This window comes from Oncorhynchus kisutch, unplaced genomic scaffold (assembly GCF_002021735.2).
Source record: "Oncorhynchus kisutch isolate 150728-3 unplaced genomic scaffold, Okis_V2 Okis06b-Okis10b_hom, whole genome shotgun sequence".
Classification (NCBI taxonomy): domain Eukaryota; kingdom Metazoa; phylum Chordata; class Actinopteri; order Salmoniformes; family Salmonidae; genus Oncorhynchus; species Oncorhynchus kisutch.
The window spans coordinates 11,123,536-11,184,789 of NW_022261983.1; the positions used below are offsets into that span (position 1 = coordinate 11,123,536).

At 40.4% G+C, this 61,254-nt stretch overlaps 2 protein-coding genes across 3 annotated transcripts; one reads left to right on the forward strand and one right to left on the reverse strand.

Annotated features, from left to right (window-relative positions):
• The first annotated feature begins 23,261 nt into the window (after window positions 1-23,261).
• Window positions 23,262-27,384, forward strand: LOC116359870 (collagen alpha-1(III) chain-like). The gene is made up of 2 exons (XM_031813743.1): window positions 23,262-25,563; window positions 26,945-27,384. The coding sequence occupies exons 1-2, from the start codon at window positions 23,262-23,264 to the stop codon at window positions 27,382-27,384; spliced, it is 2,742 nt and encodes a 913-aa protein (XP_031669603.1).
• A 4,482-nt stretch (window positions 27,385-31,866) lies between these two features.
• On the reverse strand, window positions 31,867-48,919 carry LOC109876799 (peripheral myelin protein 22). Of its 2 annotated transcripts, none has more exons than XM_031814338.1 (5): window positions 48,782-48,919; window positions 47,919-48,008; window positions 46,164-46,257; window positions 34,750-34,890; window positions 31,867-32,703 (listed from the first exon to the last, which is right to left on the reverse strand). In XM_031814338.1, the coding sequence occupies exons 2-5, from the start codon at window positions 47,994-47,996 to the stop codon at window positions 32,546-32,548; spliced, it is 471 nt and encodes a 156-aa protein (XP_031670198.1). In that variant the 5' UTR covers window positions 47,997-48,008; window positions 48,782-48,919; the 3' UTR covers window positions 31,867-32,545. The 2 variants fall into 2 exon arrangements, with proteins under 2 accessions (XP_031670198.1, XP_031670197.1); XM_031814337.1 differs by lacking the exon at window positions 48,782-48,919 and adding an exon at window positions 48,261-48,453.
• Window positions 48,920-61,254: the final 12,335 nt, after the last annotated feature.

Consider the following 61,254-nt stretch of genomic DNA (forward strand, 5'->3'; position numbering starts at 1 on the left):
ACAGTAGAGTACAGTAGAATATAGTAGAGTACAGTATAGAACAGTAGAGTACAGTAGAATATAGCAGAGTACAGTATAGAACAGTAGAGTACAGTAGAATAGAGTACAGTAGAATATAGCAGAGTACAGTATAGAACAGTAGAGTACAGTAGAATATAGTAGAGTACAGTATAGAACAGTAGAGTACAGTAGAATATAGCAGAGTACAGTATAGAACAGTAGAGTACAGTAGAATAGAGTACAGTAGAATATAGCAGAGTACAGTATAGAACAGTAGAGTACAGTAGAATATAGTAGAGTACAGTATAGAACAGTAGAGTACAGTAGAATATAGCAGAGTACAGTATAGAACAGTAGAATAGAGTACAGTAGAATATAGCAGAGTACAGTATAGAACAGTAGAATATAGTAGAGTACAGTATAGAACAGTAGAGTATAGTAGAATAGAGTACAGTAGAATATAGTAGAGTACAGTATAGAACAGTAGAGTACAGTAGAATATAGTAGAGTACAGTATAGAACAGTAGAGTATAGTAGAATAGAGTACAGTAGAATATAGTAGAGTACAGTATAGAACAGTAGAGTATAGTAGAATAGAGTACAGTAGAATATAGCAGAGTACAGTATAGAACAGTAGAGTATAGTAGAATAGAGTACAGTAGAATATAGTAGAGTACAGTATAGAACAGTAGAGTATAGCAGAGTAGAGTACAGTAGAATATAGCAGAGTACAGTATAGAACAGTAGAGTATAGTAGAATAGAGTACAGTAGAATATAGCAGAGTACAGTATAGAACAGTAGAGTATAGTAGAATAGAGTACAGTAGAATATAGCAGAGTACAGTATAGAACAGTAGAGTACAGTAGAATATAGCAGAGTACAGTATAGAACAGTAGAGTATAGTAGAGTACAGTATAGAACAGTAGAGTATAGTAGAATAGAGTATAGTAGAATATAGCAGAGTACAGTATAGAACAGTAGAGTATAGTAGAGTACAGTATAGAACAGTAGAGTATAGTAGAATAGAGTACAGTAGAATATATCAGAGTACAGTATAGAACAGTAGAATAGAGTACAGTAGAATATAGCAGAGTACAGTATAGAACAGTAGATTACAGTAGAATAGAGTACAGTAGAATATATCAGAGTACAGTAGAATATATCAGAGTACAGTATAGAACAGTAGAGTATAGTAGAATAGAGTACAGTAGAATATAGCAGAGTACAGTATAGAACAGTAGAATAGAGTACAGTAGAATATAGCAGAGTACAGTAGAATATATCAGAGTACAGTAGAATATATCAGAGTACAGTATAGAACAGTAGAGTATAGTAGAATAGAGTACAGAGAATATAGTAGAGTACAGTATAGAACAGTAGAGTACAGTAGAATATAGTAGAGTACAGTATAGAACAGTAGAGTATAGTAGAATAGAGTACAGTAGAATATAGTAGAGTACAGTATAGAACAGTAGAGTATAGTAGAATAGAGTACAGTAGAATATAGCAGAGTACAGTATAGAACAGTAGAGTATAGTAGAATAGAGTACAGTAGAATATAGTAGAGTACAGTATAGAACAGTAGAGTATAGCAGAGTAGAGTACAGTAGAATATAGCAGAGTACAGTATAGAACAGTAGAGTATAGTAGAATAGAGTACAGTAGAATATAGCAGAGTACAGTATAGAACAGTAGAGTATAGTAGAATAGAGTACAGTAGAATATAGCAGAGTACAGTATAGAACAGTAGAGTACAGTAGAATATAGCAGAGTACAGTATAGAACAGTAGAGTATAGTAGAGTACAGTATAGAACAGTAGAGTATAGTAGAATAGAGTATAGTAGAATATAGCAGAGTACAGTATAGAACAGTAGAGTATAGTAGAGTACAGTATAGAACAGTAGAGTATAGTAGAATAGAGTACAGTAGAATATATCAGAGTACAGTATAGAACAGTAGAATAGAGTACAGTAGAATATAGCAGAGTACAGTATAGAACAGTAGATTACAGTAGAATAGAGTACAGTAGAATATATCAGAGTACAGTAGAATATATCAGAGTACAGTATAGAACAGTAGAGTATAGTAGAATAGAGTACAGTAGAATATAGCAGAGTACAGTATAGAACAGTAGAATAGAGTACAGTAGAATATAGCAGAGTACAGTATAGAACAGTAGATTACAGTAGAATAGAGTACAGTAGAATATAGCAGAGTACAGTATAGAACAGTAGATTACAGTAGAATAGAGTACAGTAGAATATAGCAGAGTACAGTATAGAACAGTAGAGTATAGTAGAATAGAGTACAGTAGAATATAGCAGAGTACAGTATAGAACAGTAGAGTATAGTAGAATAGAGTACAGTAGAATATAGCAGAGTACAGTATAGAACAGTAGAGTATAGTAGAATAGAGTACAGTAGAATATAGTAGAGTACAGTAGAGTACAGTAGAGTATAGTAGAATAGAGTACAGTAGAATATAGCAGAGTACAGTATAGAACAGTAGAGTATAGTAGAATAGAGTACAGTAGAATATAGCAGAGTACAGTATAGAACAGTAGCGTATAGTAGAATAGAGTACAGTAGAATATAGCAGAGTACAGTATAGAACAGTAGAGTATAGTAGAATAGAGTACAGTAGAATATAGTAGAGTACAGTAGAGTACAGTAGAGTATAGTAGAATAGAGTACAGTAGAATATAGCAGAGTACAGTATAGAACAGTAGAGTATAGTAGAATAGAGTACAGTAGAATATAGCAGAGTACAGTATAGAACAGTAGAGTATAGTAGAATATAGTAGAGTACAGTATAGAACAGTAGATTTTAGTAGAATAGAAGTACAGTAGAATATAGTAGAGTACAGTATAGAACAGTAGATTTTAGTAGAATAGAGTACAGTAGAATATAGTAGAGTACAGTATAGAACAGTAAAGTATAGTAGAATAGAGTACAGTAGAATATAGCAGAGTACAGTATAGAACAGTAGAGTATAGTAGAATAGAGTACAGTAGAATATAGCAGAGTACAGTATAGAACAGTAGATTACAGTAGAATAGAGTACAGTAGAATATAGCAGAGTACAGTATAGAACAGTAGATTACAGTAGAATAGAGTACAGTAGAATATAGTAGAGTACAGTATAGAACAGTAGAGTATAGTAGAATAGAGTACAGTAGAATATAGTAGAGTACAGTATAGAACAGTAGAGTATAGTAGAATAGAGTACAGTAGAATATAGTAGAGTACAGTATAGAACAGTAGAGTATAGTAGAATTAGAGTACAGTAGAATATAGCAGAGTACAGTATAGAACAGTAGATTACAGTAGAATAGAGTACATAGAATATAGCAGAGTACAGTATAGAACAGTAGAGTATAGTAGAATAGAGTAACAGTAGAATAAGTAGAGTACAGTATAGAACAGTAGAGTATAGTAGAATAGAGTACAGTAGAATATAGTAGAGTACAGTATAGGAACAGTAGAGTATAGTAGAATAGAGTACAGTAGAATATAGTAGAGTACAGTATAGAACAGTAGAGTATAGTAGAATAGAGTACGTAGAATATAGCAGAGTACAGTATGAACAGTAGAGTATAGTAGAATAGAGTACAGTAGAATATAGCAGAGTACAGTATAGAACAGTAGAGTATAGTAGAATAGAGTACAGTAGAATATAGCAGAGTACAGTATAGAACAGTAGAGTATAGTAGAATAGAGTACAGTAGAATATAGCAGAGTACAGTATAGAACAGTAGAGTATAGTAGAATAGAGTACAGTAGAATATAGCAGAGTACAGTATAGAACAGTAGAGTATAGTAGAATAGAGTACAGTAGAATATAGCAGAGTACAGTATAGAACAGTAGAATAGAGTACAGTAGAATATAGCAGAGTACAGTATAGAACAGTAGAGTATAGTAGAATAGAGTACAGTAGAATATAGCAGAGTACAGTATAGAACAGTAGATTATAGTAGAATAGAGTACAGTAGAATATAGCAGAGTACAGTATAGAACAGTAGATTATAGTAGAATAGAGTACAGTAGAATATAGCAGAGTACAGTATAGAACAGTAGATTATAGTAGAATAGAGTACAGTAGAATATAGCAGAGTACAGTATAGAACAGTAGATTATAGTAGAATAGAGTACAGTAGAATATAGCAGAGTACAGTATAGAACAGTAGATTATAGTAGAATAGAGTACAGTAGAATATAGCAGAGTACAGTATAGAACAGTAGAGTATAGTAGAATAGAGTACAGTAGAATATAGCAGAGTACAGTATAGAACAGTAGATTACAGTAGAATAGAGTACAGTAGAATATAGCAGAGTACAGTATAGAACAGTAGAGTATAGTAGAATAGAGTACAGTAGAATATAGCAGAGTACAGTATAGAACAGTAGATTACAGTAGAATAGAGTACAGTAGAATATAGCAGAGTACAGTATAGAACAGTAGAATAGAGTACAGTAGAATATAGCAGAGTACAGTATAGAACAGTAGAGTATAGTAGAATAGAGTTACAGTAGAATATAGCAGAGTACAGTATAGAACAGTAGAATAGAGTACAGTAGAATATAGCAGAGTACAGTATAGAACAGTAGAGTATAGTAGAATAGAGTACAGTAGAATATAGCAGAGTACAGTATAGAACAGTAGATTACAGTAGAATAGAGTACAGTAGAATATAGCAGAGTACAGTATAGAACAGTAGAGTATAGTAGAATAGAGTACAGTAGAATATAGTAGAGTACAGTATAGAACAGTAGAGTACAGTAGAATAGAGTACAGTAGAATATAGTAGAGTACAGTATAGAACAGTAGAGTATAGTAGAATATAGCAGAGTAGAATATAGCAGAGTACAGTATAGAACAGTAGAGTATAGTAGAATATAGTAGAGTACAGTATAGAACAGTAGAATATAGTAGAGTACAGTATAGAACAGTAGAGTATAGTAGAATAGAGTACAGTAGAATATAGCAGAGTACAGTATAGACAGTAGAGTATAGTAGAATATAGTAGAGTACAGTATAGAACAGTAGAGTATAGTAGAATAGAGTACAGTAGAATATAGTAGAGTACAGTATAGAACAGTAGAGTATAGTAGAATATAGCAGAGTACAGTATAGAACAGTAGAGTATAGTAGAATAGAGTACAGTAGAATATAGTAGAGTACAGTATAGAACAGTAGAGTACAGTAGAATAGAGTACAGTAGAATATAGTAGAGTACAGTATAGAACAGTAGAGTACAGTAGAATATAGTAGAGTACAGTATTAGAACAGTAGAGTACAGTAGAATAGAGTACAGTAGAATATAGCAGAGTACAGTATAGAACAGTAGAGTACAGTAGAATAGAGTACAGTAGAATATAGTAGAGTACAGTATAGAACAGTAGAGTACAGTAGAATATAGTAGAGTACAGTATAGAACAGTAGAATATAGCAGAGTACAGTATAGAACAGTAGAGTATAGTAGAATAGAGTACAGTAGAATATAGTAGAGTACAGTATAGAACAGTAGAGTACAGTAGAATAGAGTACAGTAGAAATATAGTAGAGTACAGTATAGAACAGTAGAGTACAGTAGAATAGAGTACAGTAGAATATAGTAGAGTACAGTATAGAACAGTAGAGTACAGTAGAATAGAGTACAGTAGAATATAGTAGAGTACAGTATAGAACAGTAGAGTACAGTAGAATATAGTAGAGTACAGTATAGAACAGTAGAGTACAGTAGAATAGAGTACAGTAGAATATAGCAGAGTACAGTATAGAACAGTAGAGTACAGTAGAATAGAGTACAGTAGAATATAGTAGAGTACAGTATAGAACAGTAGAGTACAGTAGAATATAGTAGAGTACAGTATAGAACAGTAGAGTACAGTAGAATAGAGTACAGTAGAATATAGTAGAGTACAGTATAGAACAGTAGAGTACAGTAGAATATAGCAGAGTACAGTATAGAACAGTAGAGTACAGTAGAATAGAGTACAGTAGAATATAGCAGAGTACAGTATAGAACAGTAGAGTACAGTAGAATATAGTAGAGTACAGTATAGAACAGTAGAGTACAGTAGAATATAGCAGAGTACAGTATAGAACAGTAGAGTACAGTAGAATAGAGTACAGTAGAATATAGCAGAGTACAGTATAGAACAGTAGAGTACAGTAGAATATAGTAGAGTACAGTATAGAACAGTAGAGTACAGTAGAATATAGCAGAGTACAGTATAGAACAGTAGAATATAGTAGAGTACAGTATAGAACAGTAGAGTATAGTAGAATAGAGTACAGTAGAATTATAGCAGAGTACAGTATAGAACAGTAGAATATAGTAGAGTACAGTATTAGAACAGTAGAGTATAGTAGAATAGAGTACAGTAGAATATAGTAGAGTACAGTATAGAACAGTAGAGTTACAGTAGAATATAGTAGAGTACAGTATAGAACAGTAGAGTATAGTAGAATAGAGTACAGTAGAATATAGTAGAGTACAGTATCAGAACAGTAGAGTATAGTAGAATAGAGTACAGTAGAATATAGCAGAGTACAGTATAGAACAGTAGAGTATAGTAGAATAGAGTACAGTAGAATATAGTAGAGTACAGTATAGAACAGTAGAGTATAGCAGAGTAGAGTACAGTAGAATATAGCAGAGTACAGTATAGAACAGTAGAGTATAGTAGAATAGAGTACAGTAGAATATAGCAGAGTACAGTATTAGAACAGTTAGAGTATAGTAGAATAGAGTACAGTAGAATATAGCAGAGTACAGTATAGAACAGTAGCGTTATAGTAGAATAGAGTACAGTAGAATATAGCAGAGTACAGTATAGAACAGTAGAGTATAGTAGAATAGAGTACAGTAGAATATAGAGAGTTACAGTAGAGTACAGTAGAGATATAGTAGAATAGAGTACAGTAGAATATAGCAGAGTACAGTATAGAACAGTAGAGTATAGTAGAATAGAGTACAGTAGAAATATAGCAGAGTACAGTATAGAAACAGTAGAGTATAGTAGAATAGAGTACAGTAGATATAGTAGAGTACAGTATAGAACAGTAAAGTTATAGTAGAATAGAGTACAGTAGAATATAGCAGAGGTACCAGTGATAGAACAGTAGAGTATAGTAGAATAGAGTACAGTAGAATATAGCAGAGTACAGTATAGAACAGTAGATTACAGTAGAATAGAGTACAGTAGAATATAGCAGAGTACAGTATAGAAACAGTAGATTACAGTAGAATAGAGTACAGTAGAATATAGTAGAGTACAGTATAGAACAGTAGAGTTATAGTAGAATTTATGCAGTTACAGTAGCAATGATAGATAGAGTACAGTATAGTAGAAACAGTTAGAGTATAGTAGAATAGAGTACAGTAGAATATAGTAGAGTACAGTATAGAACAGTAGAGTATAGTAAGAATAGAGTACAGTAGAATATAGCAGAGTACAGTATAGAACAGTAGTTATAGTAGAATAGAGTACAGTAGAATAGAGTAGAGTACAGTATAGAACAGTAGAGTATAGTAGAATAGAGTACAGTAGAATATAGTAGAGTACAGTTATAGAACAGAGAGTATAGTAGAATAGAGTACAGTAGAATATAGTAGAGTACAGTATAGAACAGTAGAGTATAGTAGAATAGAGTACAGTAGAATATAGTAGAGTACAGTATAGAACAGTAGAGTATAGTAGAATAGAGTACAGTAGAATATAGCAGAGTACGTATAGAACAGTGTTAGAGTATAGTAGAATAGAGTACAGTAGAATATAGCAGAGTACAGTATAGAACAGTAGAGTATAGTAGAATAGAGTACAGTAGAATATAGCAGAGTACAGTATAGAACAGTAGAGTATAGTAGAATAGAGTACAGTTTAGAATATAGCAAGAGTACAGATAGAACAGTAGAGTATTAGAAATAGAGTACAGTTAGAATATAGCAGAGTACAGTATAGAAAGTAGAGTATAGTTAGAATAGAGTACAGTAGAATATAGCAGAGTACAGTAATAGAAACAGTAGAATAGAGTACAGTAGAATATAGCAGAGTACAGATAGAACATTAGAGTATAGTAGAATAGAGTACAGTAGAATATAGCAGAGTACAGTATAGAACAGTAGATTATAGTAGAATAGAGTACAGTAGAATATAGCAGAGTACAGTATAGAACAGTAGATTATAGTAGAATAGAGTACAGTAGAATATAGCAGAGTACAGTATAGGAACAGTAGATTATAGTTAGAATAGAGTACAGTAGAATATAGCAGAGTACAGTATAGAACAGTAGATTATAGTAGAATAGAGTACAGTAGAATATAGCAGAGTACAGTATAGAACAGTAGATTATAGTAGAATAGAGTACAGTAGAATATAGCAGAGTACAGTATAGAACAGTAGAGTATAGTAGAATAGAGTTACAGTAGAATATAGCAGAGTACAGTATAGAACAGTAGATTACAGTAGAATAGAGTACAGTAGAATATAGCAGAGTACAGTATAGAACAGTAGAGTATAGTAGAATAGAGTACAGTTAGAATATAGCAGAGTACAGTATAGAACAGTAGATTACAGTAGAATAGAGTACAGTAGAATATAGCAGAGTACAGTATTAGAACAGTAGAATAGAGTACAGTAGAATATAGCAGGAGTACAGTATAGAACAGTAGAGTATAGTAGAATAGAGTACAGTAGAATATAGCAGAGTACAGTATAGAACAGTAGAATAGAGTACAGTAGAATATAGCAGAGTACAGTATAGAACAGTAGAGTATAGTAGAATAGAGTACAGTAGAATATAGCAGAGTACAGTATAGAACAGTAGATTACAGTAGAATAGAGTACAGTAGAATATAGCAGAGTACAGTAATAGAACAGTAGAGTATAGTAGAATAGAGTACAGTAGAATATAGTAGAGTACAGTATAGAACAGTAGAGTACAGTAGAATAGAGTACAGTAGAATATAGTAGAGTACAGTATAGAACAGTAGAGTATAGTAGAATATAGCAGAGTAGAATATAGCAGAGTACAGTATAGAACAGTAGAGTATAGTAGAATATAGTAGAGTACAGTATAGAACAGTAGAATATAGTAGAGTACAGTATAGAACAGTAGAGTATAGTAGAATAGAGTACAGTAGAATATAGCAGAGTACAGTATAGAACAGTAGAGTTATAGTAGAATATAGTAGAGTACAGTATAGAACAGTAGAGTATAGTAGAATAGAGTACAGTAGAATATAGTAGAGTACAGTATAGAACAGTAGAGTATAGTAGAATATAGCAGAGTACAGTATAGAACAGTAGAGTATAGTAGAATAGAGTACAGTAGAATATAGTAGAGTACAGTATAGAACAGTAGAGTACAGTTAGAATAGAGTACAGTAGAATATAGTAGAGTACAGTATAGAACAGTAGAGTACAGTAGAATATAGTAGAGTACAGTATAGAACAGTAGAGTACAGTAGAATATAGTAGAGTACAGTATAGAACAGTAGAATATAGCAGAGTACAGTATAGAACAGTAGAGTATAGTAGAATAGAGTACAGTAGAATATAGTAGAGTACAGTATAGAACAGTAGAGTACAGTAGAATAGAGTACAGTAGAATATAGTAGAGTACAGTATAGAACAGTAGAGTACAGTAGAATAGAGTACAGTAGAATATAGTAGAGTACAGTATAGAACAGTAGAGTACAGTAGAATAGATAGAATAGAGGTACAGTATAGAACTAGTAGAGTACAGTAGAATATAGTAGAGTACAGTAAATAGTAGAGTACAGTATAGAACAGTAGGTACAGTAGAATAGAGTACAGTAGAATATAGCAGAGTACAGTATAGAACAGTAGAGTACAGTAGAATTAGAGTACAGTAGAATATAGTAGAGTACAGTATAGAACAGTAGAGTACAGTAGAATATAGTAGAGTACAGTATAGAACAGTAGAGTACAGTAGAATAGAGTACAGTAGAATATAGTAGAGTACAGTATAGAACAGTAGAGTACAGTAGAATATAGCAGAGTACAGTATAGAACAGTAGAGTACAGTTAGAATAGAGTACAGTAGAATATAGCAGAGTACAGTATAGAACAGTAGAGTACAGTAGAATATAGTAGAGTACAGTATAGAACAGTAGAGTTACAGTAGAATATAGCAGAGTACAGTATAGAACAGTAGAGTACAGTAGAATAGAGTACAGTAGAATATAGCAGAGTACAGTATAGAACAGTAGAGTACAGTAGAATATAGTAGAGTACAGTATAGAACAGTAGAGTACAGTAGAATATAGCAGAGTACAGTATAGAACAGTAGAATATAGTTAGAGTACAGTATAGAACAGTAGAGTATAGTAGAATAGAGTACAGTAGAATATAGCAGAGTACAGTATAGAACAGTAGAATATAGTAGAGTACAGTATAGAACAGTAGAGTATAGTAGAATAGAGTACAGTAGATATATAGTAGAGTACAGTATAGAACAGTAGAGTACAGTAGAATATAGTAGAGTACAGTATAGAACAGTAGAGTATAGTAGAATAGAGTACAGTAGAATATAGTAGAGTTACAGTATAGAACAGTAGAGTATAGTAGAATAGAGTACAGTAGAATATAGCAGAGTACAGTATAGAACAGTAGAGTATAGTAGAATAGAGTACAGTAGAATATAGTAGAGTACAGTATAGAACAGTAGAGTATAGCAGAGTAGAGTACAGTAGAATATATCAGAGTACAGTATAGAAACAGTAGAGTATAGTAGAATAGAGTACAGTAGAATATAGCAGAGTACAGTATAGAACAGTAGCGTATAGTAGAATAGAGTACAGTAGAATATAGCAGAGTACAGTATAGAACAGTAGAGTATAGTAGAATAGAGTACAGTAGAATATAGTAGAGTACAGTAGAGTACAGTAGAGTATAGTAGAATAGAGTACAGTAGAATATAGCAGAGTACAGTATAGAACAGTAGAGTATAGTAGAATAGAGTACAGTAGAATATAGCAGAGTACAGTATAGAACAGTAGAGTATAGTAGAATATAGTAGAGTACAGTATAGAACAGTAGATTTTAGTAGAATAGAGTACAGTAGAATATAGTAGAGTACAGTATAGAACAGTAGATTTAGTAGAATAGAGTACAGTAGAATATAGTAGAGTACAGTATAGAACAGTAAAGTATAGTAGAATAGAGTACAGTAGAATATAGCAGAGAGTACAGTATAGAACAGTAGAGTATAGTAGAATAGAGTACAGTAGGAATATAGCAGAGTACAGTATAGAACAGTAGATTACAGTAGAATAGAGTACAGTAGAATATAGCAGAGTACAGTATAGAACAGTAGATGTACAGTAGAATAGAGTACAGTAGAATATAGTAGAGTACAGTATAGAACAGTAGAGTATAGTAGAATAGAGTACAGTAGAATATAGTAGAGTACGTATAGAACAGTAGAGTATGTAGAATAGAGTACAGTAGAATATAGTAGAGTACAGTATAGAACAGTAGAGTATAGTAGAAATAGAGTACAGTAGAATATAGCAGAGTACAGTATAGAACAGTAGATTACCAGTAGAATAGAGTACAGTAGAATATAGCAGAGTTACAGTATAGAACAGTAGAGTATAGTTAGAATAGAGTACAGTAGAATATAGTAGAGTACAGTATAGAACAGTAGAGTATAGTAGAATAGAGTACAGTAGAATATAGTAGAGTACAGTATAGAACAGTAGAGTATAGTAGAATAGAGTACAGTAGAATATAGTAGAGTACAGTATAGAACAGAGTAGGTAGATAGGTAGAATATAGCAGAGTACAGTATAGAACAGTAGAGTATAGTAGAATAGAGTACAGTTAGAAATATAGCAGAGTATAAGATAGATTAGAACTATGCTAGAAAGATACAGTATAGAACAGTAGAGAGAGTCATAGGTAGAATAGAGTACAGTGAATATAGCAGAGTACAGATAGAACAGTAGAGTATAGTAGAATAGAGTACAGTAGAATATAGCAGAGTACAGTATAGAACAGTAGAGTATAGTAGAATAGAGTACAGTAGAATATAGCAGAGTACAGTAATAGAACAGTAGAGTATAGTAGAATAGAGTACAGTAGAATATAGCAGAGTACAGTATAGAACAGTAGAATAGAGTACAGTAGAATATAGCAGAGTACAGTATAGAACAGTAGAGTATAGTAGAATAGAGACAGTAGAATATAGCAGAGTACAGTATAGAACAGTAGATTACTAGTAGAATAGGTACAGTAGAATATAGCAGAGTACAGTATAGAACAGTAGATTATAGTAGAATAGAGTACAGTAGAATATAGCAGAGTACAGTATAGAACAGTAGATTATAGTAGAATAGAGTACAGTAGAATATAGCAGAGTACAGTATAGAACAGTAGATTATAGTAGAATAGAGTACAGTAGAATATAGCAGAGTACAGTATAGAACAGTAGATTATAGTTAGAATAGAGTACAGTAGAATATAGCAGAGTACAGTATAGAACAGTAGAGTATAGTAGAATAGAGTACAGTAGAATATAGCAGAGTACAGTATAGAACAGTAGATTACAGTAGAATAGAGTACAGTAGAATATAGCAGAGTACAGTATAGAACAGTAGAGTATAGTAGAATAGAGTACAGTAGAATATAGCAGAGTACAGTATAGAACAGTAGATTACAGTAGAATAGAGTACAGTAGAATATAGCAGAGTACAGTATAGAACAGTAGAATAGAGTACAGTAGAATATAGCAGAGTACAGTATAGAACAGTAGAGTATAGTAGAATAGAGTACAGTAGAATATAGCAGAGTACAGTATAGAACAGTAGAATAGAGTACAGTAGAATATAGCAGAGTACAGTATAGAACAGTAGAGTATAGTAGAATAGAGTACAGTAGAATATAGCAGAGTACAGTATAGAACAGTAGATTACAGTAGAATAGAGTACAGTAGAATATAGCAGAGTACAGTATAGAACAGTAGAGTATAGTAGAATAGAGTACAGTAGAATATAGTAGAGTACAGTATAGAACAGTAGAGTACAGTAGAATAGAGTAGAGTACAGTAGAATATAGTAGAGTACAGTATAGAACAGTAGAGTATAGTAGAATATAGCAGAGTAGAATATAGCAGAGTACAGTATAGAACAGTAGAGTATAGTAGAATAATAGTAGAGTACAGTATAGAACAGTAGAATATAGTAGAGTACAGTATAGAACAGTAGAGTATAGTAGAATAGAGTACAGTAGAATATAGCAGAGTACAGTATAGAACAGTAGAGTATAGTAGAATATAGTAGAGTACAGTATAGAACAGTAGAGTATAGTAGAATAGAGTACAGTAGAATATAGTAGAGTACAGTATAGAACAGTAGAGTATAGTAGAATATAGCAGAGTACAGTATAGAACAGTAGAGTATAGTAGAATAGAGTACAGTAGAATATAGTAGAGTACAGTATAGAACAGTAGAGTACAGTAGAATAGAGTACAGTAGAATATAGTAGAGTACAGTATAGAACAGTAGAGTACAGTAGAATATAGTAGAGTACAGTATAGAACAGTAGAGTACAGTAGAATAGAGTACAGTAGAATATAGCAGAGTACAGTATAGAACAGTAGAGTACAGTAGAATAGAGTACAGTAGAATATAGTAGAGTACAGTATAGAACAGTAGAGTACAGTAGAATATAGTAGAGTACAGTATAGAACAGTAGAATATAGCAGAGTACAGTATAGAACAGTAGAGTATAGTAGAATAGAGTACAGTAGAATATAGTAGAGTACAGTATAGAACAGTAGAGTACAGTAGAATAGAGTACAGTAGAATATAGTAGAGTACAGTATAGAACAGTAGAGTACAGTAGAATAGAGTACAGTAGAATATAGTAGAGTACAGTATAGAACAGTAGAGTACAGTAGAATAGAGTACAGTAGAATATAGTAGAGTACAGTATAGAACAGTAGAGTACAGTAGAATATAGTAGAGTACAGTATAGAACAGTAGAGTACAGTAGAATAGAGTACAGTAGAATATAGCAGAGTACAGTATAGAACAGTAGAGTACAGTAGAATAGAGTACAGTAGAATATAGTAGAGTACAGTATAGAACAGTAGAGTACAGTAGAATATAGTAGAGTACAGTATAGAACAGTAGAGTACAGTAGAATAGAGTACAGTAGAATATAGTAGAGTACAGTATAGAACAGTAGAGTACAGTAGAATATAGCAGAGTACAGTATAGAACAGTAGAGTACAGTAGAATAGAGTACAGTAGAATATAGCAGAGTACAGTATAGAACAGTAGAGTACAGTAGAATATAGTAGAGTACAGTATAGAACAGTAGAGTACAGTAGAATATAGCAGAGTACAGTATAGAACAGTAGAGTACAGTAGAATAGAGTACAGTAGAATATAGCAGAGTACAGTATAGAACAGTAGAGTACAGTAGAATATAGTAGAGTACAGTATAGAACAGTAGAGTACAGTAGAATATAGCAGAGTACAGTATAGAACAGTAGAATATAGTAGAGTACAGTATAGAACAGTAGAGTATAGTAGAATAGAGTACAGTAGAATATAGCAGAGTACAGTATAGAACAGTAGAATATAGTAGAGTACAGTATAGAACAGTAGAGTATAGTAGAATAGAGTACAGTAGAATATAGTAGAGTACAGTATAGAACAGTAGAGTACAGTAGAATATAGTAGAGTACAGTATAGAACAGTAGAGTATAGTAGAATAGAGTACAGTAGAATATAGTAGAGTACAGTATAGAACAGTAGAGTATAGTAGAATAGAGTACAGTAGAATATAGCAGAGTACAGTATAGAACAGTAGAGTATAGTAGAATAGAGTACAGTAGAATATAGTAGAGTACAGTATAGAACAGTAGAGTATAGCAGAGTAGAGTACAGTAGAATATAGCAGAGTACAGTATAGAACAGTAGAGTATAGTAGAATAGAGTACAGTAGAATATAGCAGAGTACAGTATAGAACAGTAGAGTATAGTAGAATAGAGTACAGTAGAATATAGCAGAGTACAGTATAGAACAGTAGAGTACAGTAGAATATAGCAGAGTACAGTATAGAACAGTAGAGTATAGTAGAGTACAGTATAGAACAGTAGAGTATAGTAGAATAGAGTATAGTAGAATATAGCAGAGTACAGTATAGAACAGTAGAGTATAGTAGAGTACAGTATAGAACAGTAGAGTATAGTAGAATAGAGTACAGTAGAATATATCAGAGTACAGTATAGAACAGTAGAATAGAGTACAGTAGAATATAGCAGAGTACAGTATAGAACAGTAGATTACAGTAGAATAGAGTACAGTAGAATATATCAGAGTACAGTAGAATATATCAGAGTACAGTATAGAACAGTAGAGTATAGTAGAATAGAGTACAGTAGAATATAGCAGAGTACAGTATAGAACAGTAGAATAGAGTACAGTAGAATATAGCAGAGTACAGTAGAATATATCAGAGTACAGTAGAATATATCAGAGTACAGTATAGAACAGTAGAGTATAGTAGAATAGAGTACAGTAGAATATAGTAGAGTACAGTATAGAACAGTAGAGTACAGTAGAATATAGTAGAGTACAGTATAGAACAGTAGAGTATAGTAGAATAGAGTACAGTAGAATATAGTAGAGTACAGTATAGAACAGTAGAGTATAGTAGAATAGAGTACAGTATAGAACAGTAGAATATAGCAGAGTACAGTATAGAACAGTAGAGTATAGTAGAATAGAGTACAGTAGAATATAGTAGAGTACAGTATAGAACAGTAGAGTACAGTAGAATAGAGTACAGTAGAATATAGTAGAGTACAGTATAGAACAGTAGAGTACAGTAGAATAGAGTACAGTAGAATATAGTAGAGTACAGTATAGAACAGTAGAGTACAGTAGAATAGAGTACAGTAGAATATAGTAGAGTACAGTATAGAACAGTAGAGTACAGTAGAATAGAGTACAGTAGAATATAGTAGAGTACAGTATAGAACAGTAGAGTACAGTAGAATATAGTAGAGTACAGTATAGAACAGTAGAGTACAGTAGAATAGAGTACAGTAGAATATAGCAGAGTACAGTATAGAACAGTAGAGTACAGTAGAATAGAGTACAGTAGAATATAGTAGAGTACAGTATAGAACAGTAGAGTACAGTAGAATATAGTAGAGTACAGTATAGAACAGTAGAGTACAGTAGAATAGAGTACAGTAGAATATAGTAGAGTACAGTATAGAACAGTAGAGTACAGTAGAATATAGCAGAGTACAGTATAGAACAGTAGAGTACAGTAGAATAGAGTACAGTAGAATATAGCAGAGTACAGTATAGAACAGTAGAGTACAGTAGAATATAGTAGAGTACAGTATAGAACAGTAGAGTACAGTAGAATATAGCAGAGTACAGTATAGAACAGTAGAGTACAGTAGAATAGAGTACAGTAGAATATAGCAGAGTACAGTATAGAACAGTAGAGTACAGTAGAATATAGTAGAGTACAGTATAGAACAGTAGAGTACAGTAGAATATAGCAGAGTACAGTATAGAACAGTAGAGTACAGTAGAATAGAGTACAGTAGAATATAGCAGAGTACAGTATAGAACAGTAGAGTACAGTAGAATATAGTAGAGTACAGTATAGAACAGTAGAGTACAGTAGAATATAGCAGAGTACAGTATAGAACAGTAGAATAGAGTACAGTAGAATATAGCAGAGTACAGTATAGAACAGTAGAATATAGTAGAGTACAGTATAGAACAGTAGAGTATAGTAGAATAGAGTACAGTAGAATATAGTAGAGTACAGTATAGAACAGTAGAGTACAGTAGAATATAGTAGAGTACAGTATAGAACAGTAGAGTATAGTAGAATAGAGTACAGTAGAATATAGTAGAGTACAGTATAGAACAGTAGAGTATAGTAGAATAGAGTACAGTAGAATATAGCAGAGTACAGTATAGAACAGTAGAGTATAGTAGAATAGAGTACAGTAGAATATAGTAGAGTACAGTATAGAACAGTAGAGTATAGCAGAGTAGAGTACAGTAGAATATAGCAGAGTACAGTATAGAACAGTAGAGTATAGTAGAATAGAGTACAGTAGAATATAGCAGAGTACAGTATAGAACAGTAGAGTATAGTAGAATAGAGTACAGTAGAATATAGCAGAGTACAGTATAGAACAGTAGAGTACAGTAGAATATAGCAGAGTACAGTATAGAACAGTAGTAGAGTATAGTAGAGTACAGTATAGAACAGTAGAGTATAGTAGAATAGAGTATAGTAGAATATAGCAGAGTACAGTATAGAACAGTAGAGTATAGTAGAGTACAGTATAGAACAGTAGAGTATAGTAGAATAGAGTACAGTAGAATATATCAGAGTACAGTATAGAACAGTAGAATAGAGTACAGTAGAATATAGCAGAGTACAGTATAGAACAGTAGATTACAGTAGAATAGAGTACAGTAGAATATATCAGAGTACAGTAGAATATATCAGAGTACAGTATAGAACAGTAGAGTATAGTAGAATAGAGTACAGTAGAATATAGCAGAGTACAGTATAGAACAGTAGAATAGAGTACAGTAGAATATAGCAGAGTACAGTAGAATATATCAGAGTACAGTAGAATATATCAGAGTACAGTATAGAACAGTAGAGTATAGTAGAATAGAGTACAGAGAATATAGTAGAGTACAGTATAGAACAGTAGAGTACAGTAGAATATAGTAGAGTACAGTATAGAACAGTAGAGTATAGTAGAATAGAGTACAGTAGAATATAGTAGAGTACAGTATAGAACAGTAGAGTATAGTAGAATAGAGTACAGTAGAATATAGCAGAGTACAGTATAGAACAGTAGAGTATAGTAGAATAGAGTACAGTAGAATATAGTAGAGTACAGTATAGAACAGTAGAGTATAGCAGAGTAGAGTACAGTAGATATAGCAGAGTACAGTATAGAACAGTAGAGTATAGTAGAATAGAGTACAGTAGAATATAGCAGAGTACAGTATAGAACAGTAGAGTATAGTAGAATAGAGTACAGTAGAATATAGCAGAGTACAGTATAGAACAGTAGAGTACAGTAGAATATAGCAGAGTACAGTATAGAACAGTAGAGTATAGTAGAGTACAGTATAGAACAGTAGAGTATAGTAGAATAGAGTATAGTAGAATATAGCAGAGTACAGTATAGAACAGTAGAGTATAGTAGAGTACAGTATAGAACAGTAGAGTATAGTAGAATAGAGTACAGTAGAATATATCAGAGTACAGTATAGAACAGTAGAATAGAGTACAGTAGAATATAGCAGAGTACAGTATAGAACAGTAGATTACAGTAGAATAGAGTACAGTAGAATATATCAGAGTACAGTAGAATATATCAGAGTACAGTATAGAACAGTAGAGTATAGTAGAATAGAGTACAGTAGAATATAGCAGAGTACAGTATAGAACAGTAGAATAGAGTACAGTAGAATATAGCAGAGTACAGTATAGAACAGTAGATTACAGTAGAATAGAGTACAGTAGAATATAGCAGAGTACAGTATAGAACAGTAGATTACAGTAGAATAGAGTACAGTAGAATATAGCAGAGTACAGTATAGAACAGTAGAGTATAGTAGAATAGAGTACAGTAGAATATAGCAGAGTACAGTATAGAACAGTAGAGTATAGTAGAATAGAGTACAGTAGAATATAGCAGAGTACAGTATAGAACAGTAGAGTATAGTAGAATAGAGTACAGTAGAATATAGTAGAGTACAGTAGAGTACAGTAGAGTATAGTAGAATAGAGTACAGTAGAATATAGCAGAGTACAGTATAGAACAGTAGAGTATAGTAGAATAGAGTACAGTAGAATATAGCAGAGTACAGTATAGAACAGTAGCGTATAGTAGAATAGAGTACAGTAGAATATAGCAGAGTACAGTATAGAACAGTAGAGTATAGTAGAATAGAGTACAGTAGAATATAGTAGAGTACAGTAGAGTACAGTAGAGTATAGTAGAATAGAGTACAGTAGAATATAGCAGAGTACAGTATAGAACAGTAGAGTATAGTAGAATAGAGTACAGTAGAATATAGCAGAGTACAGTATAGAACAGTAGAGTATAGTAGAATATAGTAGAGTACAGTATAGAACAGTAGATTTTAGTAGAATAGAGTACAGTAGAATATAGTAGAGTACAGTATAGAACAGTAGATTTTAGTAGAATAGAGTACAGTAGAATATAGTAGAGTACAGTATAGAACAGTAAAGTATAGTAGAATAGAGTACAGTAGAATATAGCAGAGTACAGTATAGAACAGTAGAGTATAGTAGAATAGAGTACAGTAGAATATAGCAGAGTACAGTATAGAACAGTAGATTACAGTAGAATAGAGTACAGTAGAATATAGCAGAGTACAGTATAGAACAGTAGATTACAGTAGAATAGAGTACAGTAGAATATAGTAGAGTACAGTATAGAACAGTAGAGTATAGTAGAATAGAGTACAGTAGAATATAGTAGAGTACAGTATAGAACAGTAGAGTATAGTAGAATAGAGTACAGTAGAATATAGTAGAGTACAGTATAGAACAGTAGAGTATAGTAGAATAGAGTACAGTAGAATATAGCAGAGTACAGTATAGAACAGTAGATTACAGTAGAATAGAGTACAGTAGAATATAGCAGAGTACAGTATAGAACAGTAGAGTATAGTAGAATAGAGTACAGTAGAATATAGTAGAGTACAGTATAGAACAGTAGAGTATAGTAGAATAGAGTACAGTAGAATATAGTAGAGTACAGTATAGAACAGTAGAGTATAGTAGAATAGAGTACAGTAGAATATAGTAGAGTACAGTATAGAACAGTAGAGTATAGTAGAATAGAGTACAGTAGAATATAGCAGAGTACAGTATAGAACAGTAGAGTATAGTAGAATAGAGTACAGTAGAATATAGCAGAGTACAGTATAGAACAGTAGAGTATAGTAGAATAGAGTACAGTAGAATATAGCAGAGTACAGTATAGAACAGTAGAGTATAGTAGAATAGAGTACAGTAGAATATAGCAGAGTACAGTATAGAACAGTAGAGTATAGTAGAATAGAGTACAGTAGAATATAGCAGAGTACAGTATAGAACAGTAGAGTATAGTAGAATAGAGTACAGTAGAATATAGCAGAGTACAGTATAGAACAGTAGAATAGAGTACAGTAGAATATAGCAGAGTACAGTATAGAACAGTAGAGTATAGTAGAATAGAGTACAGTAGAATATAGCAGAGTACAGTATAGAACAGTAGATTATAGTAGAATAGAGTACAGTAGAATATAGCAGAGTACAGTATAGAACAGTAGATTATAGTAGAATAGAGTACAGTAGAATATAGCAGAGTACAGTATAGAACAGTAGATTATAGTAGAATAGAGTACAGTAGAATATAGCAGAGTACAGTATAGAACAGTAGATTATAGTAGAATAGAGTACAGTAGAATATAGCAGAGTACAGTATAGAACAGTAGATTATAGTAGAATAGAGTACAGTAGAATATAGCAGAGTACAGTATAGAACAGTAGAGTATAGTAGAATAGAGTACAGTAGAATATAGCAGAGTACAGTATAGAACAGTAGAATAGAGTACAGTAGAATATAGCAGAGTACAGTATAGAACAGTAGAGTATAGTAGAATAGAGTACAGTAGAATATAGCAGAGTACAGTATAGAACAGTAGATTACAGTAGAATAGAGTACAGTAGAATATAGCAGAGTACAGTATAGAACAGTAGAGTATAGTAGAATAGAGTACAGTAGAATATAGCAGAGTACAGTATAGAACAGTAGAGTATAGTAGAATAGAGTAGAGTACAGTATAGAACAGTAGATTTTAGTAGAATAGAGTACAGTAGAATATAGTAGAGTACAGTATAGAACAGTAGATTTTAGTAGAATAGAGTACAGTAGAATATAGTAGAGTACAGTACAATAGAATATAGTAGATTACAGTACAATATAATATAGTAGAGTACAGTATAGAACAGTAGATTTTAGTAGAATAGAGTACAGTAGAATATAGTACAGTACAGTACAATAGAATATAGTACAGTACAGTACAATAGAATATAGTAGAGTACAGTAGAATATAGTAGAGTACAATAGAATATAGTACAGTACAGTACAATAGAATATAGTAGAGTACAATAGAATATAGTAGAGTACAATATAATATAGTAGAGTACAATAGAATATAGTAGAGTACAATAGAATATAGTACAGTACAGTACAATAGAATATAGTACAGTACAGTACAATAGAATATAGTAGAGTACAGTAGAATATAGTAGAGTACAATAGAATATAGTACAGTACAGTACAATAGAATATAGTAGAGTACAATAGAATATAGTAGAGTACAATAGAATATAGTAGAGTACAATAGAATATAGTAGAGTACAGTACAATAGAATATAGTAGAGTACAATAGAATATAGTAGAGTACAATAGAATATAGTAGAGTACAGTACAATAGAATATAGTAGAGTACAGTACAATAGAATATAGTAGAATAGAGTACAGTAGAATATAGTAGAGTACAGTACAATAGAATATAGTAGAGTACAGTACAATAGAATATAGTAGAGTACAATAGAATATAGTAGAGTACAGTACAATAGAATATAGTAGAGTACAGTACAGTAGAATATAGTAGAGTACAGTACAATAGAATATAGTAGAGTACAGTACAATAGAATATAGTAGAGTACAGTACAATAGAATATAGTAGAGTACAATAGAATATAGTAGAGTACAGTACAATAGAATATAGTAGAGTACAGTACAGTACAATATAGTACAGTACAGCACAGTACGATAGAGTAGAGGACTGAACTGGTTTATTTCCTGAATGATCTAAGGGATCCTCTCTCTCTCTCTCTCTCTCTCTCTCTCTCTCTCTCTCTCTCTCTCTCTCTCTCTCTCTCTCTCTCTCTCTCTCTCTAATGTGCTGTAGGTTGTGTTTTGTGGTGGATATATCTCTCACTCTAATCTCATTACCCATTATCCCCTGGGCTGTTTAGGCCTGATCAAGCCCTGGAGGCACAGAGCTCTATCATTGGCTGTCTGTTTTTGTCCATGTAGAAGTTTGTGTGTGTGTGTGAGTGTGCTTGTGCACCTGTGTCCATGTGTGTGTGTGTGTGTGTCCATGTGTGACTGTTTGAAGTGTAAGAGAGGGGGAGAGGATAAATTACCACATTAGTTTAGTAGGACAAAGGAGCTCTCCGTGGTTGGAGAGACAAAGCAACACTACCCCGTGGTTGGACATTTTATTTTTATTTTTTATTTTACCTTTATTTAACTAGGCAAGTCAGTTAAGAACAGATTCTTATTTTCAATGACGGCCTAGGAACAGTGGGTTAACTGCCTGTTCAGGGGCAGAACGACAGATTTGTACCTTGTCAGCTCAGGGATTTGAACTTGCAACCTTTCGGTTACTAATCCAATGCTCTAACCACTAGGCTACCCTGCCGCCCCTGGGATTATTTAGCAGGATAATAACTGATCTTATTTTATGTTTTATTTAACCTTAACTTAACTAGGAAAGTCAGTTAAGAACCAATTCTTATTTACAACCCCAAACCCGGACGACTCTCGGGCAATTGCGCACTGCCCAATGGCACTCCCAATCACTGCTAGATGTGATACAGCCTGGATTCAAACCAGGGACTGTAGTGATACCTCTTGCACTGAGCTGCAGGACCTTAGACCGCTGCTCCACTCAGGAGACCCAGTTATTCTCCCAGTTGAGTTACTGTATGTTTCATGTTGACGATAAGACAATAAGTCTGTTTATAATGCAGATTGAAATGAAATAGAGATGAATATCATTTTGGGAAAATGAGGAAGACTGAGGGACTATATCAGTAGGAAGTCACCACATATTCTGACTGATCCGTTTTCAAACATGATCATGTTTAGACTGTAAATGTTCCATAGTCCTGAAAACATTGCATCATACTAGATATGTTCAGCCCAACTCCCAAGACGCATGTTGTGTCTACTGGAGCCAAACCTTTCTGCTGAAGTCCTGGAGCGATATGCTGCAATACCTCCACAACAGTTAACACATCAGTCCTCTGCAGTGAAGCAGCTGTCACATTAACAGTTAGTAAAGACAGCCAGTTGACAGCAGATCCTGGAAGTGTCCGTCTCCAATTCAAGGAGGGATGCACCCGGGGGCCATGGAACCAAACCAGACTCAGAGGAGGGATGCCCCCGGGGGCCATGGAACCAAACCAGACTCAGAGGAGGGATGCCCCCGGGGGCCATGGAACCAAACCAGACTCAGAGGAGGAGGGATGCCCCCAGGGGCCATGGAACCAACATGGAACCAAACCAGACTCAGAGGAGGAGGGATGCCCCCCGGTTGCCATGGAACCAAACCAGACTCAGAGGAGGAGGGATGCCCCCGGGGGCCATGGAACCAAACCAGACTCAGAGGAGGAGGGATGCCCCCAGGGGCCATGGAACCAGACAAGACTCAGGAGGAGGAGGGATGCCCCCAGGGGCCATGGAACCAAACCAGACTCAGAGGAGGGATGCCCCCAGGGGCCATGGAACCAAACAAGACTCAGGAGGAGGAGGGATGCCCTCAGGGGCCATGGAACCAAACAAGACTCAGGAGGAGGAGGGATGCCCCCAGGGGCCATGGAACCAAACCAGACTCAGAGGAGGGATGCCCCCGGGGGCCATGGAACCAAACCAGACTCAGAGGAGGGATGCCCCCGGGGGCCATGGAACCAAACCAGACTCAGAGGAGGAGGATGCCCCCGGGGGCCATGGAACCAAACCAGACTCAGAGGAGGGATGCCCCCAGGGGCCATGGAACCAGACAAGACTCAGGAGGAGGAGGGATGCCCCCAGGGGCCATGGAACCAAACCAGACTCAGAGGAGGGATGCCCCCAGGGGCCATGGAACCAAACAAGACTCAGGAGGAGGAGGGATGCCCTCAGGGGCCATGGAACCAAACAAGACTCAGGAGGAGGAGGGATGCCCCCAGGGGCCATGGAACCAAACCAGACTCAGAGGAGGGATGCCCCCGGGGGCCATGGAACCAAACCAGACTCAGAGGAGGGATGCCCCCGGGGGCCATGGAACCAAACCAGACTCAGAGGAGGAGGGATGCCCCCAGGGGCCATGGAACCAACATGGAACCAAACCAGACTCAGAGGAGGAGGGATGCCCCCCGGTTGCCATGGAACCAAACCAGACTCAGAGGAGGAGGGATGCCCCCGGGGGCCATGGAACCAAACCAGACTCAGAGGAGGAGGGATGCCCCCAGGGGCCATGGAACCAGACAAGACTCAGGAGGAGGAGGGATGCCCCCAGGGGCCATGGAACCAAACCAGACTCAGAGGAGGGATGCCCCCAGGGGCCATGGAACCAAACAAGACTCAGGAGGAGGAGGGATGCCCTCAGGGGCCATGGAACCAAACAAGACTCAGGAGGAGGAGGGATGCCCCCAGGGGCCATGGAACCAAACCAGACTCAGAGGAGGGATGCCCCCGGGGGCCATGGAACCAAACCAGACTCAGAGGAGGGATGCCCCCGGGGGCCATGGAACCAAACCAGACTCAGAGGAGGAGGGATGCCCCCGGGGGCCATGGAACCAAACCAGACTCAGAGGAGGGATGCCCCCAGGGGCCATGGAACCAGACAAGACTCAGGAGGAGGAGGGATGCCCCCAGGGGCCATGGAACCAAACCAGACTCAGAGGAGGGATGCCCCCAGGGGCCATGGAACCAAACAAGACTCAGGAGGAGGAGGGATGCCCTCAGGGGCCATGGAACCAAACAAGACTCAGGAGGAGGAGGGATGCCCCCAGGGGCCATGGAACCAAACCAGACTCAGAGGAGGGATGCCCCCGGGGGCCATGGAACCAAACCAGACTCAGAGGAGGGATGCCCCCGGGGGCCATGGAACCAAACCAGACTCAGAGGAGGAGGGATGCCCCCAGGGGCCATGGAACCAACATGGAACCAAACCAGACTCAGAGGAGGAGGGATGCCCCCGGGGGCCATGGAACCAAACCAGACTCAGAGGAGGGATGCCCCCAGGGGCCATGGAACCAGACAAGACTCAGGAGGAGGAGGGATGCCCCCAGGGGCCATGGAACCAAACCAGACTCAGAGGAGGGATGCCCCCAGGGGCCATGGAACCAAACAAGACTCAGGAGGAGGAGGGATGCCCCCAGGGGCCATGGAACCAAACCAGACTCAGAGGAGGGATGCCCTCTGGGGTCATGGAACCAAACCAGACTCAGGGGAGGGATGCCCTCAGGGGCCATGGAAAAAACAAGACTCAGAGGAGGAGGGATGCCCTCTGGGGCCATGGAACCAAACAAGACTCAGAGGAGGGATGCCCTCAGGGGCCATGGAACCAAACCAGACTCAGAGGAGGGATGTCCCTAGGGGCCATGGAACCAGACAAGACTCAGGAGGAGGAGGGATGCCCCCAGGGGCCAAATAGTTTGTCTGTTCTTCTTTTGGCAACTCAATATATTTCTTTCTCTCTCTGACTCTCTCGCTTTCCCCCTCTCTTTAGCTCTCTATTTCTGCATCTCTCTATTTCTGCATGTGTCTCTACAAAGCAGACACTAGTCTATTTTATAAACAGAGAGGAAGATGATTCAAAAGAGGGAGGAAAGAAGAGAAAAGAACGTCATGCTAAGCTGTGAACCAGAGAGATACGAGTGAACCAGAGAGATACGAGTGAACCAGAGAGATACGAGTGAACCAGAGAGATACGAGTGAACCAGAGAGATAAGAGTGAACCAGAGAGATAAGAGTGAACCAGAGAGATAAGAGTGAACCAGAGAGATACGAGTGAACCAGAGAGATACGAGTGAACCAGAGAGATAAGAGTGAACCAGAGAGATAAGAGTGAACCAGAGAGATAAGAGTGAACCAGAGAGATAAGAGTGAACCAGAGAGATAAGAGTGAACCAGAGAGATAAGAGTGAACCAGAGGGATACGAGTGAACCAGAGAGATACGAGTGAACCAGAGAGATACGAGTGAACCAGAGAGATACGAGTGAACCAGAGAGATACGAGTGAACCAGAGAGATACGAGTGAACCAGAGAGATACGAGTGAACCAGAGAGATACGAGTGAACCAGAGAGATAAGAGTGAACCAGAGAGATAAGAGTGAACCAGAGAGATAAGAGTGAACCAGAGAGATAAGAGTGAACCAGAGAAATAAGAGTGAACCAGAGAGATAAGAGTGAACCAGAGAGATAAAAGTGAACCAGAGGTGAACCCTTCTATCCCCCTCTACTCCTCTCTACTCCCTCTCCTTTCCTCTCTATACCTCTCTACCCTTCTCTACTCCTCTCTACTCCCCTCTACTCCTCTCAACTCCCTCTCCTTTTCTCTCTACTCCTCTCTACTCCTCTCTACCTCTCTCTACGCCCTCTCCTTTCCTCTCTACCCTTCTCTACTCCTCTCTCTACTCCTCTGGATTCTCTGGATTCCTCAGCTGTTAACCTCTGCACTACAGCGCCGCCCTGTGGTGCAGATCAGTAGTGAAGTTATACATCAGCCCAGTTCTCAGAGGTTGAATGATCACGCCAAAACAAGTTCTCACAGTCTCTTGTCAGAATTAGACATTCATCCATGTTTCTCACATGTCAAATTTTGAAATGGTTTGGAATGTCAAATTTTGAAGTGTTCAGTTAAGGTTAGGCATTGATACTGAATTGTAAAGTTTAGACGTTAACTCAGAATGGTTAAGGTAATGTTAAGCTTTGTGATTGGCTTCGAACAAAAATGTTGAAAACAACTTTCCATCACTGGATTGAAACATGCAACCAGAGGATCTAGAGGCAGACGTGCGTCTCCGTCCCCAGAGCCCCAGAGCCCCAGAGCCCCAGAGCCCCGTCCCAAGAGCCCCAGAGCCCCAGAGCCCCGTCCCCAGAGCCCCGTCCCCAGAGCCCCGTCCCCAGAGCCCCAGAGCCCCGTCCCCAGAGCCCCGTCCCCAGAGCCCCAGAGCCCCAGAGCCCCGTCCCCAGAGCCCCAGAGCCCCGTCCCCAGAGCCCCAGAGCCCCGTCCCCAGAGCCCCAGAGCCCCGTCCCCAGAGCCCCAGAGCCCCAGAGCCCCGTCCCCAGAGCCCCAGAGCCCCGTCCCCAGAGCCCCAGAGCCCCGTCCCCAGAGCCCCAGAGCCCCGTCCCCAGAGCCCCGTCCCCAGAGCCCCAGAGCCCCAGAGCCCCAGAGCCCGAGCAAAACCAAAGCCTACTTGAAGGTTAGACGGCTCACTCCTGTAGTGGTGGGTTTCCACGTCATCTCCTGATGTCCTCAGACTGACTTGTATCACGTGTGACCTGGCTGCACGCCAAGCAAGTAGACCTTCTTTCCACGGTTTTATTTACCAGAATATAGACAGAAAAACAGCAGGTTTCTTTTTACAGATTGGACAGAAAAGGGCCCCCAGTCAGTAACATTGGTCAAATCATTTAATGGCAACACAAAACAAGTAGACTTTACAATTCAAGCATCATTAAAATGAATGAATAACAACATCAGCAAGTAGCATATACAGTAGAAGAACGGCTGAAACAAAACACCATTTTCACGTCAGAATCTTAATAGACAATACAGGACAGGACAGAGACAAAGTCATACTGGTTAGTAACACAATTATCATTTGTTGGTTCTACTGAAACACATCCTCATTTTCACTTCAGAATCTTAATAGACAATACAGGACAGGACAGAGACAAAGTCATACTGGTTAGTAACACAATTATCATTTGTTGGTTCTACTGAAACACATCCTCATTTTCACTTCAGAATCTTAATAGACAATACAGGACAGGACAGAGACAAAGTCATACTGGTCAGTAACACAATTATCATTTGTTGGTTCTACTGAAACACATCCTCATTTTCCTTCATCAAGAAAACGGATGTTGTTTATGGATTCACTTTTGTCTGAAGGATTTGAGTAGCCTGACTGCCAGTCTGTTCTGGCCTTCTGACAACTATTTATGGAATGGTCTTGTTGGCTTGGACAATGACCACACTAGGTATTGGACAATGACACACTAGGTATTGACAATGACACACTAGGTATTGACAATGACACACTAGGTATTGACAATGACACACTAGGTATTGACAATGACACACTAGGTATTGACAATGACACACTAGGTATTGACAATGACACACTAGGTTTGACAATGACACACTAGGTATTGACAATGACACACTAGGTATTGACAATGACACACTTATGACCACAGTATTGACAATGACAACACAGGGTTATTGGACAATGACACACTAGGTATTGACAATGAACACACTAGGTATTGACAATGACACAACTAGGTATTGACAATGAAACACTAGGTATTGACAATGAACACACTAGGGTATTGACAATGACACACTAGGTATTGAACAATGACACACTAGGTTTGACAATGACACCCTAGTCGGACAATGACCTAGTTGACAATGACCACACTAGGTATTGACAATGACACACTAGGTATTGACAATGACACACTAGGTATTGACAATGACCACTAGGTATTACAAATGACAACAACTAGGTATTGACAATGACACACTAGGTATTGACAATGACACACTAGGTTAATTGACAATGACACCTAGGTATTGACAATGACACACTAGGTATTGACAATGACACACTAGGTATTGACAATGACACACTAGGTATTACAATGACCAACTAGGTATTGACAATGACACACTAGGTATTGACAATGACACACTAGTATTGACAATGACACACTAGGTATTGACAATGACACACTAGGTATTGACAATGACACACTAGGTATTGACAATGACACACTAGGTATTGACAATGACACACTAGGTATTGACAATGACACACTAGGTATTGACAAATAGGTATGACAATGACACACTAGGTATTGACAATGACCACACTAGGTATTGACAATGACACCACTAGGTATTGACAATGACACACTAGGATTGACAATGACACACTAGGTATTGACAATGACACACTAGGTATTGACAATGACACACTAGGTATGACATGACACACTAGGTATGACAATGACACACTAGGTATTGACAATGACACACTAGGTATTGACAATGACACACTAGGTATTGACCATGACACACTAGGTATTGACAATGGATCACACTAGGTATTGACAATGACACACTAGGTATGACAATGACACACTAGGTATGACAATGACCACACTAGTTGACATGACACACTAGGTATTGACAATGACACACTAGGTATTGACAATGACACACTAGGTATTGACAATGACACACTAGGTATTGACAATGACACACTAGGTATTGACAATGACACACTAGGTATGACAATGACACACTAGGTATTGACAATGACACATAGTATGACAATGACACACTAGGTATTGACAATGACACACTAGGTATTGACAATGACACACTAGGTATTGACAATGACACACTAGGTATTGACAATGACACACTAGGTATTGACAATGACACACTAGGTATTGACAATGACACACTAGGATTGACAATGACACACTAGGTATTGACAATGACACACTAGGTATTGACAATGACAACACTAGGTATTGACAATGACACACTAGGTATTGACAATGACACACTAGGTATTGACATGACCACACTAGGTATTGACAATGACACACTAGGTATTGACAATGACACACTAGGTATTGACATGACACACTAGGTATTGACAATGACACACTAGGTATTACAATGACACACTAGGTATTGACAATGACACACTAGGTATTGACAATGACACACTAGGTATTGACAGACACTAGGTAATTTGACAATGAACACACTAGGTATTGACAATGACACACTAGGTATTGACAATGACACACTAGGTATTGACAATGACACACTAGGTATTGACAATGACACACTAGGTATTGACAATTGACACCTAGGTATTGACAATGACACACTAGGTATTGACAATGACACACTAAGGTATTGACAATGACACACTAGGTATTGACAATGACACACTAGGTATTGACAATGAACACACTAGGTATTGACAATGACACACTAGGTATTGACAATGACACACTAGGTATTGACAATGACACACTAGGTATTGACAATGACACACTAGGTATTGACAATGACACACTAGGTATTGACAATGACCACACTAGGTATTGACAATGACACACTAGGTATTGACAATGACACACTAGGTCTTGACAATGACACTAGGTATTGACAATGACACACTAGGTATTGACAATGACACACTAGGTATTGACAATGACACACTAGGTATTGACAATGACACACATAGGTATTGACAATGACACACTAGGTATTGACAATGACAACACTAGTATTGACAATGACACACTAGGTATTGACAATGACACACTAGGTATTGACAATGACACACTAGGTATGACAATGACACACTAGGTATTGACAATGACACACTAGGTATTGACAATGACACACTAGGTATTGACAATGACACACGTAGGTATTGACAATGACACACTAGGTATTGACCAATGACTACACTAGGTATTGACAATGACACACTAGGTATTGACAATGACACACTAGGTATTGACAATGACACACTAGGTATTGACAATGACACACTAGGTATTGACAATGACACACTAGGTATTGACAATGACACACTAGGTATTGACAATGACACAACTAGTATTGACAATGACACACTAGTATTGACAATGACACACTAGGTATTGACAATGACACCACTAGGTATTGACAATGGACACACTAGGTATTGACAATGACACACAGGTATTGACAATGACACACTAGGTATTGGACAATGAACACACTTAGGTGATTGACAATGACACACTAGGTATTGACAATGACACACTAGGTATTGACAATGACACACTAGGTATTGACAATGACACACTAGGTATTGACAATGACACACTAGGTATTGACAATGACACACTAGGTATTGACAATGACACACTAGGTATTGACAATGACACACTAGGTATTGACAATGACACACTAGGTATTGACAATGACACACTAGGTATTGACAATGACACACTAGGTATTGACAATGACACACTAGGTATTGACAATGACACACAATGACACACTAGGTATTGACAATGACACACTAGGTATTGACAATGACACACTAGGTATTGACAATGACACACTAGGTATTGACAATGACACACTAGGTATTGACAATGACACACTAGGTATTGACAATGACACACTAGGTATTGACAATGACACACTAGGTATTGACAATGACACACTAGGTATTGACAATGACACACTAGGTATTGACAATGACACACTAGGTATTGACAATGACACACTAGGTATTGACAATGACACACTAGGTATTGACAATGACACACTAGGTATTGACAATGACACACTAGGTATTGACAATGACACACTAGGTATTGACAATGACACACTAGGTATTGACAATGACACACTAGGTATTGACAATGACACACTATGTATTGACAATGACACACTAGGTATTGACAATGACACCACTAGGTATTGACAATGACACACTAGGTATTGACAATGACACACTAGGTATTGACAATGACACACTAGGTATTGACACTACACTATAGTAAAGCAAAATAAATGTCTAAAAGGCTTTAAACATTTGGTCTTTTTAACTAAAGCTGATATCACAGCTTTATCTCTTTGGCACGGAGGAGAAAATATGGAAAAAACAAGCTCTGACAATGAACTGAGCTCAACACTATGTACAAAAGGTCATGTAAAAAATGTTATAAATATGTCTAAAACCATAGACACTATGTACATCTTTACACTGTAACATGGACTGTCTGTTCTCCTCTGTAGTTTACTCACACATGGCTGTCAGTGGGGGCTGCTGAGGGGAGGACGGCTCATAATAAAAGATGGAACTGCGCATATTGTATGGTTTCCATGTGTTTGATGTATTTGAAACCATTCCAGTGATTCCGCTTTAGTCATGACCACCTGTGATTGGTATGTATAATGTAGACTTGGGTTCAAATATGATTTGTTTTCTTACAAATGCCTTAGCTGGGCTTGATGGAGCTTGCCTGGCACAATGAAACTAATGGAATAATCCCAAAAGTGAAAACACTCAATCTACTCGAATGCTCAAAGTATTTGATGGAAAACAAACACTATGTGAGCCATTTATCCTCCCCTCACCAGCCTCCTCTGGTGGTCAGTGGGCACAGCATGGTTGGGGTCAATTCCATTTGGATTTCTATCAATTCAGAAAGTTAACCTCATTAAGAAGCATTGAAGAGAACTGGAATGTTAGTGTTCTTCCTGAATTGACTGGAATTGAAATGGAATTGACCCCAACCCTGTGGCACAGTGCTGTGTTCTGCTGGTGGTGGTGTGAGGTCTTAACCTCAGCCTCCCTCCCTCTCTCATTCCCTCTTCCTCAGTACGATGTAGATGAGGCCACTGACCAGACACAGAGGGAAGGACACCCAGGCCAGGATGTAGGCAAAGCCAAACGCAGCATCCTCCTCCCCATCTGGACGCATTACTGTGTAGATTATAGCTCCACACATCACAAACAGACCTGGAGAGAGGGGGGGGAAAGGAAGGGAGATGAGAGAGAGAGAGGAGAGAGAGAGAGAGAGAGGAGAGAGGAGAGAGGAGAGAGAGAGAGAGAGAGAGAGAGAGAGAGAGAGAGAGAGAGAGAGAGAGAGAGAGAGAGAGAGAGAGAGAGAGAGCAGAAAAAAAGGCATTGCTAGTTTTAGACTGTTGGAGATCATCAATTTCATCCAAGTTGACACACCTAATATTTTGTAACAGACTTGGTTATGTTCTATATTGGGGAGGGGCTGAATCTGCTAGTTTCTATGCCCATGTGCAGAAAATGCATTTTTGAATCAAGCCACCTCCACCTCTGAGTTAGATATCTAGCACATGTCGTTTGGTTCCAACTAAGAGATTATGACAGTAAACCAACCCTCATAGGAAGGCACCTAACTTTGAGGAAGTTAACCAACCCTCATAGGAAGGCACCTAACCACACCTCATAGTATATGACCTAACACTGAGATAGTTAACCAACCATCATTGTAAGGGACCTAACACTGAGACAGTTAACCAACCCTCAAGTTAAGGGACCTTCAATTGAAATAGTAAACCAACCCTCTAAGTAAGTTTACCTAACATTGAGACAGTTAACCAACCCTCATAGTATGGGACCTAACACTGAGACAGTTAATCAACCCTCGTAGTAAGGGACCTAACACTGAGACAGTTAATCAACCCTCGTAGTAAGGGACCTAACACTGAGACAGTTAATCAACCCTCGTAGTAAGGGACCTAACACTGAGACAGTTAACCAACCCTCATAGTATAGGACCTAACACTGAGATAGTTAACCAACCATCGTAAAAAGGGACCTAACACTGAGACAGTTAACCAACCCTCATAGTATAGGACCTAATACTGAGACAGTTAACCAACCCTCATACTAAGGGGCCTAACACTGAGACAGTTAACCAACCCTCATACTAAGGGGCCTAATACTGAGACAGTTAACCAACCCTCATAGTATAGGACCGAACACTGAGACAGTTAACCAACCCTCATAGTAAGGGGCCTAACACTGAGACAGTTAACCAACCCTCATAGTAAGGGGCCTAATACTGAGACAGTTAACCAACCATCGTAAAAAGGGACCGAACACTGAGACAGTTAACCAACCCTCATAGTAAGGGGCCTAACACTGAGACAGTTAACCAACCCTCATAGTAAGGGGCCTAATACTGAGACAGTTAACCAACCATCGTAAAAAGGGACCTAACACTGAGACAGTTAACCAACCCTCATACTAAGGGACCTAATACTGAGACAGTTAACCAACCCTCATAGTAAGGGGACTAATACTGAGACAGTTAACCAACCCTCATAGTAAGGGGACTAATACTGAGACAGTTAACCAACCCTCATAGTAAAGGACCTAATACTGAGAGAGTTAACCAACCCTCATAGTAAGGGGACTAATACTGAGACAGTTAACCAACCCTCATAGTAAGGGGACTAATACTGAGACAGTTAACCAACCCTCATAGTAAGGGACCTAATACTGAGACAGTTAACCAACCCTCATAGTAAGGGACCTAATACTGAGACAGTTAACCAACCCTCATAGTAAGGGGACTAATACTGAGATAGTTAAACAACCATTGTGGTCACATGGGGCCGCCTCCCACTTTGACCTGAGCTATAACATCTCTGTCTTTTACAGATTCAGTTTTCCCCCCAGATCATTTTCCTGTCTGGGCGGTAAGCCCCGCAGAACAACATCCAGGCCCTCTTCTCACCAACACTGTTAGTTGACACCAATATAAGACAACTTTGTATAAACCGGGGGACCCGGCTAGATTAGACAATCGGGGTGATGTGATGTGATACTCACCGGCCAACAAGAACAACAACTTTATGAAGTGTCTATGTAGGCCTTTATGAAGAGGTTATGAAGGATTCATTAAGCCTTATAAGTGGTCGTACTCACTGGCCAACAAGACCAACAACTTTATGAAGTGTCTATGTAGGCCTTTATGAAGAGGTTATGAAGGATTCATTAAGCCTTATAAGTGGTCGTACTCACTGGCGAGGATCTGGAAGACGGCGGTGAAGAAGAAGCGTCCTCCTTTGACCAGGGTGAAGAGCTGACACATGAAGAAGACCAGAGAGAAGAGGCAGAACAGCACTGACAGGACCATGAGGGCCTGAACCGCCTGGATCCAGTCTGAAGAGAGGAGACAGAGGAGGTCTATCATGACATACAACCAGAGGAGGTCTAACATGACATACAACCAGAGGAGGTCTAACATGACATACAACCAGAGGAGGTCTAACATGACATACAACCAGAGGAGGTCTAACATGACATACAACCAGAGGAGGTCTAACATGACATACAACCAGAGGAGGTCTAACATGACATACAACCAGAGGAGGTCTATCATGACATACAACCATAGGAGGTCTATCATGACATACAACCAGAGGAGGTCTAACATGACATACAACCAGAGGAGGTCTAACATGACATACAACCAGAGGAGGTCTAACATGACATACAACCAGAGGAGGTCTAACATGACATACAACCAGAGGAGGTCTAACATGACATACAACCAGAGGAGGTCTATCATGACATACAACCAGAGGAGGTCTAACATGACATACAACCAGAGGAGGTCTAACATGACATACAACCAGAGGAGGTCTAACATGACATACAACCAGAGGAGGTCTAACATGACATACAACCAGAGGAGGTCTAACATGACATACAACCAGAGGAGGTCTATCATGACATACAACCAGAGGAGGTCTATCATGACATACAACCAGAGGAGGTCTAACATGACATACAACCAGAGGAGGTCTATCATGACATACAACCAGAGGAGGTCTATCATGACATACAACCAGAGGAGGTCTATCATGACATACAACCAGAGGAGGTCTAACATGACATACAACCAGAGGAGGTCTATCATGACATACAACCAGAGGAGGTCTAACATGACATACAACCAGAGGAGGTCTATCATGACATACAACCAGAGGAGGTCTAACATGACATACAACCTAATCTAACTCACTAACCTAACCTAATCTAACTCACTAATCTAACTCACTAATCTAATCTAACTCACTAACCTAATCTAACTCACTAATCTAATCTAACTCACTAATCTAATCTAACTCACTAATCTAATCTAACTCACTAATCTAATCTAACTCACTAATCTAATCTAACTCACTAACCTAATCTAACTCACTAACCTAATCTAACTCACTAACCTAATCTAACTCGCTAACCTAATCTAACTCACTAACCTAATCTAACTCACTAACCTAATCTAACTGTTATTCCACAGACTGGGATCCACCTCAGACTGTTATTCCACAGGCTGGGATCCACATCAGACTGTTATTCCACAGGCTGGGATCCACCTCAGACTGTTATTCCACAGGCTGGGATCCACCTCAGACTGTTATTCCACAGGCTGGGATCCACCTCAGACTGTTATTCCACAGGCTGGGATCCACATCAGACTGTAATTCCACAGGCTGGGATCCACCTCAGACTGTTATTCCACAGGCTGGGATCCACCTCAGACTGTAATTCCACAGGCTGGGATCCGCTCTATGCATCTGTTGCAAGAGCACCTCATTCATTGTTGGTAGCAAAAACAATGATTGATAGGCAGCTTAAACTTCTTCAATTCAACCGTTATTGGGTTAAAATACATTGGTGAACAGCCATCCACAACAACCACAATCCGTACGGCGCAAATAACTAAATGAGAGAGCAGCAGTGTGATTCACATCAATGCACTATGTAGATATCAATAATAAGTGATATCAGTATCACCGTAGACTACACCACTGCTGTCATCCTGACCTCCAAGTGTTTATTATAGTTGGATAACCTTTGGATGCTGACAGCAGTCACACCATTGGAAGACATAGCTTGGACTGTAGTTTACAAAAGCCTATTCCTGCTCTTTTCTCGCAAATCCATCAAACACATTTGGTGTGTCATCATTAGTGGTCTCTGTCTTGTGGTCAGACTCACTCAGACGGAACAAATTTAAACTTGCACCTTTTTTCAAAGCTAATTTGAATATCATTGAGAAAACAGAACAGTGTCAAAGATTTTTTTACACAAACAATCCTTTCTGAATTTAAAAGTAATCCTAGAAGTAATCATTTAGTTTTCCAAAATTATGTGTAATCTGATTACAATGTTTTTTGCAGGTAAAGTAACAGATTACAGTTAGTTTTGTTGTAATCTGTTACTTGTACCGGATTGAATGTAAGCCTTCACTCCCCAACGCTGCATATAACCTAACATCATTTTTATATAACATAAAGTAGCACAACATATCAAAACACGAACACCTAACTCCTGATAGGTGGCAGGCTGGCTTACTGTAAAGCACTTTGTGACAAATGGTGCTGTAAAATGGGATATATGAATGAATTTGATTGGCTGATTAACTGATAACAGAGCTGGAGCTGTTATCATGTAAAATCTCATTATTCAATAGAGGTTGGATGAGAGTGTTGGCTTACACAGAATGCAGTATCACTATTGTCCTCTAGATGGATAGTGATTGTTTGACCTCTAGGTAGATAATGATAGTTTGACCTCTAGGTGGATAATGATAGTTTGACCTCTAGGTGGATAATGATAGTTTGACCTCAAGGTGGATAATGATAGTTTGACCTCAAGGTGGATAATGATAGTTTGACCTCAAGGTGGATAATGATAGTTTGACCTCTAGGTGGATAATGATAGTTTGTCCTCTAGGTAGATAATGATAGTTTGACCTCTAGGTAGATAATGATAGTTTGACCTCTAGGTGGATAATGATAGTTTGACCTCTAGGTTGATAATGATTGTTTGACCTCTAGGTTGATAGTGGAGACGGTAGAGAAAGCAAGACACCCCACACCCTCATGTTGTCTGGTGGGGGCGGGGCCACTCTGGTCTACTTATTGGCCGGCAGAGGGAGTTCCCCAGGGCCTGACATCTCACTGGCTCATGTTTTATTGTACGAGCGGGGCGGTGGGGGCGAGCGGGAGGGGACGATAAGTAGACAGAGCAAGCTCTTCCCTCTCTGGTGTGAGATAATATGGAGGAACAGTCAGCATGACAGATATTATGGAGGAACAGTCAGCATGACAGATATTATGGAAGAACAGTCAGCATGACAGATAATATGGAGGAACAGTCAGCATGACAGATATTATGGAGGAACAGTCAGCATGACAGATATTATGGAGGATTAGTCAGCATGACAGATAATATGGAGGAACAGTCAGCATGACAGATATTATGGAGGAACAGTCAGCATGACAGATATTATGGAGGAACAGTCAGCATGACAGATATTATGGAGGAACAGTCAGCATGACAGATAATATGGAGGATTAGTCAGCATGACAGATATTATGGAGGAACAGTCAGCATGACAGATAATATGGAGGATTAGTCAGCATGACAGATAATATGGAGGAACAGTCAGCATGACAGATAATATGGAGGATTAGTCAGCATGACAGATAATATGGAGGAACAGTCAGCATGACAGATATTATGGAGGAACAGTCAGCATGACAGATAATATGGAGGATTAGTCAGTCAGCATGACAGATAATATGGAGGATTAGTCAGTCAGCATGACAGATAATATGGAGGAATAGTCAGTCAGCATGACAGATAATATGGAGGAACAGTCAGTCAGCATGACAGATAATATGGAGGATTAGTCAGTCAGCATGACAGATAATATGGAGGAATAGTCAGTCAGCATGACAGATAATATGGAGGAACAGTCAGTCAGCATGACAGATAATATGGAGGATTAGTCAGTCAGCATGACAGATAATATGGAGGAATAGTCAGTCAGCATGACAGATAATATGGAGGAACAGTCAGTCAGCATGACAGATAATATGGAGGAATAGTCAGTCAGCATGACAGATAATATGGAGGAACAGTCAGTCAGCATGACAGATATTATGGAGGAATAGTCAGTCAGCATGACAGATAATATGGAGGAACAGTCAGTCAGCATGACAGATATTATGGAGGAATAGTCAGTCAGCATGACAGATAATATGGAGGAACAGTCAGCATGACAGATATTATGGAGGAACAGTCAGTCAGCATGACAGATAATATGGAGGAATAGTCAGTCAGCATGACAGATATTATGGAGGAACAGTCAGTCAGCATGACAGATAATATGGAGGAATAGTCAGTCAGCATGACTGATATTATAGAGGAACAGTCAGCATGACAGATATTATGGAGGAACAGTCAGCATGACAGATAATATGGAGGAACAGTAAGCATGACAGATATTATGGAGGAACAGTAAGCATGACAGATATTATGGAGTAACAGTCAGTCAGCATGACAGATATTATGGAGGAACAGTCAGCATGACAGATAATATGGAGGAATAGTCAGTCAGCATGACAGATAATATGGAGGAACAGTCAGCATGACAGATATTATGGAGGAACAGTAAGCATGACAGATATTATGGAGGAACAGTAAGCATGACAGATATTATGGAGGAACAGTCAGCATGACAGATATTATGGAGGAACAGTAAGCATGACAGATATTATGGAGTAACAGTCAGTCAGCATGACAGATAATATGGAGGAACAGTCAGTCAGCATGACAGATAATATGGAGTAACAGTCATCATGACTGATATTATAGAGGAACAGTCAGCATGACAGATATTATGGAGGAATAGTCAGTCAGCATGACAGATATTATGGAGGAACAGTCAGTCAGCATGACAGATAATATGGAGGAATAGTCAGTCAGCATGACTGATATTATAGAGGAACAGTCAGCATGACAGATATTATGGAGGAACAGTCAGCATGACAGATAATATGGAGGAACAGTAAGCATGACAGATATTATGGAGGAACAGTAAGCATGACAGATATTATGGAGTAACAGTCAGTCAGCATGACAGATATTATGGAGGAACAGTCAGCATGACAGATAATATGGAGGAATAGTCAGTCAGCATGACAGATAATATGGAGGAACAGTCAGCATGACAGATATTATGGAGGAACAGTAAGCATGACAGATATTATGGAGGAACAGTCAGCATGACAGATATTATGGAGGAACAGTAAGCATGACAGATATTATGGAGTAACAGTCAGTCAGCATGACAGATAATATGGAGGAACAGTCAGTCAGCATGACAGATAATATGGAGTAACAGTCATCATGACTGATATTATAGAGGAACAGTCAGCATGACAGATATTATGGAGGAACAGTCAGTCAGCATGACAGATATTATGGAGGAACAGTCAGTCAGCATGACAGATATTATGGAGGAACAGTCAGTCAGCATGACAGATATTATGGAGTAACAGTCAGCATGACAGATAATATGGAGGAACAGTCAGTCAGCATGACAGATATTATGGAGTAACAGTCAGTCAGCATGACAGATAATATGGAGGAATAGTCAGTCAGCATGACAGATAATATGGAGTAACAGTCAGCATGACAGATAATATGGAGGAACAGTCAGCATGACAGATAATATGGAGGAACAGTCAGTCAGCATGACAGATATTATGGAGGAACAGTCAGCATGACAGAAAATATGGAGGAACAGTCAGTCAGCATGACAGATAATATGGAGTAACAGTCAGCATGACTGATAATATAGAGGAACAGTCAGCATGACAGATATTATGGAGGAACAGTCAGCATGACAGATATTATAGAGGAACAGTCAGTCAGCATGACAGATAATATGGAGTAACAGTCTGCATGACTGATAATATAGAGTAACAGTCAGCATGACAGATATTATAGAGGAAGAGTCAGTCAGCATGACAGATATTATGGAGTAACAGTCAGCATGACTGATAATATAGAGGAACAGTCAGCATGACAGATATTATGGAGGAACAGTCAGCATGACAGATATTATAGAGGAACAGTCAGTCAGCATGACAGATAATATGGAGGAAGAGTCAGTCAGCATGACAGATATTATGGAGGAAGAGTCAGTCAGCATGACAGATATTATGGAGGAAGAGTCAGTCAGCATGACAGATAATATGGAGTAACAGTCAGCATGACAGATATTATGGAGGAACAGTAAGCATGACAGATATTATGGAGGAACAGTAAGCATGACAGATAATATAGAGGAACAGTCAGCATGACAGATATTATAGAGGAACAGTCAGTCAGCATGACAGATATTATGGAGGAAGAGTCAGTCAGCATGACAGATATTATGGAGGAAGAGTCAGTCAGCATGACAGATAATATGGAGTAACAGTCAGTCAGCATGACAGATATTATGGAGGAACAGTAAGCATGACAGATATTATGGAGGAACAGTAAGCATGACATATATTATGGAGGAACAGTCAGCATGACAGATAATATGGAGGAACAGTAAGCATGACAGATATTATGGAGTAACAGTCAGTCAGCATGACAGATAATATGGAGGAACAGTCAGTCAGCATGACAGATAATATGGAGTAACAGTCATCATGACTGATATTATAGAGGAACAGTCAGCATGACAGATATTATGGAGGAACAGTCAGTCAGCATGACAGATATTATAGAGGAACAGTCAGCATGACAGATATTATGGAGGAACAGTCAGTCAGCATGACAGATATTATGGAGGAACAGTCAGTCAGCATGACAGATATTATGGAGGAACAGTCAGTCAGCATGACAGATATTATGGAGGAACAGTCAGTCAGCATGACAGATATTATGGAGGAACAGTCAGTCAGCATGACAGATATTATGGAGTAACAGTCAGCATGACAGATAATATGGAGGAACAGTCAGTCAGCATGACAGATATTATGGAGTAACAGTCAGTCAGCATGACAGATAATATGGAGGAATAGTCAGTCAGCATGACAGATAATATGGAGTAACAGTCAGCATGACAGATAATATGGAGGAACAGTCAGCATGACAGATAATATGGAGGAACAGTCAGTCAGCATGACAGATATTATGGAGGAACAGTCAGCATGACAGAAAATATGGAGGAACAGTCAGTCAGCATGACAGATAATATGGAGTAACAGTCAGCATGACTGATAATATAGAGGAACAGTCAGCATGACAGATATTATGGAGGAACAGTCAGCATGACAGATATTATAGAGGAACAGTCAGTCAGCATGACAGATAATATGGAGTAACAGTCAGCATGACTGATAATATAGAGTAACAGTCAGCATGACAGATATTATAGAGGAAGAGTCAGTCAGCATGACAGATATTATGGAGGAAGAGTCAGTCAGCATGACAGATATTATGGAGGAAGAGTCAGTCAGCATGACAGATAATATGGAGGAACAGTCAGCATGACAGATATTAGTCAGCATGACAGATATTATGGAGGAACAGCCAGTCAGCATGACAGATATTATGGAGGAACAGTCAGTCAGCATGACAGATATTATGGAGGAACAGTCAGTCAGCATCACAGATATTATGGAGGAACAGTCAGTCAGCATGACAGATATTATGGAGGAACAGTCAACATGACAGATATTATGGAGGAACAGTCAGTCAGCATGACAGATATTAGTCAGCATGACAGATATTATGGAGGAACAGTCAGCATGACAGATATTATGGAGGAACAGTCAGCATGACAGATATTATGGAGGAACAGTCAGCATTCCAGATATTATGGAGGAACAGTCAGTCAGCATGACAGATATTATAGAGGAACAGTCAGTCAGCATGACAGATAATATGGAGGAATAGTCAGTCAGCATGACAGATAATATGGAGGAAGAGTCAGTCAGCATGACAGATATTATGGAGGAACAGTCAGCATGACAGATATTAGTCAGCATGACAGATATTATGGAGGAACAGCCAGTCAGCATGACAGATATTATGGAGGAACAGTCAGTCAGCATGACAGATATTATGGAGGAACAGTCAGTCAGCATGACAGATATTATGGAGGAACAGTCAGTCAGCATGACAGATATTACAGAGGAACAGTCAGCATGACAGATATTATGGAGGAACAGTCAGTCAGCATGACAGATATTATGGAGGAACAGTCAGTCAGCATGACAGATATTATGGAGGAACAGTCAGTCAGCATGACAGATATTATGGAGTAACAGTCAGCATGACAGATAATATGGAGGAACAGTCAGTCAGCATGACAGATATTATGGAGTAACAGTCAGTCAGCATGACAGATAATATGGAGGAATAGTCAGTCAGCATGACAGATAATATGGAGTAACAGTCAGCATGACAGATAATATGGAGGAACAGTCAGCATGACAGATAATATGGAGGAACAGTCAGTCAGCATGACAGATATTATGGAGGAACAGTCAGCATGACAGAAAATATGGAGGAACAGTCAGTCAGCATGACAGATAATATGGAGTAACAGTCAGCATGACTGATAATATAGAGGAACAGTCAGCATGACAGATATTATGGAGGAACAGTCAGCATGACAGATATTATAGAGGAACAGTCAGTCAGCATGACAGATAATATGGAGTAACAGTCAGCATGACTGATAATATAGAGTAACAGTCAGCATGACAGATATTATAGAGGAAAAGTCAGTCAGCATGACAGATATTATGGAGGAAGAGTCAGTCAGCATGACAGATATTATGGAGGAAGAGTCAGTCAGCATGACAGATAATATGGAGGAACAGTCAGCATGACAGATATTAGTCAGCATGACAGATATTATGGAGGAACAGCCAGTCAGCATGACAGATATTATGGAGGAACAGTCAGTCAGCATGACAGATATTATGGAGGAACAGTCAGTCAGCATGACAGATATTATGGAGGAACAGTCAGTCAGCATGACAGATATTATGGAGGAACAGTCAACATGACAGATATTATGGAGGAACAGTCAGTCAGCATGACAGATATTAGTCAGCATGACAGATATTATGGAGGAACAGTCAGCATGACAGATATTATGGAGGAACAGTCAGCATGACAGATATTATGGAGGAACAGTCAGCATTCCAGATATTATGGAGGAACAGTCAGTCAGCATGACAGATATTATGGAGGAACAGTCAGTCAGCATGACAGATATTATGGAGGAACAGTCAACATGACAGATATTATGGAGGAACAGTCAGTCAGCATGACAGATATTAGTCAGCATGACAGATATTATGGAGGAACAGTCAGCATGACAGATATTATGGAGGAACAGTCAGCATGACAGATATTATGGAGGAACAGTCAGCATTCCAGATATTATGGAGGAACAGTCAGTCAGCATGACAGATATTATAGAGGAACAGTCAGTCAGCATGACAGATAATATGGAGGAATAGTCAGTCAGCATGACAGATAATATGGAGGAAGAGTCAGTCAGCATGACAGATATTATGGAGGAACAGTCAGCATGACAGATATTAGTCAGCATGACAGATATTATGGAGGAACAGCCAGTCAGCATGACAGATATTATGGAGGAACAGTCAGTCAGCATGACAGATATTATGGAGGAACAGTCAGTCAGCATGACAGATATTATGGAGGAACAGTCAGTCAGCATGACAGATATTATAGAGGAACAGTCAGCATGACAGATATTATGGAGGAACAGTCAGTCAGCATGACAGATATTATGGAGGAACAGTCAGTCAGCATGACAGATATTATGGAGGAACAGTCAGTCAGCATGACAGATATTATGGAGGAACAGTCAGTCAGCATGACAGATATTATGGAGGAACAGTCAGTCAGCATGACAGATATTATGGAGTAACAGTCAGCATGACAGATAATATGGAGGAACAGTCAGTCAGCATGACAGATATTATGGAGTAACAGTCAGTCAGCATGACAGATAATATGGAGGAATAGTCAGTCAGCATGACAGATAATATGGAGTAACAGTCAGCATGACAGATAATATGGAGGAACAGTCAGCATGACAGATAATATGGAGGAACAGTCAGTCAGCATGACAGATATTATGGAGGAACAGTCAGCATGACAGAAAATATGGAGGAACAGTCAGTCAGCATGACAGATAATATGGAGTAACAGTCAGCATGACTGATAATATAGAGGAACAGTCAGCATGACAGATATTATGGAGGAACAGTCAGCATGACAGATATTATAGAGGAACAGTCAGTCAGCATGACAGATAATATGGAGTAACAGTCAGCATGACTGATAATATAGAGTAACAGTCAGCATAACAGATATTATAGAGGAAGAGTCAGTCAGCATGACAGATATTATGGAGGAAGAGTCAGTCAGCATGACAGATATTATGGAGGAAGAGTCAGTCAGCATGACAGATAATATGGAGGAACAGTCAGCATGACAGATATTAGTCAGCATGACAGATATTATGGAGGAACAGCCAGTCAGCATGACAGATATTATGGAGGAACAGTCAGTCAGCATGACAGATATTATGGAGGAACAGTCAGTCAGCATGACAGATATTATGGAGGAACAGTCAGTCAGCATGACAGATATTATGGAGGAACAGTCAACATGACAGATATTATGGAGGAACAGTCAGTCAGCATGACAGATATTAGTCAGCATGACAGATATTATGGAGGAACAGTCAGCATGACAGATATTATGGATTAACAGTCAGCATGACAGATATTATGGAGGAACAGTCAGCATTCCAGATATTATGGAGGAACAGTCAGTCAGCATGACAGATATTATAGAGGAACAGTCAGTCAGCATGACAGATAATATGGAGGAATAGTCAGTCAGCATGACAGATAATATGGAGGAAGAGTCAGTCAGCATGACAGATATTATGGAGGAACAGTCAGCATGACAGATATTAGTCAGCATGACAGATATTATGGAGGAACAGCCAGTCAGCATGACAGATATTATGGAGGAACAGTCAGTCAGCATGACAGATATTATGGAGGAACAGTCAGTCAGCATGACAGATATTATGGAGGAACAGTCAGTCAGCATGACAGATATTATGGAGGAACAGTCAACATGACAGATATTATGGAGGAACAGTCAGTCAGCATGACAGATATTAGTCAGCATGACAGATATTATGGAGGAACAGTCAGCATGACAGATATTATGGAGGAACAGTCAGCATGACAGATATTATGGAGGAACAGTCAGCATTCCAGATATTATGGAGGAACAGTCAGTCAGCATGACAGATATTATAGAGGAACAGTCAGTCAGCATGACAGATAATATGGAGGAATAGTCAGTCAGCATGACAGATAATATGGAGTAACAGTCAACATGACAGATATTATAGAGGAATCGTGAGCTCATGTGGGAAAAGCCTGCTCATGAGGAAAGGCCCCACTTAGACAGACAGGAACCGTGTCCATTTTTTTCAATGGTAAACCGTCTGAGTAAAATATGCTCTTTATCCACCATCTCTGGTACTAGTGTCTTAGACAAACCTTCATTGCTGGCAGAACTGCAGTGATATCCTCCTTTAGTAGTGAGACAGCTGTACCACAGGTCAGTATTCTTGGTTCCTCCTACAGTCCAAGCCTGGAACACAACACAACACAATGAAAATAAACGACACACCCACAACACAACACAATTAATATGAACGACACACCCACAACACAACACAATTAATATGAACGACACACCCACAACACAACACAATTAATATGAACGACACACCCACAACACAACACAATTAATATGAACGACACACCCACAACACAACACAATTAATATGAACGACACACCCACAACACAACACAATTAATATGAACGACACACCCACAACACAACACAATTAATATGAACGACACACCCACAACACAACACAATTAATATGAACGACACACCCACAACACAACACAATGAAAATAATCAACACAACACAATGAATATAAACGACACACCCACAACACAACACAATTAATATGAACGACACACCCACAACACAACACAATTAATATGAACGACACACCCACAACACAACACAATTAATATGAACGACACACCCACAACACAACACAATTAATATGAACGACACACCCACAACACAACACAATTAATATGAACGACACACCCACAACACAACACAATGAAAATAATCAACACAACACAATGAATATAAACGACACACCCACAACACAATACAATGAATATAAACAAGACAACAGAATGAATATAAACGACACACCCACAACACAATGAATATAAACGACACACCCACAACACAATGAATATAAACGACACACCCAAAACACAATACAATGAATATAAACAAGACAACAGAATGAATATAAACGACACACCCACAACACAACACAATGAATATGAACGACACAACAGAATGAATATAAACGACACACCCACAACACAACACAACACAATGAAAATAAACAACACAACAGAATGAATGTAAACGACACACCCACCACACAACACAATGAAAATAAACAACACAACACAATGAATGTAAACAACACAACAGAATGAATATAAACGACACACCCAAAACACAATACAATGAATATAAACAACACAACAGAATGAATATAAACGACACACCCACAACACAACACAATGAATATGAACGACACAACAGAATGAATATAAACGACACACCCACAACACAACACAACACAATGAAAATAAACAACACAACAGAATGAATGTAAACGACACACCCACCACACAACACAATGAAAATAAACAACACAACACAATGAAAATAAACAACACAACACAATGAATGTAAACGACACAACACAATGAATGTAAACGATAAAAGTAGGACAAGAGGTTCCCAGGTCCATCGTGAAACGACATACGCCCATCACCTCACACAGCTTCAGATAGCATTTGTTTACTTTCTAAAACTTTTGCTTGATCCAGCTTGTCTGGACACAATGGAACCAATCACATTATATAGTGTCGTCCCAAACGTGCAAGCAACCACGCCCATCTGGCGTGATTCAGGTTCAATCAAATGCTGAAATATTTGAGCCCAGGTCTGACACATCAGTTAATTGAAGCGACCCTGCCCTGTTCCAGATGGTTAAACAAGCCTGGATAGCCCCTATTGACTACACTGACTTACTGAGAGACACACACACACACAGTGCTATAGTACAGTAGGCAGCAATATCATAGCTATTCACATTGTATTATAGTAGGGTATAGACAACAATATCATAGTTACTTACATTGGCAATTGTTGAGACAAACAGTAAGACCAGGATGATGAGGTGCAAGATGAGCACTGCGAGCAGGATGAGCAGCATTTTCTGATAGATCTACACGTGGAGACAAACACACAGGAACCACAGTTATCAGACCAGAGGTCTACCGTACTGATTCAGCATCAATTATTTGAAGTGGTACTTCATATTGACACCAGGTGGCGCCATTTCCACATTTACTCATCAAACCCATATGTTTACTTCAAATTGAAAAGTATGAATCCCGTAACATTGGAGTGGATAAAAGCACGGAGTTAGAGGAATGTCTCAACAATGTAAAATATTTACAACCAATTAAACACGTACATCAATATTATTCATGCAGCAGAGAGCACATCGTTGAGAAAAAAAAATATATGTAATCAACAACAGTCGCACTCTACTTAGAAAGTTTCCATAGACGTTTTGAAACAAGTGAGTAGCCGAGTTGAGATATAAAACGAAATGCAAATCAATGCATGATCAAAACAGCTCCATATGCCTGTGGAGAACTCCACCAACGCAGCTCGGTTGTGCGCCTGTCTGGAGTGGACCGTTATTTACTAGACAAAATGAAACGATGAGTCGTTCAAGAATTCTACAAACTCCCCCCAAAAACTATTCGATTACAATTTATCAAAAATAAATTCGAATAATTGATGAAAACGCAGCTGTGGGCCAATCAGATGAAAATAAATAAATCCAACTTGATTAAATTCCAAGAATAAAGCTGATACATTCCGTTAGTGGGAGGAGGAGAAATGAAATCAATAAAACTATCGGGATATTCATCCTTTGAAAGAAAAAAAAAAACCGGTAAATTAAAATTCCATATTGTATCAACTTACAGAAAGCAACGGCTGTGGTAAATTTCCCTTTAAAAATGAGTGTCAAAGAGTTTAAGGAGTTGAAGCGATCCCAGCTAGTGCACAGATCCCGCTGTAGATACTAGAAGCACTATTCCAGATGTACCACAGCCACACGCACGCTTTTCTTTACGTGAGAACACCGCCCTACGCACGTCGGTTCGTCACTGCCGCTAGGCTCCCGCTCCAACTATTATTTGGGAACTGTTTGTTTTCCTGAACTATACAGCAGGCTAAAGGCTGCTACCAACCCCACAGTGGTATTCAGGGTAAACGGTCCTTGGAAATTGCTTAGCCAGTGTGTCGTTGTAGATTACATTTTAACAAGGGTGGTTGGAGTGGAAAATAAACAAATTGGTCTCTTTTCGATGGGTATTTCATTTTTTTATTCCCACACTGCTGTAAAATCGTTCACCAAAAACACTCTTTGTAGGGACAGAAAACTAAACACATCAAGTATCTAAATTCAGTGTTCTTATTTGATCTATCACCATGTCAACCAATTCATATATTTTATTAAGAAAAACATGTTTTTTCAATCATCAATACTAGATTTATTGAGGCTTGTGTTTGTTTTACATTCTAACAAGACAAAGTCTTAGTCCCAAATGAGATCCTGTTGCATATTATGTACTACTTTAGATCAGACTCCTATGTGCCATGGTCTAAAGTAGTGAACTGTATAGGGAATAGGGTGCCATAGGGCTCTGGTCTAAAGTAGTGCACTACATAGGGAATAGGGTGCCATTGGCCATAAGGCTCTGGTCTAAAGCAGTGCACTACATAGGGAATAGGGTGCCATTGGCCATAGGGCACTGGTCTAAAGCAGTGCACTACATAGGGAATAGGGTGGTATTTAGGAGGCAGTAACGTTGAGATATTACATCAGTTGGTTGAAGTGGCCCTGCCCTGTTCCACATGGTTAAACAAGACTGGATATCCCCTATTGACACTGATAAACTGACGCGCACACAGACACACGGGGGATTGGCCGTCTGGCAAAAACCAGATGGACTGGACCATTTTTTTGTTGTGTGGGCTGCTCGAAATTGACACACACAAAGGTGACATGACTGGCAGCCCATGGGCCTGTTAAGATTTCTTTATATACATGTTTGCGCAATCTGTTGTACTAAAATATAATGAGTCTTTGGTTGATAAGTGGGAAATAGCTGGCCACCCCTACCAAGATGGGCCGGCCCGGTTTTCACATTGGCTGAGCTGAGGTCACGTAAACTCACATTCAAAGTCAAATGCGGTATCAGCAAAGAGCAGTGTTGCCAATTTTGTGACTTTGTCGCTATATTTAGCGGGTATTCAGACCACTCTAGCGACATAATTTCAAAAAAGCGACTAGCGTCAAATCTAGCGACTTTTTCTGGTGTTATTGGAGACTCACAGGTGGCCCAGTCTCGCGCAGCTGTCCCTCCTAGCTGCAGTCAGAGCAGGAGATGTTCACCCCTCCACGTCCAGACTGCAAATGAATCGCGCATGGCTGATCCTGCCCTGGCTTACATTTGAAAAAAGAAACATTTAACCTGTATTAGAGCCAGACTAGTTACCATCTTCTCACATTGCCGACCGCCGAGCCCCGCCCCAACAGGCAGGGGAGATAACTTCTAGTAGGCCGGTGACGACGACCGCTGAGCCCGAAAAGGCAGGGGAGATAACTTCTAGTAGGCCGGTGACGACGACCGCCGAGCCCGAAAAGGCAGGGGAGATAACTTCTAGTAGACCGGTGACGACGACCGCCGAGCACCGCCCCAACAGGCAGGGGAGCTAACTTCTAGTAGGCCGGTGACGACGACCGCCGAGCCCCGTCCGAACAGGCAGGGGAGCTAACTTCTAGTAGACCGGTGACGACGACCGCCGAGCACCGCCCCAACAGGCAAGGGAGATAACTTCTAGTAGGCCGGTGACGACGACCGCCGAGCCCCGTCCGAACAGGCAGGGGAGCTAACTTCTAGTAGGCCGGTGACGACGACCGCCGAGCACCCCCCAAACAGGCAAGGGAGCTAACTTCTAGTAGGCCGGTGACGACGACCGCCGAGCCCCGCCCGAACAGGCAGGGGAGCCAACTTCTAGTAGGCCGGTGACGACAACCGCCGAGCCCCGCCCCAACAGGCAGGGGAGATAACTTCTAGTAGACCGGTGACGACGACCGCCGAGCCCCGCCCCAACAGGCAGGGGAGCTAACTTCTAGTAGGCCGGTGACGACGACCGCCGAGCACCCCCCAAACAGGCAGGGGAGCTAACTTCTAGTAGGCCGGTGACGACGACCGCCGAGCACCCCCCAAACAGGCAGGGGAGCTAACTTCTAGTAGGCCGGTGACGACGACCGCCGAGCCCCGCCCGAACAGGCAGGGGAGCCAACTTCTAGTAGGCCGGTGACGACGACCGCCGAGCCCCGCCCCAACAGGCAGGGGAGATAACTTCTAGTAGGCCGGTGACGACGACCGCCGAGCCCGAACAGGCAGGGGAGATCACTTCTAGTAGGCCGGTGACGACGACCGCCGAGCCACGCCCCAACAGGCAAGGGAGATAATTTCGGTGGAAGTCGTGACAGTGTGTCAAGAATGTTCCATCCATAGCTGGGGGGAAGCAGAGGTGCTGAGGCTGCTGCAACACCCAATGAAAAAAATAACAAATGTGGTGCACTGGGCCTTAAATGTCCTGTATGGACCCAACTGTGGGAGGTGTTGGAGTCAACATGGGCCAGCATCCCTGTGGAACCCTTTCCACACCTTGCAAAGTCAACATGGGCCAGCATCCCTGTGGAACCCTTCCAACACCTTGCAGAGTCAACATGGGCCAGCATCCCTGTGGAACACTTTCCACACCTTGTAGAGTCAACATGGGCCAGCATCCCTGTGGAACACTTTCCACACCTTGCAGAGTCCATCCCCCAACGAATTGAGGCTGTTCTGAGGGAAAAATGGGGGTGGTTGTTGCAACTCAATATAAGGAACACACACACACTTGAGAATGTCTGGATCCCCTTATTGACCTCCACTAACTCACTGAACTGAACTGTGCTCCACACACACTGAGCCCCATTAAACATACATGTCATGTCCAGCAGCGTTACGTCCACACACACCCGCGTGTGTGTGTGTGTGTGCATCCGTGCAGCCCAGCCCTCCAGGGACCCATTGGTATGTCTAGAATGCTGGTGAGTGAAAAAGGCCCTCTGTTTACCTCTGCTGGCCTCTGGGGGAAGATTGGGTGGTACACACACACACAGACAGACATGCGCACACACACACACACACACACACACACACACACACACACACACACACACACACACACACACACACACACACACACACACACACACACACTCCTGAGAGAGTGGTATGTAGTGTTGGACTGGGCCAAAGGGCTAGGGCTGTAAGATAGTGCTAGTCCAAGCACCAGGACTCTCCAGAGATTTCAGGGTGAGTGACAGAGAGCCAGACTTGTATTACCACACTTATCACCAAGTAATGGTTTCACCCCTCATTTAGCCTCCAGTCTCTGACCATTACAACAGAAGTAATGGGGCGTTACCCAAAACAAACAAAGGACGAGACAACAGAGCAGGCAGCATCCACTCTCTAACCTTTGATTCATTGAGCTAAATGGTAGAGCTAAATCCTTAGTTAAGGCCTACAGGTGACTGGTGCACTGAGTGAGAGTGTCTCTCTCTCTCTGGTCCAACTCTCTCTGACTTCCTGTCTGGCCCAGAACACTGTGAGAGTATCTCTCTGTCTCTGCTCCAGCTCTCTCTGAATTCCTGTCTGGGCCAGAACACTGTGAGAGTATCTCTCTCTCTCTGGTCCAGCTCTCTCTGACTTCCTGTCTGGGCCAGAACACTGTGAGAGTATCTCTGCTCCAGCTCTCTCTGACTTCCTGTCTGGGCCAGAACACTGTGAGAGTATCTCTGCTCCAGCTCTCTCTGACTTCCTGTCTGGGCCAGAACACTGTGAGAGTATCTCTCTCTCTCTGGTCCAGCTCTCTCTGAATTCCTGTCTGGGCCAGAACACTGTGAGAGTATCTCTCTCTCTCTGTACCAGCTCTCTCTGACTTCCTGTCTGGCCCAGAACACTGTGAGAGTATCTCTGCTCCAGCTCTCTCTGACTTCCTGTCTGGGCCAGAACACTGTGAGAGTATCTCTCTCTCTCTGGTCCAGCTCTCTCTGACTTCCTGTCTGGGCCAGAACACTGTGAGAGTATCTCTCTCGCTCTGGTCCAGCTCTCTCTGACTTCCTGTCTGGGCCAGAACACTGTGAGAGTATCTCTCTCTCTCTGGTCCAGCTCTCTCTGAATTCCTGTCTGGCCCAGAACACTGTGAGAGTATCTCTCTCTCTCTGTACCAGCTCTCTCTGACTTCCTGTCTGGCCCAGAACACTGTGAGAGTATCTCAATTCAATTCAATTCAAGGGCTTTATTGGCATGGGAAACATGTGTTAACATTGCCAAAGCAAGTGAGGTAGATAATATATATAAAGTGAATATATGAAGTGAAATAAACATTAAAAATGAACAGTAAACATTACACATACAGAAGTTTCAAAACAATAAAGACATTACAAATGTCATATTATATATATACCGTGTTTTAACAAATGGTTAAAGGACACAAGATAAAATAAATAAGCATAAATATGGGTTGTATTTACAATGGTGTTTGTTCTTCACTGGTTGCCCTTTTCTCGTGGCAACAGGTCACAAATCTTGCTGCTGTGATGCACACTGTGGAATTTCACCCAGTAGATATGGGAGTTTATCAAAATTGGATTTGTTTTCGATTTTTTTGTGGATCTGGGTAATCTGAGGGAAATATGTCTCTCTAATATGGTCATACATTGGGCAGGAGGTTAGGAAGTGCAGCTCAGTTTCCACCTCATTTTGTGGGCAGTGAGCACATAGCCTGTCTTCTCTTGAGAGCCATGTCTGCCTACAGCGGCCTTTCTCAATAGCAAGGCTATGCTCACTGAGTCTGTACATAGTCAAAGCTTTCCTTAAGTTTGGTTCAGTCACAGCGGACAGGTATTCTGCCGCTGTGTACTCTCTGTTTAGGGCCAAATAGCATTCTAGTTTGCTCTGTTTTTTTGTTAGTTCTTTCCAATGTGTCAAGTAATTATCTTTTTGTTTTCTCATGACTTGGTTGGGTCTAATTGTGCTGATGTCCTGGGGCTCTGTAGGGTGTGTTTGTGTTTGTGAACAGAGCCCCAGGACCAGCTTGCTTAGGGGACTCTTCTCCAGGTTCATCTCTCTGTAGGTGATGGCTTTGTTATGGAAGGTTTGGGAATCGCTTCCTTTTAGGTGGTTATAGAATTTAACGTCTCTTTTCTGGATTTTGATAATTAGTGGGTATCGGCCTAATTCTGCTCTGCATGCATTATTTGGTGTTCTACATTGTACACAGAGGATATTTTTGAGGATATTTTCTCAATTTGGTGTTTGTCCCATTTTGTTGGTGTCTTGGTTGGTGAGCGGACCCCAGACCTCACAACCATAAAGGGCGATGGGCTCTATGACTGATTCAAGTATTTTTAACCAAATCCTAATTGGTATGTTGAAATTTATGTTCCTTTTGATGGCATAGAATGCCCTTCTTGCCTTGTCTCTCATCTCTCTCTCTCTCTCTGCTCCAGCTCTCTCTGACTTCCTGTCTGGCCCATCAGAAGGATTCTACTGCAACACAACCTCCAAGATGACTAGATGGTCAATCAGAAGGACTCTACCACAACTCAACTTCCAAGAGAACTGGTAGATTCCTGTTGGCTGTGTTTGTAAACAATCCTGAATGAGGAGAGGAGGCATGTTGGGGACAACAGAGAGGAGGCATGCTGGGGTCACCAGAGAGGAGACATGCTGGGGTCACCAGAGAGGAGACATGTTGGGGTCAACAGAGAGGAGGCATGTTGGGGACAACAGAGAGGAGGCATGCTGGGGTCACCAGAGAGGAGACATGCTGGGGTCACCAGAGAGGAGACATGCTGGGGTCACCAGAGAGGAGACATGTTGGGGACAACAGAGAGGAGGCATTCTGGGGTCACCAGAGAGGAGACATGCTGGGGTCACCAGAGAGGAGACATGTTGGGGTCAACAGAGAGGAGGCATGCTGGGGTCACCAGAGAGGAGGCATGCTGGGGTCACCAGAGAGGAGACATGCTGGGGTCACCAGAGAGGAGACATGCTGGGGTCAACAGAGAGTAGACATGTTGGGGTCACCAGAGAGGAGGCATGCTGGGGTCACCAGAGAGGAGGCATGCTGGGGTCACCAGAGAGGAGACATGTTGGGTTCAACAGAGATGTTGGGTTCAACAAAGAGGAGGCATGCTGGGGTCACCAGAGAGGAGACATGTTGGGGTCACCAGAGAGGAGACATGTTGGGTTCAACAGAGATGTTGGGTTCAACAGAGAGGAGACATGTTGGGTTCAACAGAGAGGAGACATGTTGGGGCCAACAGAGATGTTGGGTTCAACAGAGAGGAGGCATGCTGGGGTCAACAGAGAGGAGACATGTTGGGGTCAACAGAGAGGAGACATGTTGGGTTCAACAGAGAGGAGACATGTTGGGGTCAACAGAGAGGAGACATGTTGGGGCCAACAGAGATGTTGGGTTCAACAGAGAGGAGGCATGCTGGGGTCAACAGAGAGGAGGCATGTTGGGGCCAACAGAGAGGAGACATGTTGGGGTCACCAGAGAGGAGGCATGCTGGGGTCACCAGAGAGGAGGCATGCTGGGGTCACCAGAGAGGAGACATGTTGGGTTCAACAGAGATGTTGGGTTCAACAAAGAGGAGGCATGCTGGGGTCACCAGAGAGGAGGCATGCTGGGGTCACCAGAGAGGAGACATGTTGGGGTCACCAGAGAGGAGACATGTTGGGTTCAACAGAGATGTTGGGTTCAACAGAGAGGAGACATGTTGGGTTCAACAGAGAGGAGACATGTTGGGGTCAACAGAGAGGAGACATGTTGGGGCCAACAGAGATGTTGGGTTCAACAGAGAGGAGGCATGCTGGGGTCAACAGAGAGGAGACATGTTGGGGTCAACAGAGAGGAGACATGTTGGGTTCAACAGAGAGGAGACATGTTGGGGTCAACAGAGAGGAGACATGTTGGGGCCAACAGAGATGTTGGGTTCAACAGAGAGGAGGCATGCTGGGGTCAACAGAGAGGAGGCATGTTGGGGCCAACAGAGAGGAGACATGTTGGGTTCAACAGAGAGGAGGCATGTTGGGGCCAACAGAGATGTTGGGTTCAACAGAGAGGAGGCATGTTGGGGTCAACAGAGAGGAGGCATGTTGGGGCCAACAGAGATGTTGGGGTCAAGAGAGAGGAGGCATGTTGGGTTCAACAGAGAGGACGCATGTTGGAGCCAACAGAGAGGAGGCAGGTTGGGGCCAACAGAGAGGAGGCATGTTGGGTTCAACAGAGAGGAGGCATGTTGGGTTCAACAGAGAGGAGGCATGTTGGGTTCAACAGAGAGGAGACATGTTGGGGTCAACAGAGAGTAGACATGTTGGGGTCAACAGAGAGGAGCCATGTTGGGGTCAACAGAGATGTAGGGTTATGGATGTTAGGAGGGATCTTTCCAGCTCTGCTTGGCCCAGAAAACTTGCAAGACGATGTGAGACTGAACTGAGTTACATGCGTTGAATTGGGAGGGAGAACGTGGGAATGTGTCTCCAAAGTGAAATCCTTCAGACATTCAGTATAATAGAACAATTAACTTGCCCTGCATTTTCCTGAGAACTGGCACACAGAGGGATGAGACTGAAAGGAATGACCAGGCACCAGGGTGGATTAGGGGTGAACATGTGGGAATGACCAGGGTGGAATAGGGGTGCACATGTGGGAATGACCAGGAACCAGGGTGGAATAGGGGTGAACGTGTGGGAATGACCAGGGTGGAATAGGTGTGAACATGTGGGGATGATTCTATGCTATGTGGAGAGGTCTGGTAGATGGTTGATGATAATGTACAGGGAGCTATGTGGAGAGGTCTGGTAGATGATAATGTACAGGGAGCTATGTGGAGAGGTCTGGTAGATGATAATGTACAGGGAGCTATGTGGAGAGGTCTGGTAGATGATAATGTACAGGGAGCTATGTGGAGAAGTCTGGTAGATGATAGTGTACAGGGAGCTATGTGGAGAGGTCTGGTAGATGGTAGATGGTAATGTACAGGGAGCTACGTGGAGAGGTCTGGTAGATGGTAGATGGTAATGTACAGGGAGCTATGTGGAGAGGTCTGGTAGATGGTAGATGGTAGGTGGTAATGTACAGGGAGCTATGTGGAGAGGTCTGGTAGATGGTAGATGGTAATGTACAGGGAGCTACGTGGAGAGGTCTGGTAGATGGTAGATGGTAATGTACAGGGAGCTATGTGGAGAGGTCTGGTAGATGGTAGGTGGTAGGTGGTAATGTACAGGGAGCTATGTGGAGAGGTCTGGTAGATGGTAGATGGTAATGTACAGGGAGCTATGTGGAGAGGTCTGGTAGATGATAATGTACAGGGAGCTATGTGGAGAGGTCTGGTAGATGGTAATGTACAGGGAGCTATGTGGAGAGGTCTGGTAGATGGTAGATGGTAATGTACAGGGAGCTACGTGGAGAGGTCTGGTAGATGGTAGGTGGTAGGTGGTAATGTACCGGGAGCTATGTGGAGAGGTCTTGTAGATGGTAGATGGTAATGTACAGGGAGCTATGTGGAGAGGTCTGGTAGATGATAATGTACAGGGAGCTATGTGGATAGGTCTGGTAGATGGTAATGTACAGGGAGCTATGTGGAGAGGTCTGGTAGATGGTAATGTACAGGGAGCTATGTGGAGAGGTCTGGTAGATGATAATGTACAGGGAGCTATGTGGAGACATCTGGTAGATGGTAATGTACAGGGAGCTATGTGGGGAGGTCTGGTAGATGGTAGATGGTAATGTACAGGGAGCTATGTGGAGAGGTCTGGTAGATGGTAATGTACAGGGAGCTATGTGGAGAGGTCTGGTAGATGGTAATGTACAGGGAGCTATGTGGAGAGGTCTGGTAGATGGTAATGTACAGGAAGCTATGTGGAGAGGTCTGGTAGATGGTAATGTACAGGGAGCTATGTGGAGAGGTCTGGTAGATGGTAATGTACAGGGAGCTATGTGGAGAGGTCTGGTAGATGGTAATGTACAGGGAGCTATGTGGGGAGGTCTGGTAGATGGTAATGTACAGGGAGCTATGTGGGGAGGTCTGGTAGATGGTAATGTACAGTAAGCTATGTGGAGAGGTCTGGTAGATGGTAATGTACAGGGAGCTATGTGGGGAGGTCTGGTAGATGGTAATGTACAGGAAGCTATGTGGGGAGGTCTGGTAGATGGTAATGTACAGTAAGCTATGTGGAGAGGTCTGGTAGATGGTAATGTACAGGGAGCTATGTGGGGAGGTCTGGTAGATGGTAATGTACAGGAAGCTATGTGGAGAGGTCTGGTAGATGGTAATGTACAGGGAGCTATGTGGGGAGGTCTGGTAGATGGTAATGTACAGGGAGCTATGTGGAGAGGTCTGGTAGATGGTAATGTACAGTGAGCTACGTGGAGAGGTCTGGTAGATGGTAATGTACAGGGAGCTATGTGGAGAGGTCTGGTAGATGATAATGTACAGGGAGCTATGTGGAGAGGTCTGGTAGATGGTAATGTACAGGGAGCTACGTGGAGAGGTCTGGTAGATGGTAATGTACAGGGAGCTATGTGGAGAGGTCTGGTAGATGATAATGTACAGGGAGCTATGTGGAGAGGTCTGGTAGATGATAATGTACAGGGAGCTATGTGGAGAAGTCTGGTAGATGATAGTGTACAGGGAGCTATGTGGAGAGGTCTGGTAGATGGTAGATGGTAATGTACAGGGAGCTACGTGGAGAGGTCTGGTAGATGGTAGATGGTAATGTACAGGGAGCTATGTGGAGAGGTCTGGTAGATGGTAGATGGTAGGTGGTAATGTACAGGGAGCTATGTGGAGAGGTCTGGTAGATGGTAGATGGTAATGTACAGGGAGCTACGTGGAGAGGTCTGGTAGATGGTAGATGGTAATGTACAGGGAGCTATGTGGAGAGGTCTGGTAGATGGTAGGTGGTAGGTGGTAATGTACAGGGAGCTATGTGGAGAGGTCTGGTAGATGGTAGATGGTAATGTACAGGGAGCTATGTGGAGAGGTCTGGTAGATGATAATGTACAGGGAGCTATGTGGAGAGGTCTGGTAGATGGTAATGTACAGGGAGCTATGTGGAGAGGTCTGGTAGATGGTAGATGGTAATGTACAGGGAGCTACGTGGAGAGGTCTGGTAGATGGTAGGTGGTAGGTGGTAATGTACCGGGAGCTATGTGGAGAGGTCTTGTAGATGGTAGATGGTAATGTACAGGGAGCTATGTGGAGAGGTCTGGTAGATGATAATGTACAGGGAGCTATGTGGATAGGTCTGGTAGATGGTAATGTACAGGGAGCTATGTGGAGAGGTCTGGTAGATGGTAATGTACAGGGAGCTATGTGGAGAGGTCTGGTAGATGATAATGTACAGGGAGCTATGTGGAGACATCTGGTAGATGGTAATGTACAGGGAGCTATGTGGGGAGGTCTGGTAGATGGTAGATGGTAATGTACAGGGAGCTATGTGGAGAGGTCTGGTAGATGGTAATGTACAGGGAGCTATGTGGAGAGGTCTGGTAGATGGTAATGTACAGGGAGCTATGTGGAGAGGTCTGGTAGATGGTAATGTACAGGAAGCTATGTGGAGAGGTCTGGTAGATGGTAATGTACAGGGAGCTATGTGGAGAGGTCTGGTAGATGGTAATGTACAGGGAGCTATGTGGAGTGGTCTGGTAGATGGTAATGTACAGGGAGCTATGTGGGGAGGTCTGGTAGATGGTAATGTACAGGGAGCTATGTGGGGAGGTCTGGTAGATGGTAATGTACAGTAAGCTATGTGGAGAGGTCTGGTAGATGGTAATGTACAGGGAGCTATGTGGGGAGGTCTGGTAGATGGTAATGTACAGGAAGCTATGTGGGGAGGTCTGGTAGATGGTAATGTACAGTAAGCTATGTGGAGAGGTCTGGTAGATGGTAATGTACAGGGAGCTATGTGGGGAGGTCTGGTAGATGGTAATGTACAGGAAGCTATGTGGAGAGGTCTGGTAGATGGTAATGTACAGGGAGCTATGTGGGGAGGTCTGGTAGATGGTAATGTACAGGGAGCTATGTGGAGAGGTCTGGTAGATGGTAATGTACAGTGAGCTACGTGGAGAGGTCTGGTAGATGGTAATGTACAGGGAGCTATGTGGAGAGGTCTGGTAGATGATAATGTACAGGGAGCTATGTGGAGAGGTCTGGTAGATGGTAATGTACAGGGAGCTACGTGGAGAGGTCTGGTAGATGGTAATGTACAGGGAGCTATGTGGAGAGGTCTGGTAGATGGTAATGTACAGGGAGCTATGTGGAGAGGTCTGGTAGATGATAATGTACAGGGAGCTATGTGGAGAGGTCTGGTACATGATAATGTACAAATGGAACCCTGTTTCCTATTGGCCCTGGTCAAATGGGATGCTCTTAACAGGTCATAGGGTGCCATTTAGGTCTCAGTCTTAGAACACAGACAAACACACACACACACACACACACACACACACACACACACACACACACACACACACACACACACACACACACACACACACACACACACACACACACACACACACACACACTATGTCCAGTTGTTGCTGCATCACTCATAACATAACATTATCTTACCACAGCGAAACCAGTCCCATCTTGGCCCTGGTGTTTGTTTTCTGGTTGTGTCAAATGCTTCCCTGATGACACACACAAACATGTTTACAAACAAACACACTGTTCCTTGTGTTGAAATGAATAGCAGTTCAATAGACTGGGATAAGTGTCTCCTTGTGTTGAAATTAATAGCAGTTCAATAGACTGGGATAAGTGGTTCCTTGTGTTGAAATGATATACAGTTCAATAGACTGGGATAAGTGGTTCCTTGTGTTGAAATGAATAGCAGTTCAATAGACTGGGATAAGTGGTTCCTTGTGTTGAAATGAATAGCAGTTCAATAGACTGGGATAAGTGGTTCCTTGTGTTGAAATGAATAGCAGTTCAATAGACTGGGATAAGTGGTTCCTTGTGTTGAAATGAATAGCAGTTCAATAGACTGGGATAAGTGGTTCCTTGTGTTGAAATGAATAGCAGTTCAATAGACTGGGATAAGTGGTTCCTTGTGTTGAAATGAATAGCAGTTCAATAGACTGGGATAAGTGGTTCCTTGTGTTGAAATGAATAGCAGTTCAATAGACTGGGATAAGTGGTTCCTTGTGTTGAAATGAATAGCAGTTCAATAGACTGGGATAAGTGGTTCCTTGTGTTGAAATGAATAGCAGTTCAATAGACTGGGATAAGTGGTTCCTTGTGT

What these genes read in the sequence shown, in the direction of transcription:
- LOC109876799 (XM_031814337.1), bottom strand. An exon ending in CAGTTCTGCCAGCAATGAAG is followed by an intron (nt 34,891 to 46,163) that starts GTTTGTCTAAGA and finishes TCCTCTCTTCAG; the next exon opens with ACTGGATCCAGGCGGTTCAG. An exon ending in CGTCTTCCAGATCCTCGCCA is followed by an intron (nt 32,704 to 34,749) that starts GTGAGTACGACC and finishes CCCTCTCTCCAG; the next exon opens with GTCTGTTTGTGATGTGTGGA.
- LOC116359870 (XM_031813743.1), top strand. Translation starts at nt 23,262, where the DNA reads ATGCACCCGGGGGCCATGGAACCAAACCAGACTCAGAGGAGGGATGCC. An exon ending in ATGCCCCCAGGGGCCAAATA is followed by an intron (nt 25,564 to 26,944) that starts GTTTGTCTGTTC and finishes CTCCGTCCCCAG; the next exon opens with AGCCCCAGAGCCCCAGAGCC.